The sequence below is a fragment of the Ischnura elegans genome, chromosome 7, assembly GCF_921293095.1.
Source record: "Ischnura elegans chromosome 7, ioIscEleg1.1, whole genome shotgun sequence".
In the NCBI taxonomy this organism is placed as follows: domain Eukaryota; kingdom Metazoa; phylum Arthropoda; class Insecta; order Odonata; family Coenagrionidae; genus Ischnura; species Ischnura elegans.
Window position 1 is genome coordinate 15,740,823 of NC_060252.1, and position 57,362 is coordinate 15,798,184.

General features: G+C 37.8%; 1 protein-coding gene across 2 annotated transcripts; it reads left to right on the forward strand.

Annotated features, from left to right (window-relative positions):
* The first annotated feature begins 4,970 nt into the window (after window positions 1-4,970).
* On the forward strand, window positions 4,971-50,567 carry LOC124162749. Of its 2 annotated transcripts, none has more exons than XM_046539383.1 (6): window positions 4,971-5,262; window positions 35,320-35,578; window positions 37,902-38,036; window positions 38,541-38,633; window positions 41,463-41,633; window positions 50,048-50,567. In XM_046539383.1, exons 2-6 carry the CDS (start codon window positions 35,357-35,359, stop codon window positions 50,114-50,116), a joined length of 690 nt encoding a protein of 229 aa, XP_046395339.1. In that variant the 5' UTR covers window positions 4,971-5,262; window positions 35,320-35,356; the 3' UTR covers window positions 50,117-50,567. The 2 variants fall into 2 exon arrangements, with proteins under 2 accessions (XP_046395339.1, XP_046395340.1); XM_046539384.1 differs by having other exon boundaries at window positions 37,908-38,036.
* Window positions 50,568-57,362: the final 6,795 nt, after the last annotated feature.

Below are 57,362 nucleotides of genomic sequence, written 5' to 3' on the forward strand. Positions count from 1 at the left end.
TCGTAAAATTTTCCATGCAGTACATTGAGGGTTAGGGGACAGTACAATATTAGTCCACTGAGCACTGGAAACATTCGATTTCACATGCCCATAACAAATACGCCCATGACCACCTTTCAATCTTTTGGTCCATATATCAAGAGATTCCTCCAATTTTCGACAGTTTTTCTGTTTTAGCGGTAGGGTTAAGTTGATACAAAGATAATTTGTAGTTTTTTATGCACCAAAAACGTCATTAATCGTTGCTAATTATAATTTTCCTCGTGGATTAACTCGGAAGATATTCTTAACAACTTTCGTGATACGCTATTCTGATAACACAGCAGTAAATGCCTGATGAACGTATTCATCTAAAACTGTGGGATGTGTAATCATAATATTCAGGTCGTACAATGTCCATGCATCGGCAATGAACTGATCATGAAGAGAGACTGCAGATTGGAGTGAAATATTGAGTCAAGAAATATTAATGAAGTGAGAAATGGTTAGGACGAAAAAACGTGGTAATTTCCTTTTGAGCAAAATAGAAAAAATATAAAAATACCTACGCATGTTTTGAAAAAATTCAACACAGAAAAGATTAGGAAACAATATCAATATTGAGATGCAAGAGTTATGAACTCGAACATCCATTCATGAGCTTACACAAACTCTTACTTCTGATGGCTACTCGACAGCAATGAAATGATTAGTCAAAGTGGAGCATTGTATTTAGAAAGCCAATTGAAGAGGGATAAATATTTCTATGACAACGATAAATAAATAAGGGAAATTTTACACTATCCATTTGCGCTATAAATTCCGCTTCACCATAACCTCTCCAAAATAAATGAATAATGAGTGAGAGAATTTTAACATAATAATTTTACGACAAAAAATTTTTAACCGCCATTGGGTGAAGGAATCTAGAGCGAACAACGCCTTTTACACACAGAAAATACAGCGAAAATAATCGAAAATTTAGAACCAATATCTCTTCCAATGAAAACTAATCGATATCAATACTTTATTTACTAATTTTCTCGTAATCTCCAATACGTTAGTTTCCCTCAGATCCCTTTTAGCCGACAATGGAAAAAATTCAACATTATGATGATGATGAAGGAAGATTTCGTGCTTTCCCGGCGAATAGATTGCGAGAAGATTTTTCGGGATCTCCACCGGGTGCGGATCCGCATTATTGCCGAAGTTTCGATGGCCGACTCCTCCATCGTGCACAAAGCGATGAGTCTGAAATAAGATACCTTATCGAATTCCCACGGGGAAAGTGTGGGATGGGCAATTGTAAATAATTGAAAAATTAAATCAACACGGCTAATTCTGTATTTGATTAATACCTTGACAGGAAAAATACATGGTAATGAAAACAACCTCATGTCTCATGAGGAACGATTATGAGTAATGCATAGAAATACGGCTGGCTGTTAAGAGCTTCTAAGATTAAGTTATTTGACAAAAAATTAGTCATTTTTTTCGTACTTTCATCGTATTCAGATTAATTAGCAAGAAAGGAATTAATATCAGTAAGCCACGGATCCAGTGTCTAACCGCAGTACTTGTCGATTCTGTTAGCTTGACTGATACTTGTTGCTTCTCACGTCACTTTCTGGACTGACTCATTTCCTTCACGATGGAAATAAATTATAATCGATTCCCTGCTCAAACATTTATGAGGTGATTAGCTAGGAGACTATGAGGATAATTTAAATCACATCCGCTTTGAGTGAATCTGAATAGACTTCGAGAAAATGTATCAGTCATACTGAAAAACTCTCTAGCACACTGACAATGAGTGAAAATTGAACGACTAGCTTTGACTCATTCGCCGCTATATATGGTGAAGATTAAATCGCATGAAATTCAATATCTTAATACCACCAATGGTCAGAAAAGTAGCTATTTGACAGAAAATAACAGACATAATTTTCCCTGGCATTCCAGTTCTGATCCAATGTTTTTCACAACTTAACAGAAAAGAGGGAACCAAATCTTTCAAATCCATTGGAAATAAAAAGTCTACTAAACTTTGTTTACGGAAAGAAATCACCTGTACGTATTATAAATTAATATACTTATTTCTATTTATTTTTCGTAATTTCTGGCAAAATACGTCCAAAGTTTTGGTTTGTTCAACATTCATTCTCAGAGTTCGTCATACAATAATAAAACACTCTTATTTCGTGAAATCCAACATATTAATACCAGAAAGTATCAAAAAAGCGATCTGGGAGAAAAAAAAAACAGACTTCATCTTCTTTGGTATCCCAGTTGTGATCCTAGCTTAAAATTGACCGCATGATTTTTTCTGCAACTCACCCTCGTTTAAATTACAAATTATTAGTTTTTTTCAGACAAGATAAAGATTTATTCGCAAGCTAAGGTTATCAATTACTGGATAACTTTATAGTGCAACATTTTCATTCCACTTTCTATGGAAAAAAATGAACTCAAATCCTTATGAAATGAACGAATAACAAGATAAATTAGTGTTATTCCCGCTATTTCTAGCTCTTTGCATGGTATTTGGTGTTCTACATGAGAGTAACCTTTGGCTACCAATTCTGGACAACCAGGAATGATTTATGGCTTTAAGGGATATTATTTATTTGCTTAAATCATCTAAGAACGTACTCCTTAAAGATTTTTCTACATGGAAAAAATTGGGTACGCCAACCAGAAACCTTGGGCCAATAATGCCCTCGAGTTTTTTCTGTGTTAACGTATTAACTACGCAACTCACTGAAGGACACGTTAATCACTCAAAAATCGTATGAACTTAAGATATTCATTACTCTCACTAACCATTGTATTCCCATGAGCACATTACATAATTCTTCAAAGAAACTTTGAGCTCATATCAAACTCGACGACACAGAGAGAGACGCTCGAAAAAAAAGTGCCCTGTCACCTTCGTTTGCAGCGGCATTCGGAACACTCTATAAATAAATATTCCTCGCTTCTTCAAGCCTGACCTTTGACCCGCCGTACGGGTAACACCGAAGACAAAAGATGGTAAATACACAATTGCAAGAAAAAAGTCCGGCATTATGCAAGTATCAGAGTAAAATGAGGACAGGATAGGCGAGAAGGGAGGTTGATTTCGCAATGGCACAGGCAGCCGCCCGATGAGTTTAATGGTCGAAGGAGCGAGATGAAAGTCAATCAATGGGTGTCGCCCCGGCCACGGTCAGCCGCATTCCATCAGGGGGCGACCCAATTGCTTCCAAATCGCCACCGACCCATCCGGACGAGAAGAAAGCATATCCTGCAACGGAGGGGATAACCGCCCGTCCGGTTGAAACTTTGAAAAGGTTGGCACTTTGGACCCATTTTAATCGAAATGAAATCGAATCGAAATCGAATCTAAATAGAATCGAAATCTAATCTAAATAGAATCGAAATCGAATCTAAATAGAATCGAAATCGAAAATCTGTTTTCGAAAACGTCCACACATCTACTTATCCTCAATATTCACTATGCATTATGTACAATCGTTTGGACTCGCAATAAAAAGTCATGACTAAGATAGACCACGACATCACGAATACAAATTTCGGCAAACAGCCCTAACTATATGCGCGAAGTCTTTTCGGGTTTTCCACCCGCTCAATTTGTTTTACATCACCAATGCTGCAACGGACATGTGATAGAACTCCTTCTTTTCATCACCTTGATATTCCCTTCCTTCGAATCACCTTGATATTCCCGGCCGATCGGAATTAACCTGATAGTTGTAATTTTTCTAGCTACGTCTCTACGTTTTTAGTTTAGTCCAAATGATTCATTCGCCCTGATGACGATGGACGAGTCGTCCGTCGAAATTTTGGTGAGATACAGGATTTTAAACTGGTGAAAAAACCTAGAAGACCTCACGCAAATAATTCGCCGAGTGTGAATTATTTCATAATCCTAATTCTAGCTTATTTTACCGTGAAATTCGAATCGCTTTGCCCGTAAGCGACGCCAGCGGCGATTTTGTAAGCTCATTTCAATGCGCGGTAGACGACAAGTTCAGAGACCGATTGGATAATCTTCTATTAAAAGTGCTACTTAGCACTCGTCCGGCCACACCTTGAATAAACAGCGAGCACATGGGATACGGTGCAGAAAGATTTAATTCGTGGATTTAATAAAATTCGAAGGAAAGCTGCGCGATTGTTCAACTGCTACGGGCGCACAGAAAGCATTAAACAGATATTAAACGAATTAGGCTGGGAGCCGCTAGAGACTCGGAGGCTGCGCGATTGGCTTATATTGCTTGAGCAATTGAGTAGAGATATCTTTAAGAGCGGCACGGAGAATGTCATATTAGAACCCTACTTTATTTCCAGGTCCGACAGAAACAATAAATTAACGGAGATATTTTACCGAGCGGATAGGTACGGGAATTCTTTTTCCCCCAAGCAATGAAAGACTATAATATGTATATCGATGGCTAAGTTCTAACAACGCATACCTCAAAATTTGGGCGGTCTGAGTTATCATTGCCAATACTGTTAATAAACAAATAATTCACGCAAAAATATAACCCTTTGTCTGGATACATATGCTTCTTTTTCAGTTTTATCCATTTTTGGTGTTTAATTTCAATTAAAATTATACACCTACATTTTAGAAAAAATAATCGTTCTTTTGCTCTCCTGAAAAGTTGCTATTTTTGAGATACGTGTTGTTAGAACTTAGCCATCGGTATAAATATCCTTTTTATTTATAAACGGCTGGTGTCATAACACCCCCCGCCATACTCCTATTGAGGCGGCTGGCGGGGTATTATGTAGATGTAGATACGTGGAGGTGACGTGCTCAGGGGGGTCAGGTGCGCCACCCATTACACACCAACAATATCGTCTCGAACACATCACTTTCCCTCTCTTCCCCCTCCAACCCCTTTCCACCTGCACGCCCTCCCCTCCGACGGCAGCTTTCCAAGCACCGCCGAGGACTTCCACAGCCAGTCTTGCTCGAGCCTCACACCGCGGATGACCCACATTTCCGCCGAGGAGATCGAAAGTTCCTCTCTCTCTGCGCGTCAGCACCTTCTCCCACTCCACTAGAAGAAGCCCTCCGCGTTCGCCGCTTAGAAGTGCCCGTGTATTACTGCGTGCTTAGTGCCCGGACAGTGCTGTGTTTGTTGACCGCGAGCGGCGGTCGGGTCGCAGGTATGCTGCCCTCACTTCTTGCGCCCCCTCGTGTCCCCGAGAGGCGGTGGTGATCGGCGGAGGCCGCCGGAGGAGGAGGGCCCGGACGGACCAAGGGAACAGGTGAGGGCGCGGCTCTTTTTCGGGCTTCGGAAGTCGGAAGTGAGAGGGCGTTGGGAGGGGAGAGGAAGTGGATGGAGAGTTGAACGCGCGAGGGAAACTCGGAAAGCGAGGAATGCGCACGCCTCTGTAATCAACGCTCGTTTATTCTACACACCTACTAACGCACTCCGACACACAGAGGACGCAACGGTCCGTGTCGTAGAAGTTTGATACTTGTTTCCACTTTGGGCAAATTGTAATCGGTTTTCAAAAATGTCCGCTGTGCGGCGATAAGGTGATAGCGATTCATTTGTTCTCAATACTCTCACATACTTTTATAGCAATATCATAATATTTTCATTAAATATAAACATTTAAATATAATATATGATTAAGTGTAAAAATTTAATCGTAATAATTATAGTAAGGATATAATTTTCGTAATCGTGAGAAACGTCATTGAAAAGTTATAAATTTTATTGATCACTCAAATACTAAGATAAATTTTGGTTATCAGCCCAAATTATAGATTATTTCCCCGTAAAATTCGGATCACTTTGCCCATCTGTGGGGCGAGTGGCGAATCTTATAATCCATTTAAATGAGCGGTAGAAACATTTAGAGGCCGAGAGCAGAATTCATTATTGTAATTTTTGTGTATCCGGTTTTCAACTCGAAAGTTGGTTAAGATCGATGAGGGTAGAGTTCACCCAGATGAAAGCTTCAGGCGTATTAAAAACACATATTCAAGGCAGGGGGTACATAAAGTAATAAAACTTAGGCCTGTCTCCAGACTTATTGAGTTTAATAGCCTATGAATGAAGTAATTGAAGTCTAATCATGACATTCACATGCGCATGGTCAGCTGAAACAACTGAAAAAACAATAGCTATAAAAATGAGCAAAGAATAGTCATCTTGCGTTTAACCTGTATCAGCTCAAATATTTTTATAACTGTAATCAGCGAATACTTTTGCCGATGTTGAACCTTTATCTTGCAAACCTCGTCGTATATTGTCTATGACGGAAACACATTTTTTTAAATAATTATTCACTCAGGAATTTTAGTTAGGAAAGGTTATGATAAAGCTCACCCCGGTCTACGCCACTGGCAAATTAAATCACATAATCTTGGTAAAGGGGGGAAGTTCCTTCCCTTGGGCCACTTCGCACTTCGAGGATTTGTTTAGGGATGTCCCAAAGGCTTTAGGGGGCCCTTCGGTAGGCGGCCTTCCGCTCCACCTGCAAGGCTGCCACGCTTTATATAGACCAAGACCTCAGTCATTTTTCCTAGCAAATATATCGATCATGTTTACGGTAGCCATAATATTGGTATACAAAGTTTTTTTTTGGAGCTTTGTTGGAAGCACTAGCATCATAGGTCTCATGGAGTCGTGCTCCGCATTCATAACCCTTAACAAACCGGTGAAAATCATGGCATTTATCCGCTTCTACGGTAAAATGTAAACAGTGTGATGTTAGTTGTAAGGTCTGCCATTATGACGAATCGCACCAATGGTGAAGCGTACAAGCGGTCATATCTGTTTACGTACGTGATAAAAAAGACAAAATAACGTTGATACGCGTACGGATTTTAAGTTAGATGCGATATGAACGAAATTCACCGAGAGGTTAAGTGGAATCTGAATCTCGCAATTGCCGATGTGACGCTTGATAGTTTATTTCTCCATGAACTCCCATAAAATGTACCTCGAAAGAAGGTTACTCGGTGGCATAACTGATCGCACACTAGACTGGTGACGAAAATATTATAATTTGTATTCCGGGAAAGGTAAATAATGTTTTCACGGCAAATTTTAGCTTTTTTCCTTTAACGTGAATTATTTTGAGATTCTATAAGCATATTCCATCATATTTAGCGCATTTCCCTGCCTTTTCTCCCGTAAAGAGCAAGAGCAAGCCATAGGATTAGGCATAGGATTCACGACCAAAAAATCATTTAGCTTAGCCAGGATTCGAGTCCGAATCTTCCAACAGCCAAATATGCTACAGGTTGCACCAACAAGCATAATAGCTTACTGACCTGAAATTTAGAGACCCAGGTTCGAATTCTAGCTGAGTCAAATATTTTTTCGCCTCGAATTTCATCAGTGGTGAATATATCTTCGTAGCCATGCGTGTGGCTGTGTAATAAGTCCGTTTCAACCAATACTTGCAGGATTATAAATGAGGATTTACAAAGTCGACGCATATATTTTCATTGCGTTATTTTAAAAGGGAACAGGTGAGAAGAGATATTCAATAATCCTGCTCCATTCTTCTGGGTATTCACCGCGTAAAACAATTTTCTTGGACTTCAAGAAGCAGTGAATCATCGTTACCACACCATGGAAGCCTTCGCAGCAAGTACAAAATAATAATATGGTGCAGTTTTTCAACAAAACTCATTAAATCAAGAATCGTTACGTGTGGCACAGTTCCATAAGCAAGTAGCTATATCTGTTCTCCACCGCGTAACTCTTTTTTTCGATTGCTTACCAGCATTCATGCGCATAATTTGACAGAATTTATTATCAAGCTTTTTTATGATCTACACTCGATATTGATATGAGATATTTTAATACTAAATTTTGATAGTTTTCAAATTGCCAGTGAAGAAATTCAAAGATAATTTCATGAGAAGTGAAAATTTGCGACATCAAAAATTTCTCAGGGAATCTCTTCTCGTTCAATTAAGTCCCTTGCACAGGATACCTAAAGTTACGAATGTATTTGCTCAAACGTATCAACAAAAAAAGCATTGACCACAACCAATTTTGCAAAAAAGTACATCTTACTGCAGGCACAGTTTACATCCCAAGGTAAAAGTAATAGACGACCGCCAGAAAGTCATAATTTGGCGCATCAAGAGAAAATATTCACTAGTTGACGCCGGAGCTCTGATTAACATGTCCCATGGACGCCGATATCTGGGATATAAAGCCATTACAATGGCCTATTGGATGATATGACAATGATATGTAATAAATTTCAATTTTGAAGATATAGAATCGCTTACCTAAAAAGCTAAAACGCCGAAATTAGCTATCGGCTCAGTAAACATGATTTCCTGATTTTTCGACAAAGAAAAACTTGCGGAATTGCTTCGAGAGTTTCTATGCAAAATTGGAATAATCGATGCTTCAATCGGAGGTCATACCAAGTACAGTTCTCCCCAAGATCAACCACCATGACAGCCTGGAATGGAGAACCCTGCAAGAGGAAGGAAATCCTGACGGAAGTCAAGGTTTCCCAATATAGAGGCACATTTCTGCGGCTGGCTCATAGGGGTGAGATTAAAAATAATAGTATTTGGTAAAAAAGAGAAAAATAGGTGAAGAAAAATGTTTAATTCTATGCGTTTTCTTTATCATTCACTATTGCCATGAGATATAAAGCTGAAAAGTTCGATTCTTTCTTTTATTAGCCTTTCAGTGCGCAGACCACTCATTCCTTAAACCACGAAAAAATCCACAATTTCTACGATTGAATGCTAGGGTGCACGAAAAGTATTTCCCAGTTCACGTATCATTAAAACCTTTCAGTTCAATGCCTCATTAATAGGACTAGATTCATTAAACACATACTTGAAGGCTAAGACTAACCTTTGTTTACTATTCATTTTTTATGCTTGTATTTCGAAACCAATTTTCTTTCGAAAAATAAATAAATAAAGATAACGTGACGTAAACAAAAGTCTTTGCGCCAATATGGCCATCTATCAGGGAGCACTGTAAAATCTCTTTCTAACTAGTAGTAAATCAATATAATTTAAGTAGAAGGTAACCCTAAAGGCATAAGGATTTAAAATGACCTTAAATTCAAAGATTTATCAAAGGCATCAGCACTTTCAAAATCCCACCATTACATACGAATGTCTTTTAGATATCCTTGTGATAACAGAAAGCAGTTTATTTTCATGCACTCTCTGTGACCAACTTTCTAGGCGTAATTTAATAGTGGTCAGGAGGAATACGCTGTAACCTTTCAACTGAGACGTAATCCTTACAACCACGATCTCTCCAACTCATACCTCTCGATTCCGCAACCGAGTTCACTCGCACGAACGTAAATGTTAAGCTTCCTTCAGCAACGATTACGCTATCGGGCTCAGAAATGCCTTGTCCCTTCCCAGTTCTAACGTCATCTTTATCATAATGTACTTAGTAAAATTCATCGATTTATCTTAACACCCTATATGTTTCATAGCCTCCATTTCAATATTAAGAGACTAACGCTAACCCTACGTCCCTCGATGATGACACGAAGGAGTTGACACCAATTGTATAGTGGCGGATAAAGAAAAAAACTCAAAAGAGGGGGGGCACAAAATATATCTTGAGCTACCTTTACTTTTATAATAAACTTGAGCTACCTTTACTCGTAATAAATAAATAATCAAGTCACATGCAAAGTTCAAGAAAGTTTTATTTAAACTGACTATACATATACACAAGACAATGCCATCTTACGATGTAAAAAAGTTGTAATTATGGTTCTACAATGCTCGGAAATGTGGGCGGGCCCGCAAAGGGGGGCCGCGCCCCCATATGTATCCGCCACTGGTTGGGTACCATGCGAAAAAGGTTGTGAAATACATTACAAGAGTAAATTCATTCGGCTCAAACATGACTAAAACCATTATCAGGGTACTAATAATATATATAGTGGTACTAGCAGTACCATGACCTTTATCAATAATATATATAGTGGTACTAGCAGTACCATGACCTTTATCAACTCTTACGTTATTTTTAGCCATTTCAGTAAGCGTATTCGACGAAACGCATGTTGAGGCTTATGCAGAAACATGGGTCATAAAATTTCCGATTTTGCAACGCCTCCCATCCTTGACTGCATCTCTAAAAGCTCAGAGAATAACAAGAATTTTCCTGTCTCAAGAAATTACTGCCGATTTCGCAGTCATCACTGTGGGGTAGTATTAATCTTATTCAAGATTACGAAATCAAAAATTAAACTGAATGACTTTTTTTAAGTTTACTAATGACTCCTCTGAAAGTACCCATTATATCAACGGCTATTTATTAAAAAAAAACGTTTCTCTGCAATAAAACTTCTGCAACTCCGCTCATTGAATAATTGGGATAAAAAAGAAACACCAGCCACAACTTCGCAAGTCTTATAATATTTCAAAGTGAAAATTAATAACTAATCCTATAACTAATAAAACCTACGCAAACTGTGTCGATGGTTAACAATGATTGCATTCGATGAGAAAAAATTCATCAAGCTGATAACTTGATAAAAATTATTCTCCATTGATATCAAAGGTTAATTCTTCTAAGGTAAACATTGGATCAATTTTCCATCAAGATCGTTTTCCTTCCGTCACTGACGTAGCGATATACAATCCGCTCATCAAAAAGCCAGAGAATACGAAAGATTTAATCAAACCGCATAATGTATAGCCGATAGGCTGTGCCATGTAATGAAAAGGAAAGGGGAGCTGCTAGACGAAGAAATCGCATTATTTTAGCGTAAAATCGAGTCTCGCTGAGTCCAATCACGTCGCTCTCAAAAATATTTTTTTTTATCCGATATAAACCTTGACACGATTCACCTTTTACGCAAAGGCCCACGCGTCCGCTAAGTGGCGCTCTAATCTAGAACGCTGGGCGATTTCCTTAGGAGTAATGCGCTCATGATGCACGGAGTATTATTTGCGCAAATAGAAGTGAGTAGTACGCGCTTTTCTCGGTAACTCTGAGCAAATCTGCGATCGCTGAAAGCGTCAAATTTCGCGCCGCGTAATGTTTACACTCGACTCCCTCTTCATTACAAAAAACCGTGCATATGTGAGCGCGAAGAATTTAACACCCTAACGGTATTCTAAGAAGCCTGAAGAAGGAAGCTTTTCCAATATTTCAAGGACAAGTCTCCTCGTCAAAAATGCTGGAAATATCTAAGAAGTGATAATTACTTGGCAATTATAGCACCACGTCGAAGGCCGCGTCTCCGTTACAGAAAGAAAGGCTAAGTCATAGAGCACGACGTTAATCTTTTAAGGGGTGCTCTACGACTCGAGCTTACGAGGAGATAGTAAAGAAGGATGTACTCGGTTACATAAGGGGAAAACAACTCACGATATAGCTGCAATTTCCGCGTGTGTATCCCTAATTTTTGAGCCGAAAACCTTCTTAATAAGGAGTCGTTTCAACGAGCTAAAATATATAATGCAATCGATCACAAAATTGGGTTACAATATTAGACATTAAAAAAATATATCCACCGCCAGAAGATTAGGGTCTCTCTTAGGAAACTTTCATCATTTAGGAAAAGACCAATCTCAGTTTTGAATCAAATTAATTAACCCACCCCATCAGTGCACAGAAACATGTTTAACGTTAAAATAACGTGAAAAGTGCTTCACGTAACGACAGTATATATATATGTTACTGTGGCAACCAAAATAATATCACTTTGCTAAAATAAAGGTACACCATGCACGCCTTACACATGCTACAAATACATTTTTTAAATAAATTAATGTAAGACTACTGTATTGTCATTTAAAGAATTTTGTATATCATCATGGCTATCAATTTTCTCCATCTATCGCGTCGTTAGTAGTGTCTGAATGTTTATAATTGGTGACTCACATTCGAGTCTCATTATGCACAATAATATATATAACCCATTTTCAGCGGTATCCAATAAATTATTGCAATTACCATTTGTAGGACGCAATCAGCAAGTTGTCGGGTCCAGATGGAACTATATTTAACGCAAACATATTCGTAATATTTGAGAAGATGTCTGGTGATTAAGGAGTTGTTTTCGCGTATTACCATATGTAATATATTCGAGCGCAACGCTGAAATGAAACCAATAAAATAAACCATGATGCAGGTTAGACATGACGTAGCTACAACAAAGTGGCTTTCCTTCTTTTTGGGGAGAGAGGAGCGAACGAATGTTTTTGAAGGATGGGTTCCAAATATTACTACGTTTCATGATGTTGTTTAATCACACTTCTTTGATGTCTCCATGCTTCTGGGTTTCACCGCGTGGATTTTCTTTGCGACGACAGTTTCTCCGGTATTCCAATCGATCTGAAGACACCGGTTGGAATACCGGAGAAACTGTCGTCGCAAAGAAAATCCACGCTGTGAAACCCAGAAGCATGGAGACATCAGCTAGACAACGCCGCAGAAAACTACGCATCAACTTCACACTTCTTTGAGTTGCCCAAGACACTTGCATTTACAAAAATTCAAAGTACTCAAAGAATGGCATTGGGTGTGATACATCAATTAAATGGCAGATATCATGTCAACCCCTAATCGAGGTCTTTTCCTTCCCCTCAGAATGACTATCTAATAGATACAATAACTTCCTGCTCCTAATTTGAGTGCCATTTAAATTATTAAAAAGGCTATGGAATTTATAGAAAGGCGAACAGAAAGACATTGGCAACAAATTAAAATCAAAGGTACGCGAACATGATGAGATTCGTGATACAGAAAGTTTACAAGACTATAATCTGATGTTAGGTTCATTTTTTTCCCGTCCGACAGAACCTCGTGCTAGGAGTGTTGCGACCTTTGTCTCTTCGATATCTATGCATGCCCTATATTTTGGCAATGCATCACAAATGCATCAGTCGATATGACATGAGGTAGGCCTATGGATTTTTAGTACCTCCGCGCATATATTTCTAAAATGACAAGTCATTATATTAAACACTGCACCGAAACGTTTGAAAACTAGTTTTTTTAACAGCGATACGAGACTTTCACTCGGCATTTTGCAAGCAACCGTAAGGCTGTCATTTTTATAGCATAAGCAAAGTCTAACTTACAGACATCTGAAAGAAGTTTTTAAATTATCATTTCGAAAATCTTCTCTCGACACCAGGAACCAACAAACATAAAATCAATGCCAATTGGCCCTCAGTTAAGGATGAAATTCCATGCCATCGTGTGCCCATTGTCCAGAGATTTTAGGAAGGAGAAAGCGGATATGCGGAAATCTATGGCTTATCAAACTATTTTCTATTTTTACCACTCACCTTTTATGCATGTAGCGTAGATAAAGTGAAATACTGCATCACATACTAGCCATAAAATGGCAATTTTGTGCCTCGGAACTAAGTTCATTTTAAAATTTCAATTGCAGTATTTTTCTGCGTCATTAATAAATAGTAATACACCTTGAGGAGCATATGTTTTATTTATCCAAAATCAAGCGAAAAGGGAAAACATGAAAAGTTTATTCAGCTTATTAAAACAACTTGTCTGTTTCCACAATATTGACAACAATACAGACAAGTTGTTTTAATAAGCTTTCCACAGCAAATCAAAGATTTCCACCGCATCACGCCGGACACTGTATCTTTTATGAAAAGTTTAATAGATAATCGTAAACTTACATTTGATTCATGAATTACTGAAACAAAATATACATAGTTCTTTTCCACAATACCTTTTTTCCCAATTGGTTTCAGCGCTTCTATGACTTCACTGTTTTGCACCCGTACTACAAAAGATCTCGCTACCATGCTGGGAATTTTCAGTCTCTTGTAAATGGCTCAAAAGTGATGCAACCAGTTGGGAAAATAAAAGTTACCTATGGTGGAAAAGTGGTACCAAAGGTGTTTTTTCTTATAATGATGGACTTCCACAAAGTGACGTCTGAAGTATCTGATCATCTATGAACTTTCCATATCTCTACCGTTCAACGCAGTTGTGACTGCAGGACGAATTTTTTGTCAATTATCACGAATATCAAGTCCGCACGGTGAAATCACTTCAACACTTGTGGAGTAAGACTGATTACAAATTTAATTAAAATACCAGCAGTGGGCTTTCACCGGAACTTAAACCAAAATCCCTTAATTCGTGCCGATTTATTTGAAATCTATTTTTAGGGGGTCTATGCATTAGAATGGACATTTATTATGTGTAGACCTTAAAGGTGATATCTAGTATGAAAACCATGGTCAGTGTCGGTGCGGATGAAGTCTGTTTAGTCTAGAACGAATATTCCTTCCACAAAGCGGAATTCCACTCAGTGAAGCCGTAACAATCAAAATGCAAATAGCAGATGACATGATTCCAAAATTTTGCGTAAAATTTCTTTTTTTCCAAAATCTATATGTATATATTATGTTAATAGCGTGTCAGTCTATCTGCATTTTACGCGGTCACACTTTAGGGTCTATTTCAGTCGTACCAAGTGCTACAGGCAGGTTTGGGCGTTCTGCGCATAATCTCTTCACGCACATTTTAGACTTGGTACCAGCGCTGTACCTCGACATTGTGTAAAGTTCCAGAAAAAATGTACAAAGACGGACCAAAAATAGCCTACCCACAAAACGGGAGACAAAGAGTGGCAGGCCACAATAGGGTGGTTTCCTATAACTTTTTTATTGTCTAAATCGATAGATTATTACGTTATTGTATTACTCCTGGAGTACGTATTTCACGCTTTTAGATTTTTAAATGACGATATCTATTTTTCGCGATTAAATGAACAATGAAAATTTTCAAGCGCGCGGAAACGCGACGGCTAAGTATGAATGCTGGGAAAAGCCCGTGTGACGTCATTATGGTTCCGGCTGCCGTCATGTGAGGCCACATTGGTGCAAGGTTATGAGTGCCGATACGAGACAGGTTGCTAGCAGGTAGCGCTTGGGTTAATAAGAATTATTAATACCCTATCAAACGAAGGAAACTTTCCGACCATAGGCAGTTTTAATAGGTGATTATTAAGAAATGTTTCCCTCAGCTCTGTGCCTCATGCATTCATTGTTAATTTCAGATGATTTAAATCTCCTGAGTACTCGTATATCATCTAGGTCCCCGTGACGTCACGTGGAGTGGCATTGCATGGGCGCCAATCTGGCCTTTTTCAAATGAGGCTAAAATTGACCCTTGCTATTTGTCTAAACCAGTATTTCTAAAAACAAATAATTTGTATATTATGAATACACTAATGGTGGGTAACGAATCGCAATCAATGCCTTCCGTTTTCTTTGATGAAGGAAACTACCCTATTAATTCCTGTCTCTGTGGTCTGCAGTGGTCTTTGCAAAACTCTAGCAACCAGCAACAGGTGCAACTATTTGACAGGCAACAGCGCCACAACAATAGGCGACTAGGCAACGACTGGTAGCATAGAAGAGTCAACCTGGCTGTAGGACAGGCTGGTTGACACTGCTAGTCGACCGTTGCTAAAAATTTGATCTCACTGTAACAACTAATGTAAATGACATACGCATAAAAATAGGGGATTACAAATTATTAGACATAGTGAACTACCCTCATTCTAAAAATATCTCTACGAATGATATTGCAATTATGTTTCACCTCATCACCATAATTTGAATGGACAAGTCAATAAAATTCTTCCCATTGGACAACACCTCTTATCCCCAGGTTAGCAGGAATATGCTTTCACACGTTGCCACTTACACTGAGAGCTGGTTCTCGATTTCGGGTCATATAGAGAATAAAAATCGGAAACCAGTAGTCCTCGACCTAAGTTTGCACCTTAAATCAAAGGGTAGTTTTTTGCACCACTTATTAAGAGGATTAAGAGGTTATTGCAATTCCTTGAGAAAGATTTCAACTTAAGTGCCACATCAAACGGAAAATTAATATTTTAATCACAAGAAATTAAATAATCCAATGCCACTATATAAAATTAAAATATAATTAAGGAGCCTCTGTGGGATCTTATCTCTGCTTTATTCCTTCTGGAATTTCTGAAAGTACAAAAGTTATTGTCAGACAAATGAACTCACTAACGCATACAATAATTATACTAATGGCATAGAGGCCTCGTAGGAACGACTGAGGAACCTGAGGAACGACTTGTCAATTATATAGTCAAATAAAGAAATCTATACAGCGTAAATGAAAATAAATTTAGCTATTTTTATCAACTTTATGCCAGATAACCTGCTCAATAACTAAGTGAAGATAAAAAACCTAAAGATGAAACCATTTACCAATAAAATCTCATTCCTTTTGAAAATATAAGGACCGTAATTATATATTTTACCAGCTGCTATAATCCAAATAACATAAAAGAGAAAAATTAGCGGGGAAAACCAAAAATGAAGGATTGGGGTTTCATTGTGCACATAAAAGTCATAGGTATCAGCAATAGTAAATGGTACATCATCCATCAATAAAAATTCACTGAAAATGGTCAATTAGTTTTTTTACATTTACACAATTACGTAAACTATTTTTTAAGATTTTCTTCAATGTAATGGTTTTAGTAATTAGTATATGAATTAATATTCAAACCTGCATGAGCATTGTAATTGATACATTTTATCCATAAATTATGCGTGTTTTTGCTGAAAATTCTTGATGGATACGGAAAATAAGTACTGCAAGTAAAAATTATCAGTTAACGGGCAACTATAAAAAATGCACGAATTTTGACGGATTTCTACAATACATTTCTAAAGCGACGAACCTGAGGAACGACTTGTCAATTATGTAGTCAAATAAAAAAATCTATACAGCGTAAATGTAAAGAAATTTAGCTATTTTTATCAACATTATGCCAGATAAACTGCTCAATAACTAAGCGAAGATAAAACCCAAAACTTAACATCCGTTGAAACGAACCTGCAAAAAGCATCTTAAAATGTTACCAATTTTAAGAAGTTAGTCCTAACTTTCCCCAGAAGAGTTCATATAGGTCCTGGAGGAGAAAAAGGAGGAGATGCCAAAAAACTAGAGATTTCAAATCTGAAGAAGTGAGAAAGAGTGAATTTTATCACTAGAGGCAGTGTTAGATGTAGGTCACCTGCGAAAAATTTCTCCCTGCTATTTGACCATAACGCATGTGACTCCTCTCAAAAGTGAAACGTACCATTTCTTTCTGAAACTGATCTTAAATGACGGATATGGATTCTTTTTTTAGGAATAAATACGGAAAAAATGAAAAGCATGAGCCGAAGGTTACCAATACAAGGTGAATTGGAAACACAATGAGTACCTACCTACAAGCAGTTATGCCCATCCTTCCGAGCCCATGTAAGTCATAAGTTTCTATCCTTGAGTAATGCATCTCAAAAAACCAAATATATCGACCAAGCCATACGCACGAACAAAGTGACATAAATCATTTACTTATAACGACTGCATTTCACGAATCTTCGCTTTTCTGTCATCATTCGTCACCTTCGCATTCACATTGAAGACCAGATGCAATGCAAAACTTGGACTTCTGACCTAAGAATAACTTTTTCACAGTTTAAAACTATTCATCACTATGTGTTAGCTTGATTTATGACACGGACTTGGAAGGCACTTTATGGATCTCATTAAATTTGAATTAACAAAGTCTTCATTTCGGAGTCAAGGTAAATGATAATTTGGAATATGAGTATGAAATGAGTAGATAATAATAAAACATGATCTCAGAAAGGGGCGTTTAAGTCAAAGCCACAGGAAATCCACCCAAATAAACATTAATTTATAAATACTGGCTTCAAAAATAAATGGCTAAAATCCCAAAAATGTTCAAAAACAAAGGCTATTTGCACAAACGCTTCTTTTGCTATTTTAATCGCTACCTTAAAAGCCGTGATTTTATCTGAAAATTCAATTCCGGAGAAAAGCTTGCCCAATTGGACTAATTGCTTTGTGAATGCCGAGCAATCTAGGATCGACTGAACACATTATACCTCAGGTAAATAGATCAAGTCTAAAAAATAGGAGAGTCAATGACCCCTAATTGCGAGCAGCTTTTTTTCGTAGAAATTTCACAATGATAGAGTTGGAAATGGGAAAAAAATTTGCTGTTGGAAGAAAAAACCTGCTTCACCTGTTTTTCATACATGTATTGCTACCTTTCCGTTATTGCTATACTGCCCAGTTCGTTAACCTGCAGCTTAAATCGTTACTAATGTTTATTTTTTTCAACTTACAATAGATACAAGCACAATTTAGTGAGTCTGACCAGTTACTTATCCTTTCGGCAATGATTAATAGACCTCGCATTCCATGAAATCGCATTTTTTTGGACGCCATATAAAAGAATGAGACAGTGTCCCTCTGGCTTTGGTGGAGAGTCTCAGACCCGTTTTCGTTATTCAGAGAGACAAAAGGTTTAGAAGGATTCCTCTCACCATCTATGCTCCTCACTCACATAGAATAACGCCAATAAAAATTTGAATTCGATTTACTTGGCATATTTGTAACGGATATCTACATCTTACGGCTGTCACGCGATAAATTTTGATTTTGAGAACGTAAGGTATCAATTGCTATATTAATTTTAATCAGCAAAGGATATGGTTACCGTAAAACTCTGAATATATAAGGGGTAAAGTAACTATTGCAGAAATTGGATAACATATTTTTAGGATATAAGTTTCTTCCAGTCTACGGGATAAGACTTCAAACTTCAACTTATTTACAACGCCCAATAGTTAGTTACACATTCACAAAAGACGACGCTACTGGTCCTTCGGTGGTATTTCGTTTGGTAATAACTTATAAATAATACAAGCCTAGATTTTTAAAAGGTTTAACACAAAAGAGCTTTAGGGAGCAAATTAAAGTCACTCAATACTATATGATTTAAAAAATCTTAAAAGCTCACGTCTCAAGGGCATAAGTAAAAGTCCGCCCGCCAGAATTATGTCCAACGTAACAAAGGCCGCTTTTCTGGTGAGTTTGGAGCAAAAGGAATGATTTCTTCCAAGGACAACTTGGGAAGGTCAGGCGTAATATTTCTAGGAAAAACTTTCACTTATAAAGGGCCTAAATGATGCCCACTTGACCAAAAAATTAAATACAAGACCTATAATTTGGAAATTGCTTCTTTTTTTGTAGATAGGAATACACACGAATTCTTTGCAAAACCTATCGGAGTGCTCCAATGAGTAAGGAAGGGTATTACTCCTCTTCCTAATGTTACCGTTTTTTCCTGAGCTGTCAAGAATATCGCCTCCTGCTATCAAGCTGAGGAGCGGCGATTCGTAGATTTAGCACCACGCTCCACCCACTTATTTTATAATCCTTACTCCCTGGCTATTCCAAAGCAGGTACGTGTAAGTACAAAATATATACACTGCCGATTCTGAAATCAAATCCCTGATGATGATACTTAAACGCCTAAACTAGACTAGCCAGTAAAATTTTGTGTATTGAAACAATGTAGTATACCATGAATCGCAACGAACTACAAAATGTTTTACTAAAATTATTGGATTCAAACAGTATCCTCCTCAACAAAAATTCATGGATACAACTGTTTTCACCATAAAAGAAATCACCATCGTATTGAATTGTATAACTGAGTCGGTATAGGCCTGATAGTTTACTAACAAAAAAAGCCGATCGAATAAATAAATTACTTTTGTGATATATGCAATGGCTCAACCTTGTAACACCACCACTGATTTCATACATCCCACTAGTCGCCAAATACTCCCTCCGAGAATAGCGCAATGATTGTAATTTCATATAATGCCCTATTACCATGGTACTACTAAAATAGGTAAGCCATTGCGCATGCCGGCGGTCGCGTGACGTCAGTCGTGACGTCAACCGGATTTCATTTCCAGCGTGCATCTTGAGAAGACTGCTGGATTTCGTGGCGAACAACTTTTGTTTATAGGAAATTGCACCCTAGGAACTGCGATGTCTTTTTGCTCGGTTTTTGGCTGCAGCAATAGCTATCGCAAATGCAAAGGAAGTGTGAAGTTTTTTCGTTTTCCCAAAGATTTGGAGAGAAGGAGAGTTTGGATCAACGCTTGCTGGAGACAGGATTTAGTGAACGCAGAAACAGGTAAGATATCAATGCAGATGGTTAAAAAACGATAAAATACCTTTTGTTTTCATAATAAAAATACTTTTATTTTTACCAATATTTTGTTTTCAAGTGTAGTAATTGTAAAATTCGGAACAAGAAGCATAGTATGGTGTTCAGTCATAACGTGGACCGGGTGATGCATGTACCGAAGAGATACATTTGTATCTCCCGTAGTATTGTAACTATTGCAGTATTTAATGTAACTATTCAGAGCATTCATAGCAAATATGAAGAATGCATCTTTTGCGCAGCTAATGCTTGAGGTGGGATTCCTCAAAAGATCATAAATTTAAGTTAATTTCCGGCAATTACATAACATTTAGCTATACCCAAGTGATTCATTTGTTTGCAAACAGAAGATTTCATAAAGTAAAATATTTCCCTTTGATATTTTTGCAGAATTTCATTTCTTTGATATCCTTTGATATTTTCCAGGAAAGCCCTTAAAAACCGATTGTTGCCTTTAAAATGCTTTTTTGCTTCTTTGGCTATTATCTGTTGTGCAAATTTATTTACTATGGTTTGGAAATTTACTACTATTTCATGTCTTTGACACTTAATTCTTATTTTCTGCCACGATAGTATTACATATTGTATGCAGAAGTTTTCATATTACTTTTCATCAAAAGGTAATTTGTTCAAAACTTTTGCTACGGACTAAATTTATTTTCCCTAATAGGGGGGGAGCAGCCGCCCCTCCCTGGGTAAGCACATGAGTCAATGCCTCCTTGTCCTCTCAGCCTTGTAGACAACCACAAAAATGATAAAATCAAATCACCTAGTACTTTCGGCTGGTTTCGACGTGTTCTACATGATTTTCAAGCTAGACTGCCAAATAAGCCAAAGTTCATTTTTATACTGCAAGGTGGGGAGGGGGAAGTAGGTAATTTGGAAGGATTTTCAACCTCGGCAAAGGCATTTCCTTCTCTCCGACCCCTGAGTGAGTCTCCTTGGTGACAATTTAGAAAAAATCTGAGATGTACCACCTCTGAGATTCAGAGAAAGAACTTATTCAATTATTTAAATGTGCCTTTGAAGACTTCCTCTGTGCATTCAAAGGGTTACCATATTCTTTAATGAATATTTTGTATGAATTACAGATACATTAAAAAATATGTAAAGTTGCTGAATTAGATATTCAGTAGGGAAGCAAACATTTCAATGTTCCTGTGTTGTCAGTATTTAGAATACCCTCAGATATATTTATCGCCTTAAATAGTCACCCCAGTCGTAGAGATCCATGACAGAGTAATGCCTGGAAGTCTGTTTCTAATTTGAATTAACAGCACAAAAACTAAAACCTAATTCAATGAGGTATGTTTTTGCCCAATAAATGTTTCTGCTCGTACACACATAGTCGTTCACTACATCCATTTAGTGTCCTTGTATGTACATAAGAATGAGTAATCACCTTGGCTGAAAATATAATTGCCACCTCTTATCAAAACTTGTGTTAATGGATGATTGCACAAACGGATGGATGATTCCAAAATCCAACATATGCGTAAATTATACAGATGACATCATGTCCACGCCGAGGAAACTTTCGAGCCAACATTTAAGTCAGTATTGTGAATAAATATTACCTGCAATGGAAGCAGAAATTAATTAATGACTAAATTAACGTACCTAGGAGTTTTTATACCATTCAAATTTTTATAAAATGTTCTTCATTTTTTATTAAATTGTGTTTCCTTAACAGAAACTAATACAACTAATTGACAGTCCTCTCGCACTGTTTACGAAATAACCCTTATTGATTCGTGTTTTTCTTAAACTTACATTTCTGCTATTTATGGTAGCTTTAGATAAGAGAGCTATTTCAGTTTCAGAAATAAAACTGTTTTAAAAAATTCTTCAGAATCTCTGAAACAATATTATATGTATCTGTAAACCTTTAAATGCCGAAATCTTGATGAAATTTCATGATTTTTGCTGTGAGAGTATATAAATTGAATCTGAAATTGGTCGAAGAAAGGCTCATTTTCATAGACTTTAATTGCTGTCATTTAATGGTTGATATAATTACGACAGATAATCCTTTCGATAATGGCGACGTTCAACGATTACCTCTTCTCACATATTTGGCGAAAACATAAAAGTTAACTTTAAACTCGGAAGATTGCCGTATATTACTCAGAAAGACAAACGTATGGTAATTTCCATTGTTATTAGGTTATTCCAAACGCCAATATGACTGTTTTATGGGTAAGTTTTAGAGAGATTCGCGTATGCTTCACGGCAGATTTTGAAGTGGCGCCGCCGTATGACTCCCAGATGACGTCATGCGCAGACCGGTCTCGTTTTCGTTCGCCGGAATGGCTTACCTATTTTAGTAGTACCATGCCCTATTACCTCAGTTTCGAAGATTTGGATTCATGTCTAGATAGCTTTGACCAACTTTTAAATCAAAGCTTCAACAAGCCTTTCATCTGAACTTCACGGTAACATTATTCATCCCTAACTGATAAAATAAGGATGAGATCCGCAGTAACATAACGGCAAAAAAATATGAAAGCAGGAGTAAATAGGAAGAGTCGGCATGTATTAAAGTAAAACACCTTGCAGGAATGAGGGGTTGAAAGAGGTTGCAGAAATAAGAATGTGCTACAAATTCAACCAAATTCACCCTGGCATTGAGAAAAATGCTTAAGTAAGGGATTAGCATTGAGTAACAGAAATAAGGAAAATTACCTTTCAACGAAAGACTAATTAGGATTAGTTAGGATTGCGAATTTATATTTTCACATGTGAGTATATTTGACAATTCGTTATGATTATGGTAGCAAATATGCTAATTTCCGTATCTTTATTACTATTGATGTTAGACCGAAGAAATTTTATGAATATGTTTATTAAAGCATTGTTCATGCTGCACCAATGAAATATATTCGCTTTTTATGCTCCCATTCGACACATATCGAATCTACGTTTTTGTAAAATATATCGAACTGCTATTACTTACCGAATATAACATCAACGGGGACAGTTGAACATTCTTCGGTTCTTTCTCCAATTCAAGTTTCATAACCGTATTAATATATTTATTGTAATCAATGCGTTTTGTTGTTATAAACCTTCCTTAGATATAAAATAATGACAGCATTGAGAGACATACATCGTCAGAGAAATCCGAACATTACTTCATTATTCGAGACATATTTATTCGGATAATCATTTCATTAGTCTCTGTTCGTTTATTTTCTAATAATGATGTATTTAATTTCATTAAGTCTGCTGTATTCAAACGTTAAAAATCAAAAATGGAGGTGATACAATCCTAAGGTAAGGGCTAAAATAAGAAAAATCGGCTACATTTCATAAGTTCATCTATCATACACTATATATTTTTCTACATTGCGTAAATCATTCATATCAAAACGGTTTCCCGAAGCATTGATCACCGTGGTTACTAAGAAGGTCTTAAGTATTGTTGACAGTGAATGAGCGTATTGCCCGCATATTTCACTCATTTAAACGATATTTGGGGTGTTTCTTTCGCTTTTTGAACCACTTATGGGCACATGACTCGGAAACATGTGACACAACTATGTTCCCACCCCCCCCCCCCCCTAATTACCGCTTGATGAATTCAAGCGCCCAATCGACTCGTCAGACTTCTCCCAAGGGATCAGAATAATTTCAGAAATCAATTTGGGTCACAACACTTGACAACAGTTGGCTGGAGATAACTGCATCACTTATTATACACACTCTAGGTGCAACTCCTCCTCAAGTCCGTAAAAATTAAGATAGCTCCGGGTAATCAAGGATATTCCCACTGACTGGCAGTCGGGAAAATATTGATAAGGACAAGGAAATGCAGTTAACCTTGAAAAAATATAGCATAAGCAGTCGGATATCAATATGTAAAATAAAAATAAAAACTAATCCATAAAAAATAAAATCCATTTCCTAAGTATTCAAAATGCAATGGAATGCTTAAAAATTAGATGGCCAGTCAAATTTTTGAAGTGTAGAGCTGTGAAATGTTACTTATGTTCCACAACTCATACTTTATAGCTAGGACATTTTTTAAATTCTCACAATTTTACAAAATAATTGGCCTGAGCATTGTGGATAGAAAATATAGAGCTATACAAAAAAATGTTTAATGATCCATTTATAAGTCAGACTACTCCTCATTGCCCCCTTACATACGATAAGTACGCGATAAACAGTATTATTGAAGGTAAATTGCCTCGCAGAAACACTGAGCTTCATTTGACTTGTGGAAGTAAAAGTTTCGATGTTTGTACAAGACTAGGGCACATAAAAATATGGTGCTATTTTTGAGCAGCTATTAGAGTGGGAAGATAACAAGCTGATATCCGCATTTAGGGCCCTAAAATTGCACGGTCTAATTCAAATGCCACGGTCAGGTTAGATGGAAGACAAAAGATTACGAAACGATAGAAAAACTGTAGGTCGGAATCAGAAAATAAAGAGAGAGCGGAAATGAGAAATGGAAGGTCTTTCAGATTAGAAAGTATGGTTGAAGAAAATTATGACGCTAGATGAACTTGAAGGCGATGAGCCCTCCGTGACCTTCATGCTAGTTTGCCACATTTATAAATGAGATGTCTGTTTGTCTGTCCGCTGTGTGTTTCCAAACGGCTGCACGGATTACGACTAAAGTTGGTACATTGGTGCAACTTATGCTCCCAAAGCCCGCAATGGTGCTTTCGGTTGCGTTCGAAACGTCTTTCGTATGGTTACCTCATTACAGTTTGTTACGTCACATCATACAACTTCTCTAGTTGAACATCCTGCCGAGTAGGCACACCTCTTGACACCCTCAAAGAGGAATCATTAAAATCCTATATGACCATGAAATCCAAGCTCAAAGTTTCCCACTTCTCAGAGTACTATCCTTCCGAGCAACGCCGGGTGGCCTGCTAGTCTCAGATAAAATTTCAAATAGGGTAGTTTCCTTCATCAAAGAAAACGAAAATTATTGATTGCGATTCGTTACCCACCATTATTGTATTCATAATATACAAATTATTTGGCTTTATAAATCCCAGTTTAAACGAATGACAATGGTCAATTCTTAACCGCATTTGAAAAAGGCCAGATTGGCGCCCATGCGATGCCACTCCACGTGACGTCACAACGACCTAGTTTCTACACGAGAGGATAGGAGTTTTACATCGTCTGGATTACCAATGCATGCATGTGGCACAGAGCTCAGGGAAACATCTCTTAATAATCACTCATTAAAATTACCTAAGCTCGGAAATTTTCCTTCGTTTGATAGAGGAATAATAATCCTTATTTAAGCCAAGCGCTACCTGCTAGCAGGGTACTCATCTATCTCCTAGCAGCCTGCGTCGTATCAGCGCTCAAGCCTCGCCCCAAAGTCACCTCACGCGCCGACAGGTGGAACCAGAAATACGTCACATGGACTTTTTCCCAGCATTCATACTTAGCCGTCGCGTTTTCGCGCGCTTGAAAATTTTCACTTTTCGTTTCATCACGAAAAATAGAATTCGTCATTCGAAAATCTAAGAGTGTGAAATGCGTATTCGAGGAGTAATTATTTTTCGATTTAGGGAGTAAAAAATTATAGGAAACCACCCTATTGCATGACACAGCAGCGTATCGGGTTTCTCGTAATAGGTAAAATTTATCAAAACTCAACATGCTTCATTCCATGCATATATGAGTTTGAATGCATTAATAAAATAGAATGATGGCCCGAATTCTCCATCATCCATTAGTAAATAAATCGGAGTTGATTTCCAATTTGATCTGTTTCGGTAATCTTCAAATACTATTACACGAAAGTGTGATCCCAAAATGTAAGCGAAAGGTATTGTGGTCTATTTTGTACCTTCCACTTAACTGAGAAGTTCAAATTATTATCATATAAAAATATTCTGCTATACTTATAATCAAAGCATAGGTCTTCAGCTTGTGAAAATCACAACGCTTCCAATTTTTAGTTTCTTAATAAAAATTTAGTGGAATTACCATGGAAATCACGAAAACGGGATACCTAGTGAAGTAGTCTACGCAGTCGCTCGGATAGCCAAAGGTCTGTAGTTTTCTTCATAGTACAGAAGGTTTTTTTCCCAACTGTGATTAAATTGCAGTTAAATATGTATTATAAATACCTATGAATCTTTGGCTATGAAGCTGCTCAAGATGTGGGCAACGGCTGCAAATATTTCAAACCTCTAAAAGACTCTAGCACTATTAAATAACCATAAGGCACACGTATCATATCATGGCTCTGAAAAAGCTTTTATAACATTTCTCGTTGATTCCGATACGCCTATGCACAAGTAGTTTGTAGACCACTGCAAAAGGTGCTGTTTGAAGAGGTTGCGTTGCCCATATATGGCGAATTGACACCAATTAGAGAATGGATTATGAGAAAAATAAATATTCATATCAAGGATACTAATGAGACCTAAATATTATAGCTGATAATTACACCTTATTTAGGAGTTAAAGAAGAAGAAATTTTCAAAAATTAAATGTTTCACGAGAGTGCGGGAAATAACAATGAGGCATAGGAATGGTAACAATAACCACCAATATCTTAATTTTATCACAAGGCAAACGTGATGGCATAAAAATATTACCGCTGAACAGAGCCTCGACTGACTTTTCCAAATATCTATTTGGAAGTACTATTTACGAATAGACGAGATGATTGTAAATATATTCTTCCAAGGAGAGGGTGAGGAAATGATGCATCACTGCACTCAAAAATAGTCAACTTTGTTAGGCAACAATGGATACTACCGTTTCAGCTTTATACAGCATCTTCAGGCCTGTGGATGTTGTAAAAAGCAAAACCTTTGAAACAAAAAAATGAAAGTTGAGCGTTATTTTTTCAGGATTTGCTAAGGTTAGTTCACTTCGAATAATATTGGGTTTACATTTTATATATTAAACTATTCATACTTGCAATAAAACGTAAATTATATTGCCAAATCTTAAAATCGCTAACGCTATTACAGCATTTACAACCTGAGCTTAGGCTACACTGGAAGTTCCTTCAACCAGTATTAATACGATGCTCATTTTCACTATTGAGCGTATTCAGTGGAAGGAAGAGTCTCGGAAATGCAGACAAGCGTGACCGTGAATCCGGGTGGCAAGCAAAAATACCTATTTAGCGCAAAATCCTCGTAACGAGTCTGCCATAGTGGAATCGCCAAAATGTGAACTTCTCATTTTCATATTAATTCCGAAATTGGTACAGAAAGATTTTAAAGTTATCAACCACGAACATTTAAATCAAACGATTATTCTAAAATATGCACACCTGAACATGTGAGTTCAATTAAGGTGCCTTTGAATACTCTATAATAAAATTACAATTGGGGTCAATATGTTATGAAATTATATCCTGCGTAAAAGTTTTTGCCGCCACTGTAATGTTGAGATCCGTGAAATTAGTGCGACTAAATAAAGCTAAAACCACGCGAAATCTGAGGCTTAAACAAAATAAGGCAAAATTGGTTACAATAACTAAAATCAGTTAAGAAAACTCTCCATATTCACGCTAACCGTGAGATATTTGAGCATGTAATTCGCCAAAAATCGATTTTTGTGCCAAAAATTCGCCACACCAATTCGCCAAAAATCGCCTTCACGTTCATTAATTTTACCTCACAATATGTATTTTATTAGTGCTAATATCTCTTATCCAAAGGCATAGTAAGAGCAAAGGATTACTCACTTGGCTAGTTATTTCACGCGAATATTGAATTTCATCCTCCCGTGCGAAAAGAGTTTTTCTCTCTAGAAAGAACACATCCCTGGATCAAATTCAAAAACTTGGGAAATTAAACAAACAACTGTAACATAGCTGCTGAACCAACGCTCATGTATCCAGCACGTTAACTCCAATTGGTAGTATCGAATATTCGTAGAAAGTATAGGTTAAATCAATCAAACATGGTAAATCTGTAGAATCAGTATCAAGAAACACGACAATCTGCTAATTCGGGAATGGCTAAAAAAAACACAAAATGAAGTTGTATACCATCTACTGGTCATATTTACACATATTATGACTTATTGGGATAGTAAAAGAAGAAATAAAGAGTTATAATTCTATTTCCTTTGTTTTATGATATGATATGGCTACATCTGAAAAGCTGACAATCGTGAGTTCCTTAAAAAATAATATTTTTTTAAACTCGAAAATATAAAAATTATTAATCCTGTAAGCAGAAAAAATTTGTCAAATTATATTAACCCCGCTACATTTTTGCTACCACCGCCACAGCGTCGGCAGTTTTGAAACGAATTAAGCGAAAGTTAAAGTCACGTTCACGCATCGCTTGTCATATCAAGAAGGCGTTTCGCGACCGATATTTGCCCTTTTTCCTTGTAATCTTGATGCAGTCAAGATTACAAGGAAAGACATAATCATCATTAGTCACCAATCCTAGATTGGTTTGATGCAGTCCTCCATTCTGCTCTCCTATTTGCTATCTTTTTCATAGTGATGTATTTATACCCTTTTATATATTTAATAACCTGACCTGCCCTACGTAACTCATTCGGAGCCGCCCTTTATCCTTCTACCTGTCCACCTATCCTGCGGTGATCGTTTTCATCAGGCCACCATACTTCATGATTTGGCCCACTAAGTTGTTTCTTCTTCTTCTTCTTCTCATGATTTTTAGAAGATCCCTCTTCTCCATTTTGTTTAAACAATATGGTATTCTCTCACGTAAAAATATATTCAATGAAAACGCAAAATATGCACCAGGAAAAGTTTTCGGTAGTACACTGGTCTATACTAGAATAAAAGTGTCTATTAAAACGCTTTTTTTCTCCTTTTGGCCAGTTTATACATTCGTCTGACGAAATGACAAGAGAGTCGCGTCGCGTCTCGACGGCTTAACTTTAGAGAACGACCACTTTCCCGAGCTCGGAGTTCATTCCGTGTGGCACGCGCACGTCCAGCCGTAAAAACATTAATGCGATGAGGACGCGTAGAAAGCTAAAGGCATTTCCTCGGTGAAACGGAAACTCAAATAAGAGGAAGGCTCCTTGGTCGACTGTGCGCGGACGCGGAATGTATTCCACGAAAGTTCTGGCCACGTGCAAATTGTTCCATACTGATAATACGCGGTCTAAAGCAAATATTCACTATAACATTATGTACGAGAAAATTCATTATTGAATAAACTAAAATAAAATTTTTTCATACATGACATCATTCTTTACTAAGAGTCAAAACTTTTTTCATCATGTCATTCCTCTGCGCTGAAAATAAAAATAAGAGTACGCAGCAAGGAATCGGGTTCATCTACATCTACATCTACATAATACCCCGCAAGCCGCCTAAAAGGCGTGTGGCAGGGGGTGTTAGGACACCAGCCGTTTACAGCTATTAAAAAAAAAAAAAAAAAAAAAGAAGTGCTCTAACGAGGTTGGGACAAGCGTTTATTAAAGTCCTTTATTGTTCGGGGGAAAAACGAATTCTTATATCTATCCGTTCGGCTAAAAATCTCTCTTAATTTATCGCTTCTGTCGGACCTGGAAATATAGTGTGGCTCTAAGATTATGTTCTCTGTGTCGCTCTTAAATATATCCATTCTTAATTGTTCAAGCAATCTAAGCCTAGCGCGCAGCCTCCGAGTCTCCAACGGCTCCCAGCCTAATTCGCTTAACATCTGGGTAACACTGTCAGTACGCCCGTAGCGGTTTTTGACGAAACGCGCAGCCTTCCTTTGTATCTTATTCAGCTCGCGGATTAAGTCTTTCTGCACTGGATCCCATACACTCGCTGCATATTCAAGGTGCGGTCGGACGAGAGCGAAATAGCACCTTTCTTTTACTTTCTCATCCGAAAATCTTCCCACAATACGCTTGACGAATCCTAATTTCTTCAGGGCTATGCCGCAAATATTCTTTATATGAGTTCCCCACGTGAGGTTCGAGGTTATCGTAACTCCCAGGTACTTCACTTCGTCTGTTGCCTTTATGTTAATGCCATCCACTGCATAAACATTGTTAGTGTTGGACGAATTCCGCAAAAAATGTACCGCCATGCATTTGCTCAGATTAAGTTCGAGTCCCCACTCTTGACTCCACAAATGAACGTTGTTTAGGTCAGATGATAGAATTTCATAGTCAGAGTGATCACTAATTTCGCGATAGATGACAGCGTCGTCAGCAAATAAACGTATTTTACTGCTAATGCGGGAGCACAGATCGTTAATGTATATAATGAACAACAGGGGGCCGATTACGCTTCCTTGTGGAACACCTGATGTAACTTTTACAACATCAGAGCTAATTCCGTCAAGAACTACTTTTTGTTTACGATCTCTGAGGAAGTCGCGTATCCAGTTTACAACTGTTTCGTTTAATCCGCATGACTGTAATTTGTATAAAAGTTTGTTGTGAGGTACAGTGTCGAAAGCTTTCTTAAAATCTAGAAATAGTGCGTCAACTTGTCTTTTCGATTCACCAGATTTTATAACGTCATGAAGAAAGAGCGCGAAAAGCGCGGGTTGATGTGGTGTGTCTTCCCACTCAGTAGTTCCAGGTTCATATACTGGCAGTGGCACAGATTTGACCGAGACTACCAGATCCTTCACGTACAACACACCGTCCGTTGCATTGGACGTCAAACCACGATCCCCTTGGCACCTTTCGTTAAGAGCAGGGTAATGTTGACGCCGGGTTTCTCTCCACCCTTCCCTTATGGCGCAAATAACCTCAGCTGTCGGTCCCCTCTTCCAATTACCATGCCTTAACAATAGTTTACGTAGCAAGAGATAATTTATCCTACGAATTGAATCCTGAATGAGCACGATTAATGTCAATCAGGCGCGTAGCAATGGCGCCATGTTCACAGTTAATGCTGCTAAAGCATTTTGACTTGAAGAACAGTTATGCAATACGCCAATAACTAATGGATACCATATACAATTTAAAAAAATATTTACAAACAATGCACACAAATTGAAAACATGGTTATATTTATATCAGCATTAATTAAATTGCAATTAGTGAAACATACATTGAAATTCATGAAAATGATTTTCTTAGGCCCACATGAGCGACATTTTCCTCTCAAGTTATTACATGCTCCTGAGGTTTTCTATCCATTATCTAAATTTCATTCATCAAAATTTTAAAGTAAAATTGTCCAGTGCCTAAGCCAACTCACAAAAAAATTGTACAGCAGGACAACCCATTTTGCTGTCAATTCCGTGAAGTAATAGCGGTGTATGTAATTTACCACTGCAAAAAATAAACGTGCATTCAGGTAAAAGTCGGCTACCGACGTTTGAACGTGAATTTTGAGTTTAAAAAAACAACCTCAATCCAGGCGGGGACTTTTTTTGCATAAGAAGGCTATCATAATTTAAAATAAGCACGGGAAACTAGAAAGCTAGATTTACATTTTTTATTGATGAAAATTGAATGTAGTTCGCTCAGTATGTTTCGATAGAGAATGTATCAGAAGAACCCACTCTCTGAATTAAGCGCGTCAGGATGAATTCAAAATAGGAGTAAGTCATGGAAAAGATGAATTACCGAGACAAAAATGGGATAGCCAATAAAATCCAAACAAAAAATATATGAATATTTCAAGATTTACACAAGTTGTTTTGCTAGCGATTTGCAGGGTTTAATTCTCGCAGAAAATGGATTATTCTGGCTAAGTAAACGCAATAATTTATTAAGGATATTAAGGTAAAGGGCGGCCTTTAGAAGTTTCATTCCATCAAGAGAAAAGAGGACCGAGGCCGGGCTCAAGGAGTTTCACTCATGAGGGCCGGGCCTCTGGAGTGCGTTGGTATCAAGTGGCATGTAATCAAAATCAAAGGAAAATCTATTGTTTTAATGAGTAAGTAACTTTTAAAATTAAACGGGTTCGTCGAGTCTGATATTGTTATCCTTATCACGAATAAAAATAATCTTAGCAATTCAATATGAGCTACGTCCGAGACTTTTCACCCTCACACCTCGGGCGGAGAAGGGCAGAGGAAGGAAAAAGGGAAAGGAAGAGCCGAGATGAGAGCCCCACTAATGCCTCCAGGGAGCATACTTCGTGGGTCATGATGTAATGGATTATATTTATCATTTCTCACCACCAATCATCTATCCTAGGATTGGTTAAATGGAGCGTTCCACTCTCTTCTTCTATCAGCCACACTTTTTACGCACCCGTAATTCTTTTGATTCGCCATTGCTATGAATAAATAAATAAATTAAACACGAAAACCTTACCTAGTTACACAGCCAGCGCATTGAGAATCCGAGATGCTGACTGATGGAAATAGGAGAGGATAGGAGTGAAAGGGAATGGATGGGGAAATCCCAACGCCGCAATTAGGGCGACGTATGCTACCACTAGCGAAAACATAATTTAATGTTTCTACGGAAAGGATATATTTTCCTATGGAGAAGAAAAATCTTACGATTTTCCGTGGATTTTCATTCCAACAGTTAGCATCTCAGATTCTCAATGCGCTGGCTATGTGACTAGATAAGGTTTTTGTGTTTAATATATTTTTTAATAATACATGCCAACAGCGAATCAAAAGAATTACGGGTGTGTAAAAAGTTTAGCTGATAGAAGGAGAGAGTGGAACGCTCCCTTTAACCAATCCTAGGATAGGTGATTGGCGGTATTGCATGATAAATATAATCCATTACATCATGACCCACGAAGACTATTAAAGATACATCTTAAAGTCATCGTCCAATATTATAAACAAGGAATATTACAGATTTAGGAATTTTGCACTGAAATGTTATTCATATGATTTTACATTTTCTTGGCGGATCTTATGTATGGAGCTTTCTATGGCTTCACCCCGGGTGATTGAGCTCATTTACTTACCAAGACCTACGGTTTGGCAGGCGAGGACTGTACCCCACGGTCACTGAGGCCGGCAATTAATGACAATAAGTGTGCCACCGTCTTCAGGGAACAAAACGACATTTTTCAACTCACGAGTTTTTTTAAACGTCTTGGGAATTTCGTCACACACTCTGAAGACGGTGGCTGACTTAGCCAAAGAAAAGATGGCATTAATAAGCCCAATTACCTGGTGTGAAGCCCGACAAATCTTCATAACTAGAAAAGTTATTTCACTCTCGTCAAAATAAACGTTATCTAAGGACAAAAACAACGAAACCTTCAAATAGGCATAGCCTCCTCAATCTCAAGGCATACCTATCATTATTTTTGGTCTTAATTTCATGTTTTCTGGTTAATATTATGTTAACAAACAACATCAGCGATTTCTGTGAATCATGCTTCGGTATGACGCTGTCATCTATCAGGAAGCGCTGTACGTTTAGTAATAGCGAAATTTCACTAAGCCAAGCGGGAGAAAATCAAACGTCGTTGTATTGTATTCAATACACCAGGACTGAGGAGAATAGCGCTGGGGAACAATTTTTAACACATTTTATGTTGACTTCAATTTGTTGATTTCATTTAGGGTAAAATAGGCATGCTGATTTCAAACTTGTAGTTATTTCTCCTCTACAATGTCAAATTTCCGCTACACCTTGTGTGATTGTGACCACTCTCTGCTAGATTGAGCGTCAATCTCAAGAGATACATATAAAATCATAGAAAAATATTTTTTGACAAAATCAGAAATTGAGGACACGACGCGACGGCTAAAAATCAACTTTAAAGTGAGAAAATGGAAGCAAGTCAATACGGATGCGTCTCTGTTATGTTAAATTCATGTAAAACCCAAGGCTATGACAGCCCTTGACAGCCATCCGCACCAGTGAATGAGAGCGGATGATAGCCCTGCGTAATACTTTTAATAACACTGCGGAACATTTTTTAACACATATTCTGCTGACTTCATGTTTTGAGCTGCTATAGGGTAAAATAAGCAAACTGATTCGGTAATTATTAGTTTGTTCTCTTCTACCACGTCAAGTTTTTTCGCTATTTCTTGTGTGATTGTGATCAGTCTCTGCTGGATTGAGCGTCTGTCACAAGATGAATCATTGCTCACCAATAGGGCAGTTTCCTTCGCCAAAGAAAACGAAAGGCATTGATTGCGATTCGTTACCCACCGTTAGTGTATTCATAATATACAAATTATTTGGTTTTAGAAATACCGGTTTAGACGAATGGCAATGGTCAATTTTAACCACATTTGAAAAAGTCCAGATTGGTGTCCATGCGATGCCACTCCACGTGACGTCACGGGGACCTAGATTCTATACGAGTAGATAGGAGTTTTACATCGTCTGAGATTACCAATGCATGCATGAGGCACAGAGCTCAGGGAAGCATCTCTTAATAATCACACATTAACGATACCTAAGTTCGGAAAGTTTCCTTCGTTTGATAGGGTATTAATAACCCTTATTTAAGCCAAGCGCTACCTGATAGCAGGGTACTCTGCTACCTGATAGCAGCCTCCATCGTAGCGGCGCTCATAGCCTCGCACCAAGGTGGCCTCACACAACGGCAGCCAGAACCAGAATGACGTAACACGGGCTTTCCCCAGCATTCCTACTTAGCCGTCGCGTTTTCGCGCGCTTGAAAATTTTCACTTTTCATTTAATCGCGAAAAATAGATATCGTCATTTAAAAATCTAAAAGTGTGAAATACGTACTCCAGGAGTAATAATCTTTCGATTTAGGCATAAAAAAAATAATATAAAACCACCCTATTGGCTAACATTAACTACATGCGACTGCTGTCGGGTAACTGACGCTGGGCGCGCCGTAGGAGACCAGCGACAGTTGCAGAGTTGCCTAGTTATGCAAGTGATACTATTGTGAGACGCAGGCGCGTAGTCCAAAATTTGCTTCGTGGGGAGCTTCATTGCTGCTTGGGTTGCATACACTGATATTTTTTTTGTAAATTACCACACATCGGTAAACCATTCATTCATCGGTAATCACTCTGTATATTCAGTAAGTAAGTTAAGATTTCCCTTTTAATTCTTCCATATGCAAATTTCTATGACATATGATACAAAAAGAGCTACATTATGGCTTAAAAAGTTGACGTGATGCATGAAAACTGAGGTTATTTTGTTATACAGAGGCCAAAAGTTAGTCAAAAACAAGCAAGTCGGATCTAACATAACAAATTGGTTGTTCCCCGGTGTTGGTTTACGGAAGTAATACCAAGCTGAAACGCGCAATATGGGAATCCCCCTAAACTGACTCAAGAGCACGTTTTTTCGCGTTTTTTTTCTCACTAACTCTCGCGGAGACGGTTGAGGGAAACCTAAGCTAGTCACGGTCCGTGGGTTGATCGATTCCCTCGTTTCCCGTATCGACAGGAGCCGTCGTTCGGCGAGAGAGAAGCGCGCGGACGCGATGGGTCGACGGCGGACGAGGGATCGTGCCCGGAGGCCGCGAGAGGAGGACCGGGAGTTGGACAGGAGGTCGCCCCCGCGGCGACTGGCCAGCTCGGTGCTCTTCCTCCCCGCAGCCGCCCTGCTAATCCTCTTCGTGGCGATGCTGCTGCCGCCTCAGATGGGGGCGCAACCGCTGCAGACGCCGGCCAACGCCGGGCCGCAGCAACACAGGCAGGCAAAGGTGAGTCCGGACAGAAGGGGGGACCACGGACGTGATGGTAAAATTTCAGTCAAAATCGATTTTTCATGCAATCGATTTTTACTCGAACTTTTCAACAAGAATCTAAAGTCGAACCAAAAGATGGTTTAATCGAAAAAAAAACGACCGTTCTTTATTTTAAATGCAGTTTGTATAAAAACATGTTTATTGTGCATTCGAAAAACACTCAAAATACACACTTAAGATGTAGAAATAAAATCCCAAAAATCTACTCTGAATACATGCTTGAATTACTAGCAGTAAAAATATACAAATTCACGCCAATTAATGTTTTGGGATCACCGATTGGAACCATCGGGCCTCACAAAAGAGAGATCAAACGAAATGGTCGAGATTGAAGTTGAAAAATCGAGCTTTGATCGAAACTCGACGATAAATGATCGATCTCGATTTCCTCGATCTTTGGTATTTAAAACTCGATGGTCGATTTTCCATTACTACACAGGTACGCCTCGTCGATATATACATAAATATCACCTAGAGAAAAATCCCTGGATTCTTCCGATAAGATCATGTTTCCTTTCTCTAGGAACAGTACGGGTTCGGGTTGGTGTGGTGGCTAGAGTGTTGGCTTCCCATGCCGAGGGCCCGGTTTCAATCGGGCCCTTCCCGTTCTTACCCATCCCGAGGTGCACGGTGCAAAAGTCTTGTATACCCAGCCTCAGAATTGTATCCTCGCGAGATACTGGACGGATATCGACTCATCTGTCGATAAATATCACGCCATATCATCCGATTAACAAAATAAACAACGCGCACGAAAAAATGTCAAAATAAATATTCTTCATTACTATCCCGAATGGATGCTGATACCCACAGAGAAATAAGATGAAAAATCATCTTCTGACTGCGTTTGTGCATCTAACATACACTCAAATATTAGAAAAGGTGGTGAATTTTATGCAATGATGAATTCTGTGAAGTTATTCCAATATTTCTTTAAGGAAAAATTATCTAATAGAAACCATACGAAGAACGTGATAAAAAAGCAGTAAAAACTAGTTTGTAAATATTTCCTGGTTTCTATCGCAGCCAACCCTAAGACGGCAATGCGGAATTCCCGCTCAACAAAACAAAAGCTCACTCAGAGTTTGGACTAACTAATTATTTATGATGAGAGAAAGCATATATATCCAACCACCGACTGAGGCATTGGTAAGCGGCATATGGATTGTATCGAAAGTGAAAATACAAATGGGTCACTCAACATTAAAAAAGAAATAGAATATTCATTAAATAATTCGGTATATGGAAGGAAAGGTGAATTTCGTAAAAAAAATTATTTTCCCCTTTCTGCCATCCTCTTATAAATAACAAAAACTAACGGGAAAATTACCGTCCAATTTTCCCGTTAGTTTTTGTTAGTGTTGAGTCGATGACGTCATTATAGTTCCGTTTCATTTGTTCATTCAGGGAGAACTTTTCATTCAGGGAAGGACTCGTTCACAAGAGTGTAAACAACAACGAACCACGAAAAGTCCATACACAAAGCCGAGAATTACCGGAGGCGCGACGACCCGCTATGCAATAGTTGGTGACGTCATTAACTGATCACCGGTATGGTTGCTGCCAACAATTTTTCGCCACAAATTGCCCGAGAAATAGCTGACGAATCGAAAAACTAAGAAAGTACGGGTCTCTGTTTTTTCAAACCCAATCACAATCGATAACGGGGGAAATGAGTGCTTGTGTGTGTGAGTGCTTGTGTGTGTGATTGTGGCAAAACTTGGAATCCTTAGCAGAGTCCCTACAGCTCTGCAAAGGAAAACAAGTTATAACCCAGATTACCTTAGCGAGGTCACTACAGCCCCGCAAAGGATACTTCTGGGTGATGTGAATGGCCAGTGGTGGTCCCTGGCGGGGAAGTAACATTTCCGTAAACCACCACAGAAGTGTGAGTGTGAAATAACCTGGCATCCTTAGGAGAGACCATCCAGCTCTAGGCAGGGTCCCAGGTTACAACCCCAGCGAGGTCCGACAGCCTTGCGCAGGTGTCCATTCAGGGGTGTGTACTTGTGTCTATGGTAGTCCCTGGCGTGGAAGTAATTCCCGTGAACTGCCATCGGAGGGCATTCTGGTGAAGTGTTATTTGTTTATTCCTCTGACGAGTGGTGTCAAATTTTTACATTTGAGAACCCCTTTCGAATCATCTACCAAAATCAATCGTCAATTTAAAAAAATGGTGAACAAGCCTAATACATATTTCAAAATTATGAGTTTAATCCAGAATAATGGCATCACGTGGTATTGTTTTATTTTCCATCGCCTCACTCCGTCGCCACAGCAACAGAGGATTGCTTCGCAGGCTCCGGCTGCGCGGAAACCGATCCTGGACGCCAGGGCGGCGTCACTGAGGCAAAGGCGCCAGTCCAAGCCACAGGAAGGCTTATGGCAGCTGTACTTTAGGCTAATGAGAGAGGTGAGAATTGTATAAAATTATGTATTGATCTCTATTTGACTTTAAACGAAAATGACATCCAGTGATTGAATTAGCTCAAAGTGTCGTTTTTAAGCCTCTAAAGATTGTATAACCATAAATGTCTTATATTGCAAAAAATAATTTCTGATTTAGCCATTTTTCATTAATTGAATTATTCCAATTCATTAATCTCTATGAACTTCATCACTCAATAGTATTTCACGTTCTTCAGATACATGCTTTTCAATCTCTTACAGAAAATGTATGCATCAAAGGAATACTTGAGACAAGAAGGTTATTGATTAAAACATTCATCACCATGTTTACATGAAGCGCTAAATTTATAAATAAAAAAAATAAACCATTTATAATTCATACACTGCTTGTATCAAAAATTAACCTCCATGAAACACGATTTATTTCCACTGCAAAATATTAGCTAATAAAGGCATAGCATAAAATACCATTCTCCATTACTTATGCCATATTTATTTCTAATTACAGGGCAACAACGACACAGTGAATGCCTTCCAACAAATCCGACAACTTTTCTCGAAGCTAATAGTACCAGATGGAGAATCAGAAAACCTGACAACGGTAGGTAAATGCACGATCCGGTTTGTGAAACGTACGAAGTCGTGAAGTATTTCTCAATTAAATAATCCTCCAAGGTCAGGCAACCAATTCTATATAAGCGAAAACTTCTTTAAGTATCTATGTCGTATGTATTATTTTCTCCCATTCAGCTAGGGGGACTACGCTCAGTTTCATCGATAATAATAATAATAATAATAAGTTTATTAGTCCAGCGATCAAATATATGATATAGGACAGGTCAAACATGTTACAGTTTAATTAACAAAATTACAAGAATGAGAAGAAAAAACAGTAAAAAAATATTATAATCGGTCATTAATGAGATCATTTTACTGTGTAGTACATTTTATGTAGTCAAATTTCCATGATTCTGGTCTTAAATATAGAAGAACTGTTAATGCATTTCAATTCATTGGGCAATGCATTGTACAGTTTAAGACCCATTAAGTTAGGGCCATATGATGCAGTTGCAGTGCGTACATATGGTACATGTAGGTCATTGGAGCTTCTGGTAAAGTGATTGTGTACAGCACTGTTTTTATTAAATTGGTTCAAATTATTATGAGTGTCAATACACAATGTACATACAATATGTGACAATACACAAGTACAATAACACATGTAAAATATAGACACAAAGAAAAGGTAGAAGGCCTAGCTTTCTAAAAATTGGTTTGCTAGGGGCAAGATAATGAGAATTTGCTCATAATAAATTTGCAATTCAAATTACAAAAAATATACGTACTAAACTATCCAGATGTTATTAAATAAACTTATAAGAGTAAGCTATTTCTCATGGTAATAGTCCATAAAATACCACACATAAATTCGTTGGAAAAGAAACTTCTCTCGGGTTTTAAATTATTTTAACTGCAAGAAAGAAATTTTGATAGTTATTGTCAAACATTAGGCCTGAAACAGGTTACCCTTTTTGAGTACATGCCAGAAATGTTGAGGCCAATTTATCTCTCGATGGCATGCATTATATTTCTTAATTGGAATTTAACTTACATCGCGGCCATTTTAATGAAAAATAAGTCTTTCTCAACCGCAGCCGCCACAATGAGTTAGTGAGGTGGCCACGTACGATACTTCGTTTCAGTGCTATCCTATTTGCTGAAGGCCCGTAAGATGGGCCCGGAAACCCATATATGAGACCATGGACGCAGTTCTCTCTCCTTCCTTCACGTTCTCCAGCAGTGGCGCAGCGAGGGGGTGTTTTTGGGGGTTAAACTCCCCCCCCCCCTCAGAGCTCAGAGAAATTTTTAAGTTTCATCCATTTTACTTAATTGAATTTATATTACTAATATAACAGTATAAGGATTAATAAAATATCCCTCAGAAAGCCGTAGGACTCAGCATTTTGAACCGTTTATCTTAAAATTCCGCAATTTATTAATCACTCACCTACCGTTTATCCTGGTGGGTATTCCATACCCCCACACACACCGGTATTAGTTGCACCTAAATCCTCCCCCAGCCTTAATTCCTAGCTGCGCCCCTGTTCTCCAGGTAGTTTAAGTATCTCAGCCGATGACTTTATAGGAAATTCAAATTTGCTATCAATTAGGAACATTGGATTTTGACAAAAAGTAATGGATACTCATATTTTTATAGTATTTATTGCCCACTCAGCGATATTTATCACGTTGGCTGGTTTTGAATATATAAACGCGCTTGTGGCTTAATACACTCGAGCGTGCGAATGTCAAACATCCAGGATAGAGAGGCAATTCCTTCCCATGAACCACGTCTCACTTCGAAGATATTGGTTGGGAGTGTTGGAAGGCTTCACCAGGGTTTCGAGCTCGGGACCCTTCCATCAGAAGCCAAGCGTGCTGACCACTAACCGACCACCCTCCCCTTTCAATATGCAATAAAGAATTTATGTATTTATGCGATGAAAATTTATAAGACATAAATAAACTGAGACCATCAAATTTAATCTCATTTAATACGTTGCGGTAAAAAAATAAATATGACTTTGATGATTACTTATTGTTTTTGTCTTCGCCACATTTTTTTAATTAAAACTATTATTTTGATATTTATCTTAACCTTATGAATTCATATAAACAAAATAGCTGATCAAGCGTTTTGTTTGATGATTACCAATTGTTTCTGTCTTGGTCACACTTTTTTAAATTAAACCTATTATTTTGATATTTATCTTAACCTTACGAATTCATATAACCAAAATAGCTGATCAAGCGTTTTGTTTAGAGCCATGGAAGTTTAGTATGAAAGAAAAGACGGTTTCAACGTACGAAAATGCGAGGTGCTCGTATCGGGCGTCAAGCGGCACAAATACCACATAAAGTATGAGAATTCTTGTGGCGGGGTTGACGTTATAAACAATATTCCCCGCTTGACAGAATCGCATCAATGTAAGCCCTCCGATTGCCTACCATTGTATCTGTCTGCTGCGCTGGTAATTTGAGGGGCTGAGAAACCAATAGGGTACAAGTGATTTTCTTTCTAGACAGAGTTTGTTACAGAAATTGGTAAAAGAAATATACAAAAACTTAGTGGCCAATGGATGCGAGTGAGTCTCTATTCTGCGCTGACATTGAGTGGAAAATCAAATACACTACTATATATCTAGTTGACTTCGTTTTGTTTTCTTTACCTGATTTCTGTAACTAACTATGTTTAGGAATTATATTCACTTGTTCCCCTTGGCTTCTCACCCCTCTCATTTGGAATTATCGTTACCTCGTCGCAGCAAACCCGTCGCGCCGGTGTGTGTACAGGTTAACTCTCATCGCTTGCTGAGAAATAATATTTGCTCATCCCTTTCTTCATGCCCGTGTCCACACGGCGCCAAAGACGGAGCAGGCGTCGGACGACGTGGACGGCGGAGCGGGCAACGAGACGATGACCACGACGACGGAGCCGGCCCCGCGGAGGATTAGCAGCGGCGAACTGATGAGCATCTTCCGGAGGAACGTGTTCGGATTGGGCAGGCTCTTCGGCCGCGAGTTTTGGAACGCCATTCAGGTGACTAGAGCATCGGATCCGCCCACAGGGACATAAGTCTGATTGCTATCGCAGCGGTTTTTACACGTCATTTTTAGAGGAAAAACACGTGAAAAATATCCCGTATTAGAGTAAATATTTCATTCGTGTGTACATAACCTAAGAAATTCCCAGTAAGAAAGTTGAATAAAATATCCTCTGACTCCCAACCGCGTTGTAGATGGCTCGATGCCGACGTTTCGACGGCTGACTCTGCTGATGTCTTCAGGAACTGCCGTGAGTGCCAATCTGAGGAGCCAACCGGGTAAGCTGACGTTTCGACATCTTACTTCCGTGTCGTCCTCAAGGACTGAGTACCTGGTTGCCACGGTGAGCCGCAGCGAAGTCGGCAGTCGAAACGTCGGCAGAGACCCAACCCGGTTGGAAGCCCGAATGTTTCATCCATCATTCATTCACACTATTCCAATCGTAAGGTCACCATTACGCAGCGCTCTATTGCTCCCTTCCCGCATTCCCATCTAGTTCCTTCAGTTCCCTTTTTTCTTCTTTATCTCTTCCGAGTACGCATCTCTCGATGTCCATGTAGGCTTCTGCGGAGGTTTTGACTGTGAGCAGTGATTCTTCCGGGTTTCCTTCCGCACTTATCCATTTTCTGGGAAATATTTTGCCAACGTTCTAGCTGGCTTCCTCAGGTGCACTGAAGTGAACGTTGGAGAAGCATTTTCCATAAAAATGGATAAACGCGAAAGTAAACCCAGAAGAATCACTGCATGCTCATCTCTTGGTCTTCCTCGGGGACTTTTCCTTCATGTTTTTGTATTCCAATACTTAGATTTCTGTTCCACAGCCCTCCACCTCTCCCTTCCATATTTTCATCACTTCCTTTATATTCTTCTTCCTCGCGTCCTTCTTTACCTGACCCAAGTTCTTTATCTCTTGGTCTTCCTCTGGGGACTTCTTTAATTTTTCCCTCCATTGCATTTAATTGTTGTCTGATGACATGGCCTAACCACCGATTCCTTCTTAGGCGTATGGTGCTCCACAACTCTCCTATTCTTCTCCTATTATTCAACCCACCTCCTCGTTTCTCCATCTATCCGTCCATTTCACCTTCACAACCCTCCGCCAGCACCAGGTTTAAAATGTCTACCATCCTCAGCGTGTCCAACGATCCGTGTTTCTAATCTACAGCGTTCTATTGTCCGCACGAATTTTTTCACCTATACTGATTTTGTCTACATTATAACGCTCATCGAACTGAGTTGCGGCCCTTTTGTCATAAATTTAGGGGTGTTCCATCTATTGTATAAGGATATCCAGATGTATCTAAATTTCAATAAAATCAATGATAGGATTAAAAAGATACTTAACTACGTAAAGTAACACAGCAGAATTTTCAATAACTCACCAAAATAACATGAGTATTCATACTGTCACCTGCACAAAATGTTATTGTCGCTATGTTTGGCGCAAGTCAACGGGTGCAAAATTCATGGCGTGGAAAGTCATGGTAGATTGGGACTCATTGACGCAAACGGCCGCCAGGGCAGCTCCACTAGCACTATATAGTAATATAAACAAGTAATATAAACAAGAGCGCCCAAGTTGACAGCACAGAGGCAAAAATCTGAGGCTATCATCGAAACAACGTCATCACTATAATATAGATACGAAAAGGTCAGCAAATGAAATACTAATAAGTAGATTTTACCACAATATTGGCACTTCTTTTCGTTCGTGAGGATTAACCTTAATGAGAATAAAATTAGCAATCTAAATAAGCAAAATTTAAACATATGTTATCGCAAGAATCAGCCAATCAGATCCAACAATATCACACGACCTATTTTTTGCCATTTCAATAGCATTCGTCGCTTGCGCATATGTCGATAATCGTTCCAGTTTATATTAACTCTGAGCTTATATCACTAGGATTTTGTTTCAACTAGAATAGCTCCTGCATCTCAAATGCATAACGAACTTCAATTTTGATTCTCCATTTTTCGGGTTACACCGCATCCAGATTTACCGTATACAACAGTTTCGTCAGTGATCCTCCAGGCGAAACTGATGTCTACGAAAAATATGGACGTGGCGTAGTCGTGAAAGTGGAGAATCATCAATCAATCCGCAGAAATCTGAGGAGGAAATCTTCAAATTTCTCTTAAAATAGGAAATGGTTTTTTCTAATAAATCGGCTTGACTAGCTGACGAAACATTCCCAGTTATTTATTTATTGAGCGAAGATAAAAACAAAGTACACGGTCATATATATTTAGAGATACCTTGGTAACTAGTCACTTAAAAATGCATTGAAGTAGCAAGCGTACCTACGCTGCAATCCCGAGGATGTTAAAAGGGTTGCGGCCATTTCAGGATCACACCCAACAGTCCCTGTCTGGTGAATTTAGTCTGTAGTCCTGCTTTCGTGAGGAACAAAGTACATAATTGCGTTTGAATGTCAATCGAGGGCCCGAATCATCCTTAGTAGCAATCTCTCTTACAATATTCTTCCCCTTCCTCCTCACCCGTTGAAGTCAAATGCATCAGTTAATTAAGTACGCGATATTAAAATTCCATTCTTTCTCCGTTTCGCAACTACCTCAGCCAATAAAACTTCCAAACCTGATAACATGTGAGCTGTACCGCAAACTAAGGAGGAAATATTTGAGTATCTAAATAGTTGTTATTCTATTGGATTATCGAATGGTCATCAAGTAGTTTTACCTGATCATCATTGGTCAACAATCCTAAGATTAGTTTGACGCAGCTCTCCACTCAATTCTCCTATCAGGTAATCTTTTCACACCTGCCTATTTCTTCTATTTCACATCCTTCTTTACCTATTCCATACTTTTTGTTCGAGGTCTTCCCTTTCCGTTCTTGCCATCTACTTGTCCGTCGACGATTTAGTTTTTGTTAAAAAGCCTAAATGCTCAATGCAAGAATTGTTCCATTTTATATTTTTTTAAATCCCGAGAAAGTGAAGATAATGGAGGGATTTGGATGAAAAAATTCACGTACACGAATTGGATCTGCTTTCCATTGATTTGATTCCTGGAGCGCAAATTTAAGAATTTTAACTTTACGTTAAAAAATTGCAACGATACCCCCTCTATTAAATAATATGCCAAAAACACAAGGACAATATTTTGAAATCATGATACCCTTAATGTCTAATAAAAGGTTAAATTTATGACCAGGGCATTCTTGCATACATTTTTTTAAATTTCTTTTCCACTGCGTGCGATATACTCGCGTGCAATCCTTTCTTATTCTTGGAAGAATAATTGTAGTAAACCTTTTTGCTACACTCATGCTTTCTACAAGTTCAGAGTTAATGGATCAACTTTATGACGGAATGGTTTTTAAATTTATGTTGTTTCATTATGCATAAAAAGCATGTGACACGCTTGCATACCCTATTTTTATGATTCATGCCCATCAGGGCCAAAGCACTGTCTTAGGCAGCGGAATGAATGATACATGCTTGGTGAGACGACCAACCTCTTCCCGTAATTGCACATATAACAGTGGTAGTGTCAACATGCCGCTGAGTACATGTTGGAAATAAGAACGCTCGCACTCTGCCACAAGCCCTATAGGTGACTCTCACGGTACCGTCAGGGGCGGATTAAGGTCTTTGTGGGGAGGGTCATAACTTTTCGTGGAGCCTTGGTGCAATGCAATACCTTTCAGTGATAATAAGTCTGAAGCCTTCTATGAGTAGGCAAGTGGCTTTTAGTTATTCATCAATTCTTTTTAAACATTGTTAAGTTGGTGAAATAAAAACTTCAACTAGAGAGCGACCGTACAGATGACCATATTTTCGATTTCTCCAGAAGTTACGGGACGCCCCCTTCTGTTCCGTACGCATCTGCATCGACATATTACCCCGCAAGCCGCCCAAAAAAGCGTGTGGCAGGGGCTGTTAGGACACCAACCGTTTAATTATGAGAAGTAAATTCTCAAACAAAATTACGACTAGCATTTATTAAAAATCCTTTATGGCTCGGTGGAAAAACGTATTCCCATATCTATCCGTTCGTCCAAATATCTCTCTTAATTTATCGCTTCTGTCGGGCCTAGAAATTTATTGGGGTTATAAGAATATTTATAAGTATAGAAGAAGAATTATAGATGAAGACGGAGGTAGAAAAGGCGACCGAAAATCGGAAATGAAATAAGATCAAAATCTATCCTCAAAAGATAACTTCATGAGAAAAATGATGAGAGAAAACGGCTCAAACACTTTCAATACCCGCGCAATGATGTCTTGGTGATGAACCCCCATACCACGTAGTCACGGCGATTGCATGAAAATGTTGCGCAACCGATTCTGGTTTGTTTCCCAAGGTGCTCTCGTTGACCACTCAAGCGATAGATGCTTCCAGCCAGGAGCAAGCTCCACAACAACTCGTTGTCCTAGTGCGCTTCTCTGCCAGTCACCACTGGCAACAGCAAACTACGAAGCCTAAGAGTGCTTGAGATGTACAACATGGTGGGCTGAAAAGTGACTTTTTTGGGATCAAATTTTCTCTTGGCGGAAAATTAGCCGAGTGATACAATGGTCTCCGATATGAGTTGTTTTTTTTCAAAATGAGGCATGATCCATAGAAAATAAGGCTTTTTCGATAATGACCAATTACGAACACATCTTTCAGCGTTATATTAATAAAATTTAAAGATTATTGAAAGACTTAGTAGGCTTCTCGATGTATGCGACTAATTAGTTACTATCGAGTACATGTAACCCGCGCGCCATCAAAAATGTCTAGCGCCACTTCACATTTTTTTGCTATTTGAAAGCCGAATTCGCGGCATATTGAATGTTTTTTTCTTCATAAATTTATGCCTTATTGATGTCTTAATGACATTTTGGAGTGAATCAATTCCCATAAGTGTCCAAAAAAATTCAATTTTGAACGTATCACTGTTTTTGTTATGGAAACATGTTCCAGTCCGCTGATCTGGGGATTGTTTTCAAGAGCGCACTTCTCTGTAGTGCATCGTAAAATTTATTTACGATAGCTGAATCGCATACTTAGAGATTATTTGGTTTTTTAGTTGAAGATGTGGTGCATTTAGTGAAACGGCGATAATTGTGACAATCGGGTCCTAGGGGAAAAGCGGCAGCGTGTTTTACTTAAAGGTGATGGAATGCTCCTGTAAAGGTGTCATCAAAATTCAGGCTCTTCTGCCCTAGTGTACAAGAGTGTCTATTATAGTTTTTAGTGCCACTCGAAAGACTTAACTTCGGATGAGATTATGATATGCCTACACTCAAACAACCAGGGCAGTTCTACTTGCACCATGGAATTCCAATTTCGCGATTGGAGCGAGAGCTTGTAACTTCGATATTCTTTCCGTTGACTAGTTTCCACCCTTTGCGAAGGAGAATTATACAGATTTTAGAGAAACCCGCTGAAAAGTATTCCATTTGCTAACCTTTTTTTCTCATTTCACATGGTAATATTGAAATTTTATATTAGTTAACGCACAAAAATGTGATTTAGTTCCAGATAATTACATAAAATACCATTTTTCCATTATCTTTTAAGTAATGAAATTTTCGTCAACGTCATAATTGCTATAAAAAGCGGTAAAATGGGTGATACCAGAAAACAACGAACTCACGAGTGTGTATAATTGCGTTTTGAGGCCTGAAGACGGTGGCAGACTCACTTTTCGTTCCAGAAGTATAGACTCGATTTTGAACGCTTATAAAAACCATACCCTTAAAGTTATTTTCATGATATTAGTATCATTAATTTTTTGTTATATTGCGCTTTGATTAATATGCCTGAAACTTATCTGCCACAAATTAAATATAGATAATAGTGAATAAACTAAAAAAGTGCCTATTGGTTTCATACATCTCCCGCCATTAAAACAATTGTTATTTTATTTTTTATGAAACAATATTTTCTAAGCAACGGTTGCCCGCACAAGGTGAATTTTGTCATTGTTGTCATTGGCTAGTCCTCCGTATATTCGTACATTCTTCATCAATTGTTCACCAATATGCGTTGATTTTATAACGATTTTAATTTTTTTACAATGAGCGCGAGGTGATGAGCGCCTTCTATGTCAACCGATTTAGATATATTTTTTTTGTTTTTTTTTCTGTACAAATTGCAACTTTTCCGCCCCTTTACAACTTCGAAATAAAAATATGAGTTTTTTCGGCCCACCCTAATACATAAATACGATGAAGCCAATTTTGTTTCTTTTTTTAAGCATTTTAAAACTTTTAAGCAAGAATTCTACAAGAAGAAATAATTCCAGTAGGGAAAAAATAAAATTTGTTTTATTGACAAGAAATGTGCGCCGAAAATAAAATTTCGACGGCGGCGTCCGGGCATTGGGCATACAACGCGAGCCGGCGTCCACAGTGATGCCCATGAAAAATTGAGATTCAAGAACTACAAAGTGTAAATTGGCATTAAGAGAAAAAGTTGCCACACGGTATCAACGTTACAAAGTTTTATTTTTTCCGAATCGATTCATATCTTCTTTCAAAATGTTGCATCGAGTTTAAGAAATTCGACAAGAATAACTATAAATGGTATAATTTATTTTTTTCTGTTTCAGTTGTCATATTTTTAGGACGTGAAACTTTTGTTATGCACTTCGGCGCTATAACTACAGGGCAATAGCCATATGCCCATTTTTCATCGAGTGCACAAAAACTACACAAAATAAATTTATCTAATTTCTTCTTGGTATCGCATTTTCAATTTCACTTCATCTATTATGTAAAATAGAATTTCAATACAATGAAAAGGAAAAATGAGTAATTTGGGTACGTATCACATCTCATTTGAACTCACGTGATCGTGAGTTCGAATCCTACTAGGGTGGGTTTTGCACAATTTGCAGGATTTGTTTTATGTGATTGCCCATCAATTGAAATGCAATGGAGAACTAAATGATCATAATGACGCTTGTAAAATGAAATACAATACAAGAATGGCTGACTTTATAAATCGTTAACGATACAGTTGTTGTTGACTACAGGTAACCCTTAGCACAAATTCTACTGTTGACTGTTCCTCATTTTTTACAGTAAATTTCTTGCTTAAGGGGTGTATTCAATCATTTCGGTGGAAATAGAGGCAAAGCAATTACCGAGATATATCAAAGAAATGTGAAAATTACTGGATATACCGTTACCGGCTGGTCAAATATAACTTTGTAGATAGTCGAGGGTAAAGCTATCCCCAAACTAAGCCACAGGGATGTGAATTTATCAATTTCACATTATGGGGGGCCAGATGCTTTTCCTGGTCCACCTCGTTCTTCAAAGGGTTTGTATGGGAGTGGCCAAGGGTTTCACCCAGGATTTAAAACGGGGATTCCTTGACCCCACTGTAGCCACTAGGCTACAACTCACCCAGACAGATTATATCAGTATAATTAATAGTAGAGGGCGCAACATTGTGGAAATCCTTTATCGTAGGAATAGATGAAACAAAAACTTGGCTATTTCCACATGGTATTTAATGTGACCGACCATGGTTTTTTACAGCGTAGCATTATCAAGGTGAGGAGTTACAGGTAAGTTGACCAGTATGTAAAGCAAAGAAAGTGGGGGGTGGGTTGGGAAATTTCTGGCGCCGTTGGTTAGGGGAGGGGGGAGGGAGCTGGGTTCGGTGCTAGGTTAGGTGTCACTGAGGGTGGGGTGGGTGGAGGGCTGGATGAGTGAGAGGGAAAATAGAGGAAGGGGGAGCGGGAAGGGTAAAGGTGGTCGTTAACCCACCTCACCCACAGTGATGCCTAACCTAGCACCGAACCCAACCCCCCTTTCTTTGCTATATATACTGGTCAACTTACCTGTAACTCCTCACCTTGATAATGCTGCGCTGTAACAAAACCATGGTCGGTCACAATAAAATACCATGTGGAAATAGCCAAGTTTTCATTTCATCTATTCCTTGGATTATATCAGATTTATAAAAAAGTGTCATGTGTGAATTTCTGTATGCCATCATATATTCATTCCTTCCTTAAAAATTTCATTCGCCTTTTTGTAACTGCAGTTTTACAAATCTAGGACAAGTAAGTACAGCAATGATTTGTGCAAACAAGTTTTAATGAAATCCTAATTTGAAATATTTGAGCGAAATTAATCAACCTTTGATCAAGTTGAAAAAGGTTCTCATTTCATTCAAAAGCTCCATCCCAAATCATTGTGTATGTTGAAGGAACAACTGTACATTAACAACAAATGTGCAAGAACCACTTTAAAATATTATTTGAATTGAGGGAAAACTAAGAAATCCTAATCATAGGTTGCTATTGAAAGTTCATTTTTTTCTACAAACTTCACTTGAGAAGTAAATGCTCTTACAATACTTCTCTCAAAAAACAGATAATTTGCCTTGTGAAGAATATATTAAATGTTTTCAACTGTTTACTTTCTAAACTTACAGCAGTCGAACAAGAATATACAGATGTACTCCAGGGAGTGGCAAGACGCGATAAGGCCGTTTGTGCAGTGACAAGTGCCCTTCTGCACCATGCAAATGTGGACAATGCAGGAAGGACATCAACTGGACCACTGATGATGAGTGACCAAAGAAATCTGCCAAAAGTGCTGGTGCTCAACTTATACCTCACCATGAGAAAGCATGGACATGACAAGCCACAATGATTATACAGTATGCATATGACAATGGGTACTTCAATGAGCAGAACTGACTCTTGTGAAGAAATGCAGAAGTTGATGACTCAAGTGAAGCAATTCAAAAGTTGATAGAAAGAGATGCTCTCAGAATAGGGAAGTTAAGGATAAATCCTCTGTACTTCAGGATTACCTCTAATTAGAGTACATATGAAGGACAAGAGGAGCAAACAAAAATTTCCAATTGACAGAAATAATATTTGTGGCCCATGAAAACCCGGCAGATTGTATTAATTTTATCTCAATAAAATATATTTTTTAATACTCTATTATGATGCTTACCATATAATAAAGAAGACATTTCATGGATAACCGTCACCTCTAAAATGCTTGTATGCATCAGATGTGATAGGAATTACCACAGTGTATAAATTTAACTATTTTATGCAGGAGAGGTAAAGAAAAATTATTATGATAAGCTACAAATGAGGGTATTATGTCTTACTTAGTTGGACTTTAAAACTATGTCTTCCCTAACTTCCCTAAGTTAGAAGTGTCTGTAAGTTAAGATGGTTCACAGAAATTTCTCTGTAACACGTTGACAAATTTAATTTTTTGCTGCTAGTTAATAGAGCTGATTAAACATTATGCTTGATTGTTTCTATCATTTCCCGTGAGGCTGAGTATATTAGCATTATGTAACTACAATTCTCAATATTACAAGTGTCTTCATGTCTCACACTTCCTGCATGAGAAAAAAAATATTGGCATTCTATGCTCTGAACTGTATTCTCAAATCCCAGAATGAGTTGAGATAACATAAAATAAGACTGTATAAGGTACTAACTCTACCTTTAGTTCTTTATGGTTGCCAAAGCAAGAGCACAATGAAACAAGACTTGAACAAACTATCTATTGTGATGACTGAAACAGCAATTGTTTCTCCACACTTTTTATTCTTTCTCGACCGGTTTCAATGCTTATGCATCATTATCAAGAGCTGTCTATCCTAAGTGTGGAAAAATCCTATTGCTGTTTCAATTATCACTATCCACGGATTTCCACTAAGCCAACTCGTCGACAATCATTTTGAAACTATGTATTAGTTTTTGAGAGGCAGATGCTCAGGAAAATATTTTGTCCTGCCCATGACAAATTAACAGGAGAACGGAGAAAACAATACAATCAGGAATTATATAATCTTCATGGGGACAAAAACGAAAGTATTACAAAATCTCTTTGTAGTGAACCTCTTTACATCATAAACCTTCATACTTCATACCACCCTTACGGTCCCTTCAGATTTACTTGCAAATTTATCGGCCAACCTCTTTGTAGTGAACCTCTTTATCTCATAAAACCTCCACTTATCATGTCAAGGAGACACCCCCGAGACGGCCTAACTACCTCCGCAAATTGTACCAAGACAACTAGGGACCATTAGTGCAGCGGTGATTACATACATGGAATGGCATTTTCAGCAATATCCTTATTTTTTTTACACCTTTATTATGCCATAATTTTCACGTTAACCATTAGTTATGGCCATTTAGTTCCATATGAGATCATACCTAACAGTAAATAAGAAAAAAGATATCAAACTATCCTAATCATTTTAAGACTGTTGAATTAAGAGAGATCACATTGTTTTCTCTTGAATCATGGTTAAAATCACGCGATAGTGTTCGCTTTCCAATATCATTAAATCATAGGCGGATCTAGGAGGGGGGGGGGGCACGGGGGCACATGCCCCCCCCCCAGACCCTTAAAAATATGCTAGATTTTTAATACGGTCCCATTATCATTTCGTTCGTTTTGTATGACGAAGTATCCTTGTGCCCCCCCCTGAACAAAATCCTGGATACGGCCTTGCTTGTGCCCCTCCCAGAAAGAAATCCTGGATCCGCCCCTGCATTAAATAATAAATGTATGTTCACTAATGCATGCATGTTTATTTAAACGCATAAATATAATGGTTTAAAAGACAGTAGTGCCTTTCATTTCCAAAGGATATGAAAAAATGGTGCATATCACTAAAACCTCTCTATTGTGAACCTCCATACATCAAATTGCCCAAATTTTGGTCCCCTCCATAACGATATAAAGAGGTTTGACTGTATGTATTGTTTAAGCAGGAGATTGGATAGGTCACGTGAAATGGATGGATAACAAAAGACAAATTATATTGTTCCAGAGGAAAAAAGACCAAGAGTATGGCATGAGTATAAGAAAAGGAGGATGGATAACAGATTAGAACAACTGAAACAAATGGAACCCTGAGATAATAGGAGGTAAGTGGCTAGAGGAAGAAAAGAGTGGAGAGCCTCGCTTCTGACATTGCACAGCCCACTGGGCCTGATCAGTAAAGTTAGTAAGATATAGATAACAACAAACAAAATTTCCTTAATTTGTTTCAGGGTGAAGGACAACTTCAACACAAAAAGAAAAATAAAAAGATGACTCAGAGCTCTTTTCACACGTATTACATTTTTATTAGTGGAAAAACACACCAAGCAACATGGCTTCAGTACATTTTTCTTTCCTGCTTCAAAGAATAAAAACAACAATCTACAACAACTATTTACATCAGTAAATTAAAATGTGAATATAAATTATTGCATTGTTTCTTTCTATACAAATACCTTGGATAAAAGCACACATCTCAATATGTACCATTAGAGAAGCTCTTGAATCTCTCATTACAAAATGTCGCCCAAATATTTACACATTCGTAGTGGGCTATCAAATTCAAAAGTTCCTCCACAACATGGAATGAATGTAAAAATCGATACCAACTTCAATTATCATTTATAAAATTGACATCTCAAGAAAAAAATGTACATTTAGAAACTAAGTCCTGAAATTTTTGAAGTGTTTGATTCACTGATATACCTCAAGATCACACACTTTCCAAGCATCAATTGGAACAATAATGAAAAAGTTCATGATTGTAAATATAACATAAGGAGTTCTACATTACACAACTTGGGAACTCTAACACTTTCTCTGTTATTACTATTATTCTCATTGATACGGATATCAAGTGATCAGGATTCAATTCATTATTACAAAATCAAGTGATATTTAAAATTTATAATATATGTGAATATCAAAAAACAAGGTTATGTGCCAAACAGAAGTATCTCATCACAATTTCATCAGTCGGTAACTCTCAGATTCTTTAATAATGATACTCCACCATGCACTATTGCCAGGGCCACCACACAAGGAATGCTTTCATTTCACCAATGTGTCGGTATTTTTTTAAAATAAGACATTGACTTACACATTAAAAAGGATCAGGAGTTACTAGAATTTGGTTACTTTACAGTAACTTCATCATAAAATTTGTAATTTGCAACAATAAAAATACGGGAACTTGTTGAAAGCTGTCATCAGTGAGGCATTTTAGTACTTTCATGAATACATACTTAAAAGCAAACTCAATAAGAAAAATGAAATTCCAAAATTTAGAAAACAAGATGAAAATCTGTAGCAATAAGAAAATTGAAACCAACAAAAAACAACAATAACATGAATTTTTGATATTCACTATGTGAAGTTCCTGTTTTATGAAATATCCCTACTAAACTAACCCATAAAAATGTTTAGGAGAATGGTAACTAGCAGGGATAAATTATTTCAATCTTAACACTTATTTGATATTTCCTTGCAATGCTGTTCTTTTGTCCCAATCAAATCTTACTCCTTGCATGCACTTTCCAATGACCGACACAACCTATTGGATGCAGTCAAACATTCATTATGCTTAGTGAAAATGTGAGAGATCAAAATGGAGCATTGATATATAAAGGAAAAATTATTCTGTTAAGTATATAATTCAATACATTTACACATTATTTATGTAATATTGACATTATAGTACTCTCCCACTCATATAAAGGAAAGATTTCCAGCCAATACTCAAAACATGACAAATTTTACTGCATTCAGTGACACATGAACACTAGGAATAATAAATAAAGAAGGTGGCAGTGTAGTCACGTTTTGAGTTTCACCTCAAACAACCTAAACACTGTTTTTACCCTGCACTGCAGAGAAAATAAGATAAAAAGCACACATTTTTACAAAAATATAATAATTTATTATATTCTCACAAAATTTCAAGCTCATGGAGTTTGCAACACGTGAAGAAATTGTCTGAGGACTAAATTTTTCTAAATGATCTAAAAATGATACCTCATAACTACTTCCCATCGCACAAATGGAAATGAAATTAATTGATTATGAACATCACTTGAGATTCACACCTCACAGCCCATTGACTTAAAGTCATGAACAACATGCAGTGGAAGTCCCAAGAGATTTTCATCTTCAACTTCATGAAGCTCAAGGAGAAATGAAAAATAATTGGCTGGATTTCACACTTGCCACAGTCATACCACACTGCTTATCAAAGAATATAAATGTTATGAACTCATTCATATTGCTATCCACAAAATAGAATCCACATCCCAAACATACAAAGTTACATGTATTTACAATTTGCACTAATTCAATGGGCAAATATTTAAGGTAGGCAAAGAGATAAGTAGGAGTACACTTCTAATATTTATTTCATATTTCAGGTGTTATCCTTCTTTTAGAACATGAGTAAAACTGCACACAGTGCTGATGATTATAAGGGCTAACTCAGACTGTATAGCCAATAGCATAATTTCATAGCTTAGCATGAAATTTTTTTCTGCTCTACGAAAAAAATGACTGCATACAACTTATAGTTACCAGTAACCATCACTCCAAAAGACTACAATAACTTAAAGCACAATTTCTGTTGAAATTTCCATCTCATCTTAAGTCATGCGTTATCCTGATAAGCAATCACACACAAGTATAACACAATTGTTTTCCATCAAAAGAATACATAAAGGAATGATGAATTTTTTTCACTTATAGCTTTGAGGTAAGCACCACTCTGAATGATGGCTAAGAGAATTCTTGAGCACAGCCTAACTAATTAGAAACAGTGAGAAACTAGTGACGTAAGCAAGTTTTCACATCAAAATTTGAAACAGTTTGGTAGTATTATTTTCAAACCTTCATAGCGCATGCATCTGGTTCCATGAGTGTAATAATTAAGTTGACATACTAACTGGAAAACTCCAAAAACATGATATCCAAGGGAAAAATTAAAGTTGGGAGGACATTTTCACTGAAACTGTTTTTTTTTTTCAAATTTCTAAGGCAATCATCACAGGGGATGTGAAACAGGTGTTAACCTGTCGAGAGCTCAGCTATGAGTGTACTCTCAGCCTTAATCCTGTTTCTCCTTCCCTTTGATAATTGTCAAGGATAAACGAAAAAACCTATTTAGGAGATAGATTTCCATGGGTGTTTACTATTGCACGTTGCAATATTTGTGAATCGTGAGCTCAGAGTTAAACTTTAGTTTCTCAATAGATTAAAAAGGACTGTTGTACACTAAATTTGCATATAATCATCACCAACTACGCAACAACAAAATCTGAAATACTTTTAACTATAAGCAAAAACTGAATGAAATAGAAGTTAGCTGGATATGGAAAAGAGTGGCCTAAGGCCTAGTGACCAAAGGGTCTCAGGTGAAGCCATTGGATATACCCAACAAAAATCCCCACCATGCGTCATGGCCCAGAGAAAGGATCTAGACCCTCCATCCAAAAATTTATACACTTGCAGCTTAGTCTGGGTTGAGTTCCACCCTCGTCTACACAAACCAAACTTTAGGGAGAAGTATTAAATGAACGAGTAAACATGAAGATATACATTGAAACAATTTACCACACTGAACAATCCTTAAATTAGCCTATATTATTCTGATATTTCTATTTTAAAAAAACATTTGGCTATGTCAATTACTAGCAAAAATGCTTTTATTTTTAAAGCTTGCATATTTGAAACATTATTAATTAAAATACATATAAGAAGTCAAGTCTTTCATCTTTCATTCAGCAGTTTTCTATGCCAAATTTACAAAGGCACTAACGTGAGGACTTCACAACTTTGATCAAAATCAACGTAGAAGTGAGGGATAAATGAATGTTTAAGGTTCTATAAAATTGACCACCCATAGAAATTGACAGCAATCCTTAATTTTTGAACCACTTTAAAACAGCAGAAAAGTAAGCATCCCGGACTAAGAATTTACCATCAGAAAAAACATGACGCAGCTTAAAAGAATGGAAATGAGAAATAAAATAATTATCATGATGAAATTTTAAATGATCTCTTCCAACTAATTTCACCCAAAATGATAAGTTACGAGCTCGAATAGAAAGGTTGGATTTTATACAGCAACACATTTATTCATTCCAATTTTTTATCATGAGTTTTCTCTAATCCACAAACCAAAAATTCTCCAATCATGATTCAATTAATTTTCAGAAATACCTTTTGACTTATCTGAACAATCAGCATGACACTCGTTTAAATGACTCAACCAAAGCCCTTCAAACAAGATAGAAAATGTATGAGCTACTGAAACCAGTAGACAAAAGATGGAGAACAACTACAAGCACTTTGTCTCTCTAGCAACTCAATCACATTTTGGTTAAACGTAACTGAGGAGACAGATTTTTCACCTCAAGGAATAATAACCATTCTCAGTTCAAAATATCTTTCGGTTTGAGGGTGCGGGGCTAGATCAAGTGGAAGAGGGTGCCTTTGGTGTGAGCCTGTGGAGTGCTGCTGGACTCTGTAAATGGGGGAGTGCCTAGAGTTATGGCCTATTTACAGAGAGCATCAACTGGTACTAGTTGATGCATGAACTATCTTGGTGGAACAAACGGATACGTACGAATTCATGGACCAAATTCAAACTGGTTTCTGTTCATGCTTTTAAACAAGTTAAATGCTAAAAACACAGCATTTTTGCTTTCTCTGCCACATTTTTACATGCTCATGTTCACACATTTAGACATTAACATGCATGTATGCATTAACATACTGTGTAACCGTACACCTAAAGACATGGAGAGAAATAGAAGTTGCCAAAAGTGCATAATGGAATCTATCAGTGTAAGGAAAAATTTTAAACACGGGTATCTTAGGTGGTGAAACAATGCATGAGGGTCCTCATTGGAGAAGGGTGAGCATAATCCTCTCTTAGAGGTCATGGAAAGGGT

Excerpts from the sequence above, each read along its gene's own strand:
- LOC124162749 (XM_046539383.1), top strand. The coding sequence starts at position 35,357 with ATGGGTCGACGGCGGACGAGGGATCGTGCCCGGAGGCCGCGAGAGGAG. Across the intron at positions 38,634-41,462 it reads AATCAGAAAACCTGACAACG|ACGGAGCAGGCGTCGGACGA; the intron begins GTAGGTAAATGC and ends ACGGCGCCAAAG. Across the intron at positions 41,634-50,047 it reads AGTTTTGGAACGCCATTCAG|CAGTCGAACAAGAATATACA; the intron begins GTGACTAGAGCA and ends CTAAACTTACAG.